Source organism: Rutilus rutilus, assembly GCF_951802725.1.
Source record: "Rutilus rutilus genome assembly, chromosome: 15".
Taxonomy (NCBI): Eukaryota; Metazoa; Chordata; class Actinopteri; order Cypriniformes; family Leuciscidae; genus Rutilus; species Rutilus rutilus.
In genome coordinates, this window is record NC_140220.1 from 1,558,133 (window position 1) to 1,619,927 (window position 61,795).

The window sequence follows — 61,795 nt, forward strand, 5'->3', positions numbered from 1 at the left end:
AATAATTATATTTCTGAGTGAATTGCATACTATCTAAATTCATGTAAAGTCATATTGAAACTAGTTTGATACTGTTCAGTGGTTTATGTTCTGCAGTATAATTCAGATATGTAAGCAAATCATTTATGCTATATATTTAGATTCTAAATAACTGAATACACTTTACCAGAGTAATGATAACCTGATTTACTATTACTTCTGTTTTGTATAGTGACTATTCTTTATGCTATCGGTAATACTGTTTATACTAGCAAACTTATATTGTATTTTGTTTTCTCTGTTCATTGTAGACCACATATACCTATGGGCAAATGCCTGTAATACTTCATACATGCTGAAATAATCAAAATAAAACCCTTCTGCTGGGACACTCTCTCTCTGGCTACAGTTTCTCTAACCGGAAACTCCCACCACCATTTCTACTAGTGCTTAACGAACCCTTTGAGCGTCCCATACGCTCGTATATGGTCCTTCGAGCCGGATGTACTTCAGTAGAAATGGATCCTGATACTGCCAGCACAGCAGATCCCGCGGTCAGACCCCGCACACACAGAGAGCGACATCTCCCAGCCCATCTTGAAGATTATGAAGTCCAGCTCCCTGCACACCTGCACTCAGCTCCAACCCCAGCTGATGCCTCTTCACAGAGACATTCTAGACATTCATCTAAGTCCATTTCCTCTGGTACAGCCTCCAACACTACATCCAGATCATGCCACAGTACATCAAGTAGATCACCAAGACACGCTCTCTCTGACGTCCAAGCTGCATTGCTAGAAGAGAGATTAAAGGCTCTTGAACTAGAGGAACTACAACGCCAGGTTGAAGAGGACACTACAGCAGATAAAGAATGTCAGAGACTTGATGACCAAGCTAGAGAAGCACTCAAAGCCAGAGAAGCCTTGGCTAAACAAATTGCGACACGACGGCGTCTCAAGAAAGTACAAAATGAGCTTGAGGTTGCTAAGCTAGTCACCTCACTCCTTAAACAGGACACCCATGATGTTAGCAAATCTGGATCACGATCTAGCATCACCAGTAACTCACCTGAAGCACTACCTGAAGCAAACCCACTTCAACAGAGAGCTGCTACTAGTGATATTTTCATAACATCTGACCAGCAAATGCAGGGGCATTCCACGCCACAACCTGTATTTCTTACTTCTGAGGCATCAGTATTGCCTCCTCCAGCACCACATGTGTTACCAACCACAGCCTTAGCAACTGTAGCTTCCTTCAGTGCCCCAGACTTTACTCCTGATGTGCGCCATCCTAACGTAGTGACATGGTCATCACCCCCTCTTGCAGCAGCTCAGCCCACTTCAGAGTCTAGAACTGCTCTCACTTTTCCTGCACCTATTTACCCAGTTGCAGTTACAGTGCAGCAAACCCCTCCTGTCACCACTGTAACCCACCAACAGATACCGGCTGTTAGTGTGCCTCCCTCAATAGCTTCACCTCTGAACCCTGTAACCTTAGGAGCTTCAGTACATCCTCAGCCATACCAAGTACTGTATCCTCACTCTCAAATGGCATTCCCAGCCACTCACCCAGTTCCATCTCATGCCCTTCCAGCTCAGACAACAATGTATATCCCTCAAGCCCAGCAGCCAGGAATAGAGATGTTAGCTGCTTCTGCCTATGGTGTCCCAAAACCTGTCATACCGACCTTTGAATCTGGACGTGAAAGTGACTTTGCACTGCTCAAAATGGCACTGGACAACCTAATGAACAACCAACAACACTTAAGTGAACAGTACAAGTATCAAGTGCTTTTAGGTCACTTAAAGCTTCCCAGTGCTCTCCAGCTTGCAAAGGCATACATGCACGATCCCCGGCCATACACAGCTGCATTACAAGCACTGCAAGATAAATATGGTCAACCACGCCAACTAGTCCAGTGTGAGCTAGGTGCCATACTAAATGCTCCTGCTCTAAAGTTTGGAGATGCTGAAGCTTTTGACGACTTCGCCTTATCTATCCATTCATTTGTAGGGATGCTCAGGACTTTAGAAGGCCCGAATGGCTATGAGTTAAGATGTGGATCTCATGTTGATCGCCTTCTGAGCAAAATGCCACCGTCATACCGTGACAGTTTTGTGGAGTACTGCTTTAGCCATGGCATTCTCCAGACTGGCACCGACCGCACCTACACTCTATCTGATTTCTCTGCATGGCTGCAGCTAAAGTCTCAGGCTAAGCGCATTTCAAACAGAGCAGCAGCGCTTTATCAAAGTGAGGTAACCAGGACACCTAAGAAGGATCCACGCACACCTTATCGTTCTAAGGACAGATCCACCTCAATCTTTTACTCCACTAACAGTACCTCACCTGTTCAAGGACAAGCAGGAACCAAGACACCCAAGTTTCAACCGTACTGTCCATATTGCAACAATAAGGACCATTTCCTGAACTCTTGCTCTAAATTTAAGCTACTAACCACAGAGCAAATACTGAAGTGGATAACGGATGGAAAGCGTTGTTGGAAATGTGGAAGGACACATGCTTCGGACAACTGCACTCTGAAGCGAGGGTGCAAGACCTGTAAAGAGCTGCACCTTACCATTCTTCATGAAGCAGTACTGCAAACACAAAAGAGTGTTCTTATGGTCAATGTTCCCCCTTCACAGGTATACTTAGATCGTCCGAACCGATCTCCAAAGGTGATGCTTAAGGTAGTTAAGCTCCTACTTCATAACGGAGATAAAGCCATGGAGACATATGCGGTGTTAGACGATGGCTCTGAGCATAGCATTGTACTGCCACAAGCTGTGGAGCAGTTAAACCTCACCAAAGTGCCTGAAACTCTCACGTTACGTACAATACGTCAGGATGTACTTCAATTAAATGGAGCATCTGTTTCCCTCTCTGTGTCACCTCTAAACAGACCAACTAAGAAGTTCCAGATTAATCATGTCTTCACTGCAGCGAATCTGAGACTGTCGGAACATTCTTATCCAGTAGCTGCTCTTCAACGCAAATATGCCCATATCCGGTCCTTACCATTGCCACAGATTGAGCGAGCACAACCCTTGCTACTCATTGGGTCGGACATGCCTCACTTACTTGTACCAGTTCAACCCATACGAATGGGACCTCCTAATGCCCCAATAGCTGTTCACACCAGACTTGGTTGGACTCTTCAAGGCCCTGTGGGGTACAGCCAAACTGCTCCCTGTGATCAACAATGTCTGAACATCTCTATAGATGCTCAGAATGCTGAGTTACTAAAGAACGTTGAGCGTCTCTGGCAGATTGACACCCTGCCCTACATTAATGAAACAGCAGCTACTCGTTCTAAACAGGACCAGCATGCTCTGACAGTACTCCAAACATGCACTTCTAGGATAGAGGTGGACGGCATCCTACGATATGCCACTCCTTTGCTCAGACGACCAAATACTGTCACCCTTAAAGCTCCAAAGGAAGCAGTGCTGGCAAGCCTTCGCAGCACTGAAAGGAGACTCGCCAAAGACTCAAACCTCTCTGAAGCATACTGCACTGAGATGAACAAATTAGAGCAAGCTGGTTACGTGGCAGAAATCTCCACTCAGGAAGCTGAGAAGACCACTGAATCCTGGTACATTCCACACCATATGGTGAATCACAATGGCAAAAACAGGGTTGTGTTTAACTGTTCTTTCTCGTATCAGGGTCAATCGTTGAATGAGCTCCTCATTCCTGGTCCCATACTTGGTCCATCTTTACTTGGAGTTCTGCTTCGGTTCAGACAACACACCGTGGCTGTTAGCGGAGATGTGAAAGGAATGTTTCACCAAGTTCGCCTATTGCCAGATGACAAGGCAATCCTGCGCTTCCTCTGGAGAAACATGCAAAGGAGTGAGCAGCCAAAGATATATGAGTGGCAAGTCCTACCTTTTGGCACAACGTGCAGTCCTTGTTGTGCCATATATGCACTGCAACAAATAGCCCATGACAACAGCAAAACTGATCCCATTCTCGTAGAATCAGTTACCCAGTCATTCTATGTAGACAATTGTCTTCAAAGTATGGAATCAACGGAAAAGGCTAGAGCTCTTGTAGATGGCCTACGGCAATTGCTGCTTACTGGAGGGTTTGATCTCCGCCAATGGGCCAGCAACAAACCAGAAGTCATTGAACACCTTCCATCAGAAGCAAGGTCACAAAGCAGTGAGCTATGGTTATCCCAAAAGAGTCCAGATCTCTTAGAGGGCACACTTGGATTGCGATGGAATTGTCTCAGTGATTCCTTAGGATACAAGCCCCGCCAAGTGGAATGTCTTAAACCAACCTTGAGAAATATTTACAAGGTATTGGCATCGCAGTATGACCCTCTCGGGTACCTGATTCCATTCACCACCCAAGCCAAGATACTCATTCAGGATCTGTGGAAAATTCATGTGGGATGGGATGACCTCATTGAGTCTGATAGTCTACGAAACAGATGGCAAACCTGGGTACAGGAACTACCTGATTTGGAGGAACAAGAGATTCCCAGATGCTACACTCCATTTCAAGTGCATGATGAAACATTCACCAGAGACCTACACATCTTCTGTGATGCCTCGGAGAGAGCATACGGCTCAGTATCATATATGCGCACAGAAGACAAAGATGGTCATGTACACATTTCATTTGTACTGGCCCGTTCACGTGTAGCCCCCCGGAAACAAATATCAATGCCACGACTTGAACTAAGTGCAGCACTTACTGGAGCACAAGTAGCTAAAGTCCTCCAAACAGAACTCACAGTAACCATCAGGCAAGTGATTCTCTGGTCAGATTCCACCACTGTCCTTCGCTGGCTGCTGGCTGACTCCTGCAGATATAAAGTCTTTGTAGGAACTCGAGTTGCTGCAATTCAGTCCCTCACAGATGTTAATTCCTGGAGGTATGTGGATTCTGGCAATAACCCAGCAGACGACATTACCCGTGGAAAGTCCTTAAAGGAGTTGACACAATCATACCGTTGGGCTAAGGGACCTGACTTCTTGTATCAACCAGAAACATCCTGGCCAATCATGCTTGTTGCTGACCCTGAACCAGACACTGAATTAAAGAAGTCAGCACTCTGTCTGCACCTACGCACTAGTCCTGATGTACAACTCCCAGATGCAAAGCAGTATAACACCTGGAAAGACTTGGTAAAGGCCACAGTGGCGTGCCTACACGGGGCGGCTCAATCTTCCATATTGCCAGCAGACGTAGCTGAACATTATGTTACTGCAGAAAGGCTCCTTCTCCAACAAGCCCAAAGAGACTCATTTCCAGAGGAGGTTAAGGCTCTATCATCAAACCGATCCTTACCATTCAATAGCCGGCTAGTGTCTCTGTCTCCTGAGTATGATAAAGATGCTTTGCTGATTAGGGTTGGAGGGAGACTGCGTCATGCTGAACATATAGACATGAATGCCCTGCATCCCATAGTCCTTGATCCTAGTCATCAAATAACTAAACTCCTTATTAAGGAATATGATCTCAATCTCCTTCATCCTGGACCAGAAAGAGTCCTTGCAGAGCTCAGACGTCACTATTGGATTTTGAGAGGCAGAGCAGCCATCAAGAAACATCAACTCGGCTGTATTGAATGCCAAAAGTGGCGTGCCCAACCTAGCATCCCTATGATGGCAGATCTCCCACCAGCTCGTCTTAGGCTTTATAAGCCCCCCTTCTATTCCACTGGAATGGACTGTTTTGGTCCATTCACAGTAAAAATAGGACGACGAATTGAAAAGAGATGGGGAATAGTCTTCAAATGTATGACCACCCGATGCCTCCATCTGGATCTACTTGAGAGTCTCGACACTGACGCCTTCTTGATGTCTCTACGGAGATTTATAGCTAGAAGAGGCAAGCCTTTCGAGCTCTTCTCTGATAATGGCACCAACTTTGTTGGAGGGAACAGAGAGATTAAAGAGGCATATGAAGCTATGGCACCTCGATTAAAGGAGCAATTAGCCGAACAGAAAATCTCTTGCAGATTTAATCCTCCTAGTGCTCCGCATTTTGGTGGTATTTGGGAGAGAGAGGTAAAATCAGTGAAACAAGCCTTGAAAGTCATTCTAAAGGAACAGACAGTCCCTGAAACAGTCCTTCGCACTGTTTTGATTGAGGTGGAGGGCATCATGAATGCCAAGCCATTAGGCTACGTATCATCGGATATCGCAGACCCAGACCCAATTACACCCAGCATCTTGCTCATGGGTCGCCATGATTCCTCTCTCCCACAAGTAATGTATGATTCCAGCAATCTTTTGGGAACCAGGAGATGGAGGCATAGCCAAATACTTGCGGACCAATTCTGGGCTAGATTTATTAATCACTATCTGCCAAGTCTCCAGGAAAGACAAAAATGGCTAAAGGATACTGACAAGCTCAGGGTTGACCAAGTAGTACTCATCATTGACCCACAACTTCCACGAGCCCTCTGGCCAGTGGGCAAGGTGACCCGTACCTTCCCTGGACCTGATGGACGTATAAGGACAGTTACAGTTCAGGTTCAAGATCGGACTTATGTTAGACCTGTAGCTCGGTTAATTCCACTTCCCAAACTCATTGAGGATGACAACACCAATCCTGCCACCTAGGAAGGGCTTTCTACCAGGTGCAAATGTTGCGAGCAACATTTGGGGGCGGCTGTGTACGAAAGCCCAACAATGCCCCCTGGAGGTATCTTTATGTAAGTTACTTTGTTGTTGCTTGCACGGCATGGACAAGTCTGGGCATGTCTGAATTAGTAACAGAGGGCAGTTCATATACATAGGTGGAGAGACTGACTTGCTTTCTTACACAAAGCGGACTTTTGCATGTTTGTTGTTCCCGTGAGTGATTGATTAAGAAGTAAGTTATCTGTTTTACATTCTATGCTGTTCGAACTTTAATATTCTGTATATTCAGTTACTGTCATCTGTGCAATGTACTAGTTCAACTAGTAATTTGAATAATTATATTTCTGAGTGAATTGCATACTATCTAAATTCATGTAAAGTCATATTGAAACTAGTTTGATACTGTTCAGTGGTTTATGTTCTGCAGTATAATTCAGATATGTAAGCAAATCATTTATGCTATATATTTAGATTCTAAATAACTGAATACACTTTACCAGAGTAATGATAACCTGATTTACTATTACTTCTGTTTTGTATAGTGACTATTCTTTATGCTATCGGTAATACTGTTTATACTAGCAAACTTATATTGTATTTTGTTTTCTCTGTTCATTGTAGACCACATATACCTATGGGCAAATGCCTGTAATACTTCATACATGCTGAAATAATCAAAATAAAACCCTTCTGCTGGGACACTCTCTCTCTGGCTACAGTTTCTCTAACCGGAAACTCCCACCACCATTTCTACTAGTGCTTAACGAACCCTTTGAGCGTCCCATACGCTCGTATAGGAGACATACAAAATGTGCAGAGCAGCGGGTCCCGAGGACTGGAATTGAGAACCACTGGTCTAGTGCAATATTCTATAACTCAGGTGATATTTATATCTATATTATTCATACTACTCAAAATACTGTAAATATGTTCATAATCTGTAAATGTTTATTCGGACTAAACCCAACTGTGACCCTACTTTTTTACTTTTATACTATTTTAATATATTTATTTTTTAATATATTTTATTCTTAGAATTTGTACTACTATGTTTCTTGTTGTATTTGTATACTGTATGTGCACTGGAAGCTTCAGTACCAAAAAAAATTCCTTGTGGGTGCAAACACACTTGGCAATAAAGCTCTTTCTGATTCTGATTCTGAAAATTCAGCGTTGATCACAGGAATAAATTACACTTTATTATATATTCACATAGAAAACAGCTGACTTACATTTGAATAATATTTCACCATTTTGACTGTATTTTTGATCAAATAAATTCAAAATATAAAAAAAATATTCACCAACCTCAACCTTCTGAACGGTGTAGACCTGCTAATGCATGATCTCAGTTTAGTTTAGAGATCGGCACATGAAATAAAACGCCATTTATACTTTTTAATAACTAGAGAAATCAAAACAAATGAGCATTTCAGAGTTTCTACATCCCGATCATCACTAGTCTGTTTCCAAACCTGGAACCCGGACCCGTCCTGTAATCTGAGGAACACAGCGTGAACAAAAGCCCGTCTCAGACTCCTGATATGAAACATGGAGCGTATGATTCCTCACGTCCACAGATTGTTTTCTCATATTATTTTGAGGCTCATATCAGAGCAGATTCAATTTAGACGAAACATGATGGATTTTGAAGATTTGGGGAGATTTTTAACCCTCCGTCGTTTGTTACGAGGACAGACTGAGACACGATATATAATATTGATCAGATTTGCAGAGATAAAACATGAAAACATAAAGGCTTGTGATGCTTTTGATCATTTCTGACGGCATGGAAAAGAAAGAGCTTATTGAAAAACATTAATTTTCCTTTATTTTTCTGGTAACACTGCAAAATAAGGTTTCGTTTGTTAATGCATGAACTAACAATCAGCAATACATTTCATAAACTAAAACTAATACTGAAATCAAAACATTGTCGTTGCTTTAAAAAATGAAATATTGAAATATTAAACTTTATTTTGTTTCAGGTTATTGCCAAAGGCAGCATTTCTCATTTTACTATCATTACTAGAACTAAAATAAAATTAATAAAAACTATATAGACATATAAAAAAATGAAGTGATTCAAAATATTAATAAAAACTACAGAAATATCACAATGCTAATATTTAGTTAGCATTTATTAACCTTTATTAATGTTAGTTGATAAAAATGTTCATGTAAACTAATGTTAACAAATAAAACAAAATGTATTAGTAAATGCTGAGATTATAACATTAGATTAATAAATGCTGTAGAAGTGTTATTTAGTTCATGTTAACAAATTAAACCTGATTGTAAAGTGTTGCCATATTTCTTATTGATTGTATCCATATTTCTTTTACAAGTTTCATACAATAAATAAAAAATTGTATATCAATGAATGAAATGTGTTGTATTATTTATGGTAGAATCTTTTATAAATAAAGGATAAATGAATTTTCTTCTGCTGATTTATGATAAATCAGATGATCTTTATGATATAAAAAGTCAAAATTGTGATATACTAAGTGGAAAATCTGATTTTAAAAAGCCATATTTATGGCCTTAAACATAAAAATTATGACATTTATAGTCAAAATTATGACATCAAAAAGTAAAATGATGACATAAAAATTCTGAATTATGACAAAAAGTAGAAAATTTGAAATAAAAAGACAGAATTATGACATAAAGAGTCGAAATTTTGACAAAAAGTCAAAATTATGATATACTAAGTTTTAGGACAAAAACTCATTATGACATAAAAGTCAGAATTGTGACATATTAAGTCATTTATGAGATAAAAAGTATAATTATTATGACATAAAAAGTCAAAATTAGTGGAAATGCTGACTTTCCCTTTAAGAAGCCATGATTATGACAGTCAACTTTATAACATAAAAAGTCAATTGCGACATACCAAGTCATATTTATGAGATAAAGTCACAATTATGGCATAAAAAGTCAAAATAAGGATTTAAAAGTAGATGTATGCCAGTTTCTGTTCTGATTTCTGAGGATATATGAGCTTCTGCTGGGGTTTCACTGGAGGAACTGATGGAAATACGTCTGTGTTTCCGGAAGCATTTATAATGTAAAGGAAATTCCACTCATTATGTCTCAGTGAGACGTAATTACACTGAAAGTCCAAACTCAGATTTCAGCCTCCGTCTAGATAAACGTTTGTGATGTGCGTCTGTTAAACTCACGGCGGTGGATTAGAGTCGTGCTTCTACATGCAGAGTGAAGCTTTGAGGGATTTCAGTCGTGGAGAATGTTCAGTTGTTAAACCCACTTCTCTTTGGAGAACGTGAGCGCAGGAGAAAGATCATTACAGGCGTCCAGAAACTCACAGTCACGTGTGGAAAACTGAGCTTTCTGTGTGAGAAGAACATCTCTAGTGCTTCTCAGGAGTCGACATCTAATAACTAGTGCTTCTCCAACAGGAACTTTAGGAGAGATTAATACTTTTAATCTCCTCAGTGAGTCTTCAGTAATGCAGAGTCTAGAGCTGGAAAAGAAGCTCACACTCCTAAACACACAGTGTCTTCATGAGTCAGTGACATAAGAAGTCAACATTATGACAAGTCAAAATTATGACATATAAAGTTTAAATGACAAAGTAAAATTATGACATTTAAAGTTAAAATGACAAAAAGTCCAAATTATGACATTAAAGTAAAATTATAACATTAAAGTAAAATGATGATATGTAATGAGGAAAATCTGACTTAGTTAAAAGCCTTAATTATGACATAAAAGTAAAATTACATAAAAAGTCCAAATTATGACAAAAAAAGTCATGACAGTACTGTATCATATTTATGAGATGAAAATGAATAATTCTAACATAAAAAGTTAGAATTGTGACAAAGTTAAAAATGACATAAAATGTCAAAATTATTACATATAAAAGTAAAATTATGATATGCTAAGTGGAAAATCTGACTTAAAAAGCCTCAATTATGACATAAAAAGTAAAAATTATGACATACTACATATTTATGAGATGAAAAGTAATCATTCTAACATGAAAACTCAAAATTATGATGGAAAATCTGACATAAAAAGCCTCAATTATGACATAAAAAGCCTCAATTGTGACATATAAAGTTAAAATGACATAAAAAGTAAAAGTATGATATGCTAAGTGGAAAATCTGACTTTAAAAGCCTTAATTATGACATACAATTTTTAATTATGACATTTTAAGTTAAAATGACATAAAAAGTCAAAATGATGACATGACATACTACATAATACTTATGAGAAGAAAAGTAATATAAAAAGTCTACATTATGATATACTAAGTGGAAATTCGAAATTGACATATAATTTCGAGCTTTTATCTCATAATTCTGACTTTTTATGTCATAATAAATATGCTTTACCAAAGCATGTTTTTTTCTTATGTGTCAGAAGACTTCCACACAGATGTCCTCAGTCTTCAGAGTATAATATTAATATTGAGAGACAGCAAGAACCCTGTTGCTCAGTTATTTTCTCTTCTGTCCATCAGCTAAAGCGACTCGTTCACTCAGAGCCACACAAACCGTGAATGTGTCATTATAGATATGAAGACAAATCAGAAGTTAAAGTGTTATTGACTGACCAGCAAATCCAGTCAGAGCCGTTCTCAGCTTGATCAAACCCATCTGGATGTTTAAAGTTTCTTCTCTATAGTGTCGTATATCCGAGTGAAACGCTTATCAAACAACATCAAATGTGGGCGGGGCTTGATTGTGTCTGTGGGGAATTGATTGGATGGTTGTGTATTGGTGGATCTCATGTGAGTGACAGGTTATAGCCCCGCCCTCGTCATCAGAGAAGAGATGTTCAAGATTATTATAAACATAACACTGATATATTCCATGATTTCATGATGAGTTCCAGCTCTTCTGTTCTCATTCAGGCTCAATAAGTTCAGAACCAGAATATAAACTGATTTCCCTTGATGCCTTCAGAGTTACGGCTTTAAACTGAATGTAAAACTGCCTTGGTGATGAGGAATGTGTTTTGCTTATGGATTTTACGATATGGTCACTGGGGCTGTGAATGCACATGAATTATTGTATTTGAGAGTTTGACTTTAATCAGCTCAATATGTGTGTGTATCTACTGCCCTCGTGTGTGTGAACTTCAGACTAACTCAAGCCCAACGTCTCAGAAAATACAATTACATTAAATGTATTAGTATAAATAAATGTATTTACTTAAATATTACTTATATTAAGTATAAATAAAATTACTTTTTTATGTTTTTATCTGCTATTCTTAAGGACTTTAAACAGGTTTAGCTTCATCTGATAATCATTTTGTATTAAACGAAAGAATATCAGTAGTTCTTATGAAACTTTATTCTGGTCTTCTAAACTCATTTGGATTATTTGAGTTATTTTGTGATTGAACCATTTTTATTTTATTTTTGTAAATCACAGTTTTAAATTGTACATTTAAAGGTTGTTCTGTACATTTGTTTTTTTGTATTTTTACAAAATGATTTGCCAGTTTTCAGCAATTAACACAAATAATCCTTCATTGCTTCATCTGTCACAACAAATATGAATATTTTAATCCATATTTTCCCTAATCTGCAAGTCTCTTGCTGAAATAATTCATCAATAATAGTCCGGCTGAAATCACTGTTCAGTTAAAATGACATAAAAAGTAAAAATTATGACATAAAAAGTAAAAAAAAAAGTACATTAAAAGCAAAAATGATTAGCCTACATACTATGTCATATTTATGAGATTTTGAAAATTAATAATTCTAACATAAAAAGTCTAAATGATGATATGCTAAGAGAAAAATCAGACTTAAAAAGCCATAATTATGACATAAAAATTTAAATTATAAAATATAAAGTTAAAATGACAAAAAGTAAAAAATTATGACATAAAAAGTAAAAATTGTGGCATACTACGTCATATTTATGAGATGAAAAGTAATCATTCTAACAAAGTCAAAATGTAAATTCTGACATTAAAATTCGAAATTGACATATAATTTAGAGCTTTTATCTTATTATTCTGACTTTTTATGTTTACCCGAACACATGTTTAATGTGTAAAACTATATTATACTTCCGCATTTTCCCACTCACTGACAGTCGGATCGACAGAGGGTTATTAATAGAAAAGTTATTGTGAGAGTAGGATTATATCAATTATAATTGTATCATACTATGTCTACTATTTAAACAGCATTACGGTAAAACTAGAACACAATGGCAATTCTTACCTGCGACAAATTGACGAAACCAGCCGTTTCTTTCCGTTTTGTGGTCCAGTTTGAAACGTTGACAACAAAGATGAAAACAAACAGATTTTTCGTCGCGGTTTTCTCTCAGTATTTGCGGTTCTTTGAAGTGCTTTTAAACCACTGCTTCGTGAAGCTTCGAAACCTTTGCGAATCGTTTATTTCGAACAATAATCGGCTCTGGTTGCGCATGCGCGTATCTGCCAAAGTCACGTGATTTAAATAAACGCGGCTTCCTTACGCAACTGTTAAAATATCAACGATTCGCATCTAGAGGTAAACCCATGAACCAGTGTCAATGGTTTTTACGTGACATCATATCAACTTTATACATTTGTAGCCATTTTTAATTACATATTTGTGTAATAAAAAGGAAGAGTTAGATTGCAATAGTCGGATTTCAGAAGTAAAAACTCCATTCATTTTAAGTTAAGTTCACAGTCTTGCACCTTTATATTTTTGTCCGATTTTCAAATACTTTTTGCTTCAAATCAAAGTTTGTAATGTTAAGATTCACCTCGTTGCTTGTTGGCTTGGTTCATGGCTTAACAATTTATTTAACAATTACTTTTTTTGAAATCCCTATGGGAGAAATTAATGGAAAAATACTTCCAGAAAAAAACGTTGCTGAAAAAGTGGGCGGGCACTAATGTAAGCCCTCCATAAACCAAACGAAACTGCAAATTAATCAAATAACACATACAGACACTTCACTTTTAATGATATTTGATGATTTGTTAATTGTATTTAATATATTACACCCGCCCGGGAACAATAGAAGTCGACATTATGACTAAAAGTTTGCTAAGAGGTATTTCCTACTCAAGCAAGGCGGTGTTTGACTTTGGTCAAGCGTATCCAATGGGAGCAGAGTGGGAGTGGCCTTGGACGGCAGCATGCCCAATGCATTATAGGTGTTGAAGTTTTCTTACCTATTTGGCAAAAGAGAAGACAACAGCCCCTTTACTCCGCATTCTATGGTTTATGTGTCTATGTGGTGTTTTTAATCTGCTTTAAGACAAAGCATGTGTAAATTCATAAGTCGACACCATTGCTGAGTATTTCCTCCTTAAAACTGCAGTGAACCAAAGACACGCTTTGAAATCGCTGGTGTTTCTGACGTCACAAACTACCTTGTAACCAATCAGATCAACGTGTGATCGTCAACCAGTGGATCTCTGAGTGAGTGAGTGAGTGGAGGCGGGGCTCATTTGCATATTCATAGAACCGCGAATACTAAATGAGGCAAGGGCGTCGAGTTACAGTCAAGCTGTTATGAGGCATGAAGAAATTTTTTTAAAGGAAAAAAAGTTTAAATATGTAATTTTGGAGATTAAAGATGAGTTCTAAGGGATAAAATTATTGACTAGCCTACAGGGGGACTTTAAGATTTCAATCACAGTACTGATTGCCTACACCAAACACTGATCCCTAAACCTACCCATCACTGTATCCTTAATAAATGAAATATGCTGCAGAGCGGGATTTCTGGTGATGTGGTTTGGGGGGGAATTAATTATGCGACAGTGGTCACGTGGTACAAGACAAGTAGGAGCTCTCAGGGCATTCCCAGCTTACAAATTGAAATATGTGCTGTTTTTTTGAGCTGAAATCTCATAATGGACCCTTTTCACAGACTGTTATTATGCGTTCCCACAGTTATCAACTTTGCAAATCTTGTAAAGTTTTCATATTTTTTTTTATTTTATTTAAAGGGTCCATTGTGGTAAGTACGACATAGCGTGGACGCAACATGCCGCGGTTCCTTTAAGACGCCCCATCTTCGCCGTGATTGGCTGTTACATGCACGTGGTGAGTGTGTGTGTCGCATTGATCATGATGGCGGCTGATCTAGTGCGAGCGTGGAGCGACGAGCAGCTCAAGACTGAAGAAGTGCCGAAGAAAGAGCTCATCAAATTCATCCAGGATAACGGAGCACACTCGGTAGTGTACACACTATACACTACAGCTGCGCGCTCCCGCGTACCACACAACACACAACACGTAACGCTGACACTGCGTGCAGAGAGTGTGTGGCAGAGGAGTCATGTGTCAAAACACTCCAAATCAAATGCATGTTCTATATATGTAGAGAGAGAGGGAGGGAGAGAGAGAGAGAGAGAGAGAGAGCGAGAGAGAGAGAGAGAGAGAGGTAGAGGTAGAGGTAGAGAGAGGTTCACATATTTACTTATTAATATGTGCGTGCGTCATTATTTCAAACTGTATAAAAACAAGTCATTTATAGAGATACATTTGCATAGCAATGCAAATTAAATGTGCATGATAAAGCAGAATTGTATGAATTATAGGGTATTGTGGAATATAAATGATGTGTGTATAGGTATGTATGTATGTATGTATTTGTGTGTGTGTATATATATATATAAATTGATCATCTTCTCATTTTTTGAAGTTTCTAGCTGAACACAAACTTCTTGGAAACATCAAGAATGTGGCAAAGACGGCCAAAAAAGAGCAACTTATTGAAGCGTATAACCAGCTGTTTGAGAGCAAGGTAACAAACACACCGACCATCTCATATTCAACATTATTGCAGCCAGTAATAATAGTCTATTTATGATCGCATAACTATTGTTACAATCATGACCGAAAACATTCAATCTTCACCCATAATCTAAAAAGAAATGAACCTGAAACCGCCAGTAGGTGGCGGCAAATCACTGTCTTAACGAGTGAGTCAGTGAATCATTCACTCAAACGATTCGTTCAGAACGGCTGATTCATTCAGGGACAGAGCAGAAGTTTGTGAGCCGATGATTTGTGTTTCTCTCAGAGGTTTAAAGGCACAGAAGTGGACGTGGTGACAGAAGAGGTTCAAGCTGTTAAAATCCACGACAATCCCAAAGAAATCAAGACAGAGATGGTGGATGAGGTACTATCTTCATCTTCATCTTCATCATCATCAGAACACACACGAGTGTTGAATCTTCATTGGCTATGTTGTTTACATGCACAACTTTTGTTTCAATCGGAATGAATCTGAATGTAGTGTTTACATGAACACTGATCATGTGATCGGGTTGATGTGCGCGTTTATATTTCACAAGCTTCAAATCGGAATATATTTTTTGACATGCGCTCACTGCACGAATATACAGAGTTTCCCGATGTTTGCACTTAATAACTATTCTCCTACATTGGTTCTTTATTTGTTTTAAACAGCAGACTTAATATTGATCCATTTCTGGTCATAATTTGGAGATAATGATCATATGAGCCGTTGTGCCGCTGCTTATGTTCATCCCAGTAAACATGCCCAAAACCAGTCGTGTGTGGATGAGAGTCTGAAGCAGCACTGGTGGGCCATCGTCCTGCTCCACTTCACACACGCAGAGAAAGGAGGATTCTAGGAGGACGAGACACTCGTTTATACCACACTTTATTCAACAGGAAGAACAGCGCGTCACATGTCATTACGCTATTTCTACGTCATTACGCTATTTCTATGTCTTTACGCTATTTCTACATCATTACGATATTTCTACATCATTACGATATTTCTACATCATTACGCTATTTCTACATCATTACGATATTTCTACATCATTACGCTATTTCTACATCATTACGATATTTCTACAGTATTACGATATTTCTACATCATTACGTTATTTCTACATCATTACGATATTTCAACGTCATTACGCTATTTCTATGTCATTGCGCTATTTCAACGTCATTGCGCTATTTCTACATCATTACGATATTTCAACGTCATTACGCTATTTCTGTCATTACGCTATTTCAACGTCATTACGCTATTTCTATGTCATTGCGCTATTTCAACGTCATTACGATATTTCAACGTCATTACGCTATTTCTATGTCATTGCGCTATTTCAACGTCATTGCGCTATTTCTACATCATTACGATATTTCAACGTCATTACGATATTTCAACGTCATTGTGCTATTTCTACGTCATTGCACATGCGCAGTCCTTTCAGTTTCGGTTTTCAATCCGATCAAGTGTTTACATGTTCTCTCGATCGGATTAGAAAAGGAATAAACCATCCCTTTCAATCCGATCGAAATCTCATTGGGATCGAGCTCAATCGGATCGATTAAGGTGTGTTTACATGAAGGCTTTTCAGTCAGATTGAGCCGTCCCATTACTAACGGATTATTAGGTTGCATGTAAACGTTGCCATTGAGCTCGTGTGTTTCTCCTCAGGGTCCTCCGAAGTTCACCAAGTCCATCCTGAAGAAAGGAGACAAGACGAACTTCCCGAGGAAGGGAGACACTGTGAGCTGCTGGTACAGCGGGACACTGGAGGACGGGACCGTCTTCGACACCAACATCCCGGCGTGTGAGAATATTAATACTGCATGTGTTTTTATATAGAATTAGACTTATTTTAATGTGTTCTCGGGTCTCAGGGTAATATTTTATCCAATAACCATCCAGTGTTATTTTAGTATCATTGAGCTACTATTATAGTTTTTATTTATGTTTTGCACATTATTAAACATTATTGGAAATTTGCATTTTAATAATATTTAATAATTTATATTTTGTTTTTACGTTTTATGTTTTTAAAGTTTTAGGAATTTATGTCTATATAGTTTTTATTAATATTTTGTTTTCATGATTTAGTTTTCATACTTTGTTTTCACTTTTATTTTAGTTTAATTTAATTTTGTGTTTTTGTCATTTTGTCTATAATATTTTTATTATTATGTAAATTTTTTGTCTTAATTTGTTTTCATATTTTCTATTTTAATTTTAATTTTAGTTTTAATTAAAAAAAATTGTGTTTTTGTCATTTTGTATTAATATTTTGTTAATTAATTTTTAGTGTTAATTAGTTTTATATTTTCTGTTTTATTTTCATTTTAAAGTTTTGGGTGTTGTCATTTTTATTCGTTTTTTTAATGTATATATATTTTGTATTAATATTTTTTTAATTAGTTTTTATATTTTCTGTTTTATTTTTAATTTTTTATGTCTGTATAGTTTTGATTCTTTTTTTTTTAGATTAGAACCACTAGTGAGTTGCTGTAAATCATCTTTAGTTTGATTCTCTTCTGTTGTTCCAGCTGCAAAGAAGAAGAAACAGTCCAAACCACTGAGCTTCAAGGTCGGACTGGGCCGAGTGATTCGAGGGGTGAGTCACGATTCATTAGTGATTCGAGGGGTGAGTCATGATTCATTAGTGATTTGAGGGGTGAGTCATGATTCATTAATGATTTGAGGGGTGAGTCACGATTCATTAGTGATTAGAGAGGTGAGTCACGATTCATTAGTGATTTGAGGGATGAGTTACGATTCATTAGTGATTCGAGGGGTGAGTCACGATTCATTAGTGATTCGAGGGGTGAGTCACGATTCATTAGTGATTTGAGGGGTGAGTCACGATTCATTAGTGATTCGAGGGGTGAGTCACAATTCATTAGTGATTTGAGGGGTGAGTCACGATTCATTAGTGATTTGAGGGGTGAGTTACGATTCATTAGTTATCCGAGGGGTGAGTCACGGTTTATTAGTGATTCGAGGGGTGAGTTATGATTCATTAATGATTTGAGGGGTGAGTCACGATTCATTAGTGATTCGAGGGGTGAGTTACGATTCATTAGTGAATCGAGGGGTGAGTCATGATTCATTAATGATTTGAGGGGTGAGTTATGATTCATTAGTGATTTGAGGGGTGAGTTACGATTCATTAGTTATCCGAGGGGTGAGTCACGAGTCATTAGTGATTCGAGGGGTGAGTTATGATTCATTAATGATTTGAGGGGTGAGTCAGGATTCATTAGTGATTCGAGGGGTGAGTTACGATTCATTAGTGAATCGAGGGGTGAGTCATGATTCATTAATGATTTGAGGGGTGAGTTATGATTCATTAGTGATTCGAGGGGTGAGTTACGATTCATTAGTTATCCGAGGGGTGAGTCACGATTCATTAGTGATTCGAGGGGTGAGTTATGATTCATTAGTGATTCGAGGGATGAGTTATGATTCATTAATGATTTGAGGGGTGAGTCACGATTCATTAGTGATTCGAGGGGTGAGTTATGATTCATTAGTGATTCGAGGGGTGAGTTATGATTCATTAATGATTTGAGGGGTGAGTCACGATTCATTAGTGATCCGAGGGGCGAGTTACGATTCATTAGTGATTCGAGATTCATTAGTGATCTGTATGATTCATTGATCACCAGAGATCCTCAGATGACAGTGTGTGTGTGTGTGTGTGTGTGTGTGTGTGTGCAGTGGGATGAAGGTGTGCTGACGATGAGTAAAGGTGAGACGGCGCGGTTGGAGATCGAGTCGGATTGGGCGTACGGGAGGAAAGGCCTTCCAGATTCAAAGTATCCTTCGTTACACGTCTCACTAACTGATTATTTGATCATGTTCTTCAGACTGATGATGAGATCGTTACTCTGGCCTTAACCATTATTTCCCAGAATCCCACCGAACGCAAAGCTGATATTTGAGGTGGAGCTGGTGGCCATTGATTGATCATTTCAGTCGACCGACGGGAACGATGTGACGGAGGTGTAGAGGGAACGTTTGTTTAGACATGTTCATTATTAATCACAAGTTGTTCAGCCTGACAAAGAGAAGTTTTCTGACTATTTTTGCATGATTGTAAAGCTGCAATAAACACAAACCCTGAACAGTGTGTTGTGTGCCGTTCTTACACATCCAGCTTTCAAAAACTAAAACTGATCAAGAACTGTATTTTATATATATATATAGTATGTGTATATATAGTTAGAACTCTATAGATATAAATATAAATCCGGTTTATAGTTGTAAATCTGAATATATAGTTTATATAGTATTTACATTTATATATTCAGAGTTATAACTATATATTCTGATATAAACTCGGATTTATATTTATATGTTCAGAGTTATAACTATATATTCAGGATTTGTTTTTATGTATTCAGAGTTTTATAACTATATACTCGGATTTATATGTTCAGAGTTAGAACTATATATTAAGGATTCAAAAGTATAAATTCTGACAAATATATACTTGGATTTATATTTCTATATTCAGAGTTATAACTATATATTCAGGATTTGCCTTTATATATTCAGTTTTATAACTATATACTCATATTTACATTTTATATTCAGAATTGTAACTATATACTCAGGAATTACATTTATATATTCAGTTATAACTATATTCAGGATTTGTTTTTATATATTCAGAGTTTTATAACTATATACTCGTATTTACCTTTATATATTCAGAATTATAACTATTTTCAAGATTTGTATTAATATATTCAGTTAAAACTACATTTAGATTTACATTTATATATCCAGAGTTTTAACTATATATTCTTTATTTACATTTATATATCCAGAGTTTTAACTATATATTCATTATTTACATTTATATATCCAGAGTTATAACTATATGTTCATTATTTACATTTATATATCCAGTTATAACTATATATTCATTATTTACATTTATATATCCAGAGTTTTAACTATATATTCATTATTTACATTTATATATCCAGAGTTATAACTATATATTCATTATTTACATTTATATATCCAGTTGTAACTATATATTCATTATTTACATTTATATATCCAGAGTTATAACTATATATTCATTATTTACATTTATATATCCAGAGTTATAACTATATATTCATTATTTATATATCCAGAGTTTTAACTATATGTTCATTATTTACATTTATATATCCAGAGTTTTAACTATATATTCATTATTTACATTTATATATCCAGAGTTTTAACTATATATTCATTATTTACATTTATATATCCAGTTTTAACTATATGTTCATTATTTACATTTATATATCCAGAGTTTTAACTATATATTCATTATTTACATTTATATATCCAGTTTTAACTATATGTTCATTATTTACATTTATATATCCAGAGTTTTAACTATATATTAATTATTTACATTTATATATCCAGAGTTTTAACTATATATTCATTATTTACATTTATATATCCAGAGTTTTAACTATATATTCATTATTTACATATATCCAGAGTTTTAACTATATATTCATTATTTACATTTATATATCCAGAGTTTTAACTATATATTCATTATTTACATATATCCAGTTTTAACTATATATTCATTATTTACATTTATATATCCAGAGTTTTAACTATATATTCATTATTTACATATATCCAGAGTTTTAACTATATATTCATTATTTACATTTATATATCCAGAGTTATAACTATATATTCATTATTTACATTTATATATCCAGTTTTAACTATATATTCATTATTTACATTTATATATCCAGTGTTATAACTATATATTCATTATTAACATTTATATATCCAAAGTTTTAACTATATATTCATTATTTACATTTATATATCCAGTGTTATAACTATATATTCATTATTTACATTTATATATCCTGAGTTATAACTATATATTCAGGATGCATAAATCTATATTCTGACATAACTATATACTTGGATTTACATTTATATATTCAGGCCTATAAATAGATATTCAGATTTGTATCTATATATTCACAATTTACATATAATTATTTTTTGTTTGGCCCATTATAAGAACACACATTTTGTGTGTGTGTGTGTATATATATGCATGTATTTTCCATAAATCTGTGATTGCACTACAATGTTTCCTTATATACACACTATAAAAGAGATGAATATATAGATATTTCATGGATCACATGACATGCACAGTGAGCCTGAATGAAAGAGACCCGTGTCAGCTCAAGCATCTTTATTGTGAGCACATGTTCTCCAGAGAGAGTGATCAGTGATGGGTCATGTGATCAGTGATGGGTCATGTGATCATGATCAGGGTTTAGGAGTTGGCGTTGGGACCCTTCTTCTTCCCGAATGTGGGAACCACGTTAACGAAGCGACGGTTGTACTGGATGCGACGCTTGGCGCGGCCCGTCTTCTTCTTCTTCTTCTCCTGTTTGTCCACCTACACACACACACACACACAGAACTGGAGTTAGCCAACAGAACTGCATCTGAGGAAAATACAGGAAATACATTTGATTTCAGAATAATAATAAACACACGACTCACTTTGGGTGTCTGTCCTCTTACTTTACCGGCACGAGCCAGAGATCCGTGAACTTTACCTGAACACACACACACACACACACATTACAACTGAGAACTGAGAACATTCTGGTAAAACACAGGAAACATTAGCCATGGATCTGAGAGCATACAGATGAACTGAAATACTAATGAATATATATATAAATTATGAATTAATTACAATAAAATTATAAATGAATAAGTTAAATTATAGAGTATATAACATTAATAATTGAAATATTTAATTATAAATTATAAATCAATACATATATTTATAAATAATAAATTAATAAAATATAAACATGTTTGTTGTGTGTGTGTGTGAGTGAGAGTGTGTCAGTGAGTGTGTGTGCGTGAATAAGTGTGTGTGTGTGTGTGTGTGTGTGTGTGTGTGTGAGAGAGTGTGTCAGTGAATAAGTGTGTGTGTGAGTGAGTTAGTTTGTGTGTGTGTGAGAGTGTGTCAGTGAATAAGTGTGTGTGTGTGTGTGTGTGTGTGTGTGTGTGTGTGTGTGTGTGTGTGTGTGTGTGTGTGTGTGTGTGTGTGTGTGTGAGTGAGTGTGTGAGTGAGTGACTGAGTGAAAGTGACTGTGTAAGTGTGTGCAGTGTGCAGAGTGTACCTCCCAGGAGTCTAGCGGTGAGCTCCAGTGTGTGTGTGTGTGTGTGTGTGTGACTGAGTGTGTTAGTGTGAATGTGTGTGTGTGTGTGTGTGTGTGTGAGTGAGTGAGTGAGTGTGACTGTGTAAGTGTGTGAGTGTACCTCCCAGGAGTCTAGCGGTGAGCTCCAGTGTGTGTGTGTGTGTGTGACTGAGTGTGTTAGTGTGAATGTGTGTGTGAGAGTGAGTGAGTGAGTGTGTGTGTACCTCCCAGGAGTCTGGCGGTGAGTTCCTGTGTGTGTGTGTGTGTGTGTGTGTGTGTGTGTGTGTGTGTGTGTGTGTGTGTGTGTGTGTGTGTGTGTGTGTTAGTGTTGCACGGTGCACCGATACTTCAAAAGTAACGCGATTCTCGGAAATTAAAAACGTCACGATTCCTAAATGTATTAGTATCGATACTTCTAAGAATGACCGCGTTCCAGATTTGTAAGGCCGGCGACACACTGGCTGCGTGGCGTGTCCGTTTTTATTTCAGCTCCCATGTTAACAGGTTAGAGCTAGCACACTGCCTGCGTCACACACGCGCCCGAGCTATCGAGTGCATGTTAGAATAGAACCGACGCCTATTTTTCACGCGTCACGCAAGCGTGTCGGAAGCGTTCCCAGGCAAAATTGAATAGGAAAAGATGTTTCTATGTCATTTTGACACGAATACATATTAATAAATTACATTTTGATGTTTGAATGTCTAGGTTTTGACATAAATGCAGATATAAATGTAATTTAAAAAAATATTATCGATTTTCAAATACTGCACCTCTCAATACAGAACGAATTATTCTGTAGCCTATTTTGCCGCCAACACTGCCGACGTCGTCTTTGCTGCTATATATTTATGTTTAACATTAAGTATAGGCCTTCCACAACTCTCTCCCCATATGTCAAATATATCACCAGTGAGGCTTATCATGTGTTACCAATACTAAACATTGTTTAATATAATCGCTGTTCATTTTTTATTCAAAGTTCATAATCAAGATAAAGACACATAATAGTGTGTGTTGTGTGTGTGTGTGTGTGTGTGTGTGTGTGTGTGTGTGTGTGAGTGAGAGTGTGTCAGTGAGTGTGTGTGCGTGAATAAGTGTGTGTGTGTGTGTGTGTGTGTGTGTGTGTGTGAGTGAGTGAGTTAGTTTGTGTGTGAGTGAGTTAGTTTGTGTGTGTGTGAGAGTGTGTCAGTGAATAAGTGTGTGTGTGTGTGTGTGTGTGTGTGTGTGAGTGAGTGACTGAGTGAGAGTGAGTGAGTGAGTGTGTGTGTGTGACTGTGTAAGTGTGTGCAGAGTGTCCCTCCCAGGAGTCTAGCGGTGAGCTCCAGTGTGTGTGTGTGTGTGTGTGTGTGTGTGTGTGTGTGTGTGTGTGCGTGTGTGACTGAGTGTGTTAGTGTGAATGTGTGTGTGAGAGTGAGTGAGTGACTAAGTGAGAGTGAGTGAGTGAGTGAGTGAGTGAGTGAGTGTGTGTGTGTGAGAGAGAGAGAGTGAGTGAGCGTACCTCCCAGGAGTCTGGCGGTGAGCTCCAGTGTGCAGTGCTCAGTGACTCCGCAGCTCAGAAGTGTGTGTTCGTCTTCCAGTGGAGATCCGGACAGCAGAAGCACCTGCTCCTCCACAGACAGACCCTCCAGGGCCTGGACCTGAGCCTACACACACACACACAGCATGAGCGCGAGCACGCACGCACACACACACACGTCTGAGAACACACTGAGGCTCATGCTCACCTTGATGTCATGGACGGTCTCGTGTCCGGACACCTCGAGTGTGTGTAGAGACTGAGCGCGCAGGAACAGCTGCATGATGAGCTGAAACACACACACACACACCAGATCAACACACACTCAACCAGACCCGATAAGACCAGACCAACTCACTGAACCAGACCTCACCAAAACCAAAGTTTTAACTTTCCATTCATTATTATTATTATATAACTATATATATATATATATAAACATTACCATTTAAGAGTTTGGGATTGATACGATTTTTTATGTTTTTGAAATAAGTCACCAAAGTTGCATTTATTTGATAAAAATACAGTAAAAATTGTGAAATATTATTCTAATGTAAATCAGCTGTTGTCTATGTGAATATACAGTAAAGTGTAATTTATTCCTGTGATCAAAGCTGAATCTTCAGTGTCACATGATCCTTCAGAAATCACTCTAATATGAGGATTTGATGATCAAGAAACATTTATGATTATTATCAAGTTTCTGAACAGTCATGTATTTCTGTGATGAAACTGTGATACATTTTATTTCTCAGGATTCTTTGATGAATATAAAGTTTAAAAGTACAGCATTTGTCTGAAATAGAAAGCTTTTGTAACATTATACACTATAATTCAAATGTTTATTTTAATTTTTTTGTAAAGAAATTAATACTTGTATTCATCAAGGATGCATTAAATGTATAATGTTACAAGAATTATGTTCTTTTTAACTTTCAAATAATCAAATAATCCTTAAATAAAAATGTAAATAACTAGTTCTCAGCACTGATAATAAATATAAATACTTCTTAATGGTCAGAAACAGGTTTTATTGTCCTTTATAACGGAAACCCGGACGTGTTTTCATGATATTCGTCTTTCTGCTTTCTCTTAAAGTTACTGTAACTGTTTATCATCTACTAAGAGATATGAGACTAAACGTTTAATGACATCTTAATAAATGTTTAATGACAGATATTAGCAGAAACTCGTGTAAGAGTGAGTGTGTCGCGTGCGCGAGCGCCGTGTGGATCACCCGGAGGAAATAAACGCGATTTAAAGGCTTAAACTGAGATGTTTCGCCTCAGGGTTTGAACATAACACACGATAACGCTTATGAACGCAGTCCACGCAGGATTAAAGTACATTAAAGGCGATAAACGCGATAAATAAGTGATTTGATTAGCAGGCCTTACATTGGATGATGCTAGTCGTTCCACAACTGGACGAGGAAAGGAAAGTGCGCATGTGCGGCGCAAAGAACTCTGGGAAAAGCGCGGCCCACGTGATCGTGACGTATGCAGCAAGGCTACATTTTTTTTATTATTATTGAATAAAATTAACATTATGCGTGCGCGTTCGCTCAAATGCAGATATTGAACGTTATACAATGATGCATACATACATAAAACAGAAAAAGAACAAGAAAAAAGAGAAACAACAACAAAAATGAATCAATGTTAATTTTATTAGAAAATAAGTGGAAACTTTGGGAACCACATTTCCTACATTTTATAATTACTTTAAAGTATACACAAACCTTTTGGAACAAATTATTTAAAAAAATAAAATAAAATGTATCCTGAAATTGATATAACTATGTGATGTTTTTAATGTGTAATAATGTAATGCATTTAGTTCTTGTGGAATTGAATAAAATGTATTTTAAAAATGTAAATAAAAAAGAACAGATGTGTGCAAACATTTTGAGAACACTAATAAAGACCAGAAGATTTTGAAGAAATGCTTTATTAATGTTACTGGAGGAACCAGTAGAACTGAGAACCAGTAGTTACTGAGAGAACGTTGCTTGATAGCGGAGTATATATAGGCTATATTTCAAAAGTAAATGTTAAAATTATTATCCAGTACAAAATGTCGGCTACTATTGTGTATGTTTCCTTCTTGAGCATCAGTCCCTCGATGAATAGATGATCTCAGCGTCATCAAATACAGTCACTGTTGAGAAGATGCTGGAAAACCAAAGAAAATCATCTGTTTTCATACGCTCACGTTCTCTGGGAAAGAAGGAAAATTAGGCTTTTAAGATTTTTAATTTGACTGACACACATTTTTAAGAGGCCAATGGTAAACAAAACCAGCCCGAATATATCAAGTACAAAAATAAAATTTGTTAAAACATGATTTATATTTTTGATATAAAAATGTAAGATGAGAAATAAGCAAAGCTTTTATCAGTGAAACGCGCGATTTAGCGGAATAAGCCCCGCCTCCTAAATAAAAGAGCCAATCATAGACCGTATTCAGCACGGCGCCATGACAGGTTTGAAATCGGGGCTGTGAGGGATTATAGACTTGCTGTGTTTTTAATGGCATCCGCTGTAAAAATATCCTAAATCACTTACAGTGAGGAAAATAAGTATTTGAACACCCTGCTATTTTGCAAGTTCTCCCACTTGGAAATCATGGAGGGGTCTGAAATTGTCATCGTAGGTGCATGTCCACTGTGAGAGACATAATCTAAAAAAAAAAATCCAGAAATCACAATGTATGATTTTTTAACTATTTATTTGTATTATACAGCTGCAAATAAGTATTTGAACACCTGTCTATCAGCTAGAATTCTGACCCTCAAAGACCTGTTAGTCTGCCTTTAAAATGTCCACCTCCACTCCATTTATTATCCTAAATTAGATGCACCTGTTTGAGGTCGTTAGCTGCATAAAGACACCTGTCCACCCCATACAATCAGTAAGAATCCAACTACTAACATGGCCAAGACCAAAGAGCTGTCCAAAGACTCTAGAGACAACATTGTACACCTCCACAAGGCTGGAAAGGGCTACGGGGAAATTGCCAAGCAGCTTGGTGAAAAAAGGTCCACTGTTGGAGCAATCATTAGAAAATGGAAGAAGCTAAACATGACGGTCAATCTCCCTCGGACTGGGGCTCCATGCAAGATCTCACCTCGTGGGGTCTCAATGATCCTAAGAAAGGTGAGAAATCAGCCCAGAACTACACGGGAGGAGCTGGTCAATGACCTGAAAAGAGCTGGGACCACCGTTTCCAAGGTTACTGTTGGTAATACACTAAGACGTCATGGTTTGAAATCATGCATGGCACGGAAGGTTCCCCTGCTTAAACCAGCACATGTCAAGGCCCGTCTTAAGTTTGCCAATGACCATTTGGATGATCCAGAGGAGTCATGGGAGAAAGTCATGTGGTCAGATGAGACCAAAATAGAACTTTTTGGTCATAATTCCACTAAACGTGTTTGGAGGAAGAAGAATGATGAGTACCATCCCAAGAACACCATCCCTACTGTGAAGCATGGGGGTGGTAGCATCATGCTTTGGGGGTGTTTTTCTGCACATGGGACAGGGCGACTGCACTGTATTAAGGAGAGGATGACCGGGGCCATGTATTGCGAGATTTGGGGAACAACCTCCTTCCCTCAGTTAGAGCATTGAAGACGGGTCGAGGCTGGGTCTTCCAACATGACAATGACCTGAAGCACACAGCCAGGATAACCAAGGAGTGACTCTGTAAGAAGCATATCAAGGTTCTGGCGTGGCCTAGCCAGTCTCCAGACCTAAACCCAATAGAGAATCTTTGGAGGGAGCTCAAACTCCGTGTTTCTCAGCGACAGCCCAGAAACCTGACTGATCTAGAGAAGATCTGTGTGGAGGAGTGGGCCAAAATCCCTCCTGCAGTGTGTGCAAACCTGGTGAAAAACTACAGGAAACGTTTGACCTCTGTAATTGCAAACAAAGGCTACTGTACCAAATATTAACATTGATTTTCTCAGGTGTTCAAATACTTATTTGCAGCTGTATCATACAAATAAATAGTTAAAAAATCATACATTGTGATTTCTGGATTTTTTTTTTTTAGATTATGTCTCTCACAGTGGACATGCACCTACGATGACAATTTCAGACCCCTCCATGATTTCTAAGTGGGAGAACTTGCAAAATAGCAGGGTGTTCAAATACTTATTTTCCTCACTGTATTTTCACGAAATTTCGTCAGCAGAACAGTTCATTCCCGCTATAAATCAAAAACGGCGCTGCTGTGAATAATGTCGTTAGAAGCTCGTCACTGTTCTGAGACGCGCGCTTATGACTGTGCATGCGCTTATGACTGGTCCAGCCTGAAAAACGCAGTTTTATGGTTATGATTAACATTTAGGAGACAGTTGTTAGATTTTATTGGTGACTTAAAATCGCAAGCTTGGTGAACAGCTTTGGAGAATTTGATGTGTCGTTCAGAGAGATGACTGAGGCGTTTCCAAGATGGCCGCCGAGTGACATGCCTTGGCTTTTCTCCACTGACATCAGACAGTTCTCGAAATATACAATCTCAGATGCTATAGAATAAAACGGTTAGTTTGTTGCTAAACAAAATGCAAATAGTACATTTAAAGCAACAGTTTAGACAGGGCTGCCAACTTTTGAGTTTAGCTTGGAGCGAGAATTATGGGGTTGTTTTGGAGGGGATGTAAAAAAAAAAAAAAAAAGAGAGCCCTGTCAGCTGGTATTATTAAAGGTTAAAAATAACAACTCAAATTAAATATAATGCTGTTATAATAACGTTTTATTTGAATGATACAAGTAAAAAAATATATGTAAAAGTGCACATATTTAGCAAAATAGTCCTCTGTATAGCAAATTTTTCTAGTCAACTTATGTCCTATAGAGCTGGTAAGTCCCACCCCTTCCGTAAAACCCCGCTGGACCTCAAAGTTGAAAAACCGTCAATGCAAGTGAATGGGAGAAAATAATTATTTTCTGGTCCCGTTTGAATTGTGCCATGAATGTGAACATATGTTGTCTGTGAATTTTTTATTTTTTATACCGTTTTAGAATCCATTCAGCCGATCTCCGTGTCTGGCGGTACCACTTTTAGCATAGCTTAGCATAGATCATTGAATCGGCCAAGACCATTAGCATCTCTATCAAAAAAATGATCAAAGAGTTTTGATATTTTTCCTATTTAAAACTTGACTTCTGTAGTTACATCGTGTACTAAGACCGACGGAAAATGAAAAGTTGCGATTATTCCTGCGTAATAATCAAGAAACTTTGCTGCCGTACCATGAGTCCAGCAGGCGTAATGATATGACGCAGCGCCTGAAAATAGTCGACCCTATAGTCTACGAGCTGGGGACTATTTTCAGGCGCTGCGTTATATCATTACGCCTGCTGGACTCATGGTACGGCAGCAAAGTTTCTTGATTATTACGCAGGAATAAACGCAACTTTTCATTTTCCGTCGGTCTTAGTACACGATGTAACTACAGAAGTCAAGTTTTAAATAGGAAAAATATCAAAACTCTTTGATCATTTTTTTGAGAGAGATGCTAATGGTCTTGTCCGATTCAATGATCTATGCTAAGCTATGCTAAAAGTGGTACCGCCAGACCCGGAGATCGGCTGAATGGATTCTAAAACGGTAAAACTCAACTGTTTAACTCTGGGGGAGTTGTAAAATGAGCCTATTTCCAAAAAAAAAAGTGGAGTATCCCTTTAATGGCTTTCCTGAGGTAAATGTAACGTTGTTATATTGTTCTCCAGCTTTTGACCTCCCCGCGGTTGAAAAACACTGATTGATCGATATTATGTACGAGGCATACATTTGGCTAAGTTGTACTGTATCTTTCAACATGCCTATTGTTTATTCGTATTTAGATGATCGGTTCACGTGCCGCTTGAACTGAGGCGCTACGATCCGTCACGTCACATTTACAAGCTCCAAAACAGCATTTATTGTTTGAATTTCGTAATAAAATTGATAGAATCTGAGAATTAGTTTCATATCAAAAGTGTCAGTGGGCAGCCCTGTATAGATATTATAATGTTAGTATAAACATTCAAACAGCCGCATGAGTAAATGAACCACATTCACAGGCGTGTAGGATGTCAATCTCTTTATTATGAAACCAAGTCAAAATAAAAAAAAACGTCTTCATGTCACGTTTATCTCTGAAAATAGGATCACATTGATTGAGGAGAGCAGATTTCATCTCAAAGTGTTGCATTCTCCACTCCTTCCACACAAATGTAAATCGTTCACCGAACACAACTAAACCTCCAAAAGCACTAAACCAATCAAGCTTCATTAAAAACTCAGTTGCACTTAGACAGAGGGAAGGGGGGAAAGCGGACTTTTCAACAGAAGAGAACACAGAATGTCTGATGCGAGACGGTGTGTGTGTTGCAGCAGTTCGAGCGGGTGTAAAGATGCAGGACTCCTGATGGTCATTATGTGGGAGGCGGTGGGTAGTACTGGTTATACTGACCGTATTGACCGTACTGACCCCAGGAATTCTGACCTCCCCACGAATTATATTGCTGGAAGAGAAAACACAGATGGTTGTGAGTGTACAGTTGTATAAATACAGTTCGTACAGGTACTGTAAAGGGACATTGTTTAACTGTGTAATATTTAGGAGGATCTGTTGACAGAAGTGCAATATCATATTCATAACACTGTTTTCAGTGGTGTATAAAGACCTTACTTAATGAACCGTTATGTGTTTATTAGGTTAGAATGAGGCATTTCTCTCTACACACACCGCGGGTCCGCTTACATCGACGTGTTTCTAAAGGAGCCCTGAGCGGACAAACGCTCAGCAAAGTTGGTTTCGTCACTGTGTTGTTCTTCACGCTAGCTAAAGTCGGTGAATAAAACACTGACACAATGATGAACAGGTAACAATAATATTCGCAATAACATCGTTTTACTGAATAATTAAGTAAACCTAATTTCTTACATCTCTGTAAAGAAACCTCATTGCTTAACTGGCTACTCTCTGCTGTCTCAGACGACGACATCACTTCCTGTCGGCCAGCGTAACTTCTGTTGGGTGCAATTCACAACCTCACCACTAGATAAATGCCGCTAAATGTTACACACAAGCACAAGCACTACTTTTTGGTTTTCAAGGAATCCAGAGATCTCACTAATCAAACAAAATCCATTACCTTCAAATTCTAAATAGATGAATAAAAATAAACCAATAAAAACAAAATGGTACAAATAAAGTGCAGCAGATGCAATGACTGCGGTGACTTTAACCATTGAAAGGATGCTATGACAAAGATATCACTTTCCTTATTCAAACTGATTTTTTTCCCCTCAATATAGGCTATGATTGAGCTGAAGAATGAAAGCGGTAACATATACTTGGATATTCATGAGGAATATCACACTCATTCTAGTTCATAGAAACGGCTCTATATCAGACGGGCTGCGGCGTTGATTTTGTGTGAAAAGATTGTTGTATCGATAAAATGAAACACTAGTTTCACGTATATTTGCCTTCAATAATTCAAGCACTTTTCAAGTACCCTTTCATAAATTTGGCTGTTTTCAAGGGTTTTCCAGGACTTACATTTCAAAGTCAAAGTCAAATTCAAGCACTTTAAAGGTGCAGTGTGTAACTTTTTCACTCTACTTAAGCATAAAAATACCATACTATGTTTGCATATATTGCTAACATAAGTTCACACACTCGTTTCTCTGAAAAACACTTCTGCAGCCAGATATTTTACTTTGAAATGTGTGTTTCCAGGCTGGAACGTGTGTTATTGTTTTGGTCAGGTGATACTGCATGTTGCCGATTTTCATTGTCCACTGCACTCGTTCCTGTTGCGTCTCAAACTGGCGACCGGTGTGAGTGTCGAGTCTGAGGAGACGGGAGAAACGACGATCTCTAATATTTTGAATTCGACTGCAGTTCCTATTTCCACCACTAGCTGTCATTCTTACAGACTGCACCTTTAAGCACCTTGTACGAACCCTGTATAAAGACCCATGTTCAGGCATCTATACGTTGATAAACTGACCTGATACCAGTTGTTATAGTTGTATCCTGCATTGTTGGCCTGCATGTCCATCATCTGACCCGAGGCTGCTGATTGGTCGTCTGTTCGCTGTCTCTTTGCATCCGGCTCCTCTGAGCTGCATCACACCAGACAAAACACTCATCTCAACTTTTTGTTACAAGTTCTCTCAAATTGTTGTTTTAAATATGCAAATTAGCCATCTTATTAAATGTGCACTCATTTGCATACATTATCCAATGTTCAGATTTCTGTTTTGGAAAAGTCAGATTCATAATTACTGTTTGATGTAGTTGATGTATTAAGTTTTTCCCAGAGGGGGTTTTGGATTTCTCTTTTGCAGAAAATACCGTCGACACAGACAAACACATTTTCACATGTTTTCAGGAATAAAATGTCCTGTATATGAGGCGAATGATCTGAACAAACCGTCAGAATATAGATATGAATAAAACTCTAGTTTGGTGTGCAAATCTGCTGAAGTGGAGATTTATGAGTAAAACTCGCTGCATTTAAAGACCCCCTGTGGAGAAAATGCAGCTTTTAATAATGTTTATGCGTCTATGTGTTGTTTTTAATATGCTTTAAGACAAACCATGTGTAAATTCAGAAGTCAAACCCATTCCTGAGTATTTTCTCTTTAAAACTGTATTGTAAAACTGTAAGTATTGTCTCAGCTCTGTCATCAGTGTAGAGTAGAGAAAGAGTTCAGGTCAGTTTTATCTGTGAATCCGGTCCTAAAGTGACAGAAGCCTAATATTCCTACTGTTGTCCGTGTCAATGTTAATAAACACAACAAAATACAGCTTTGACAAAGATAAAACTATTTCATTTCTACAGTGAACAAATAGTGTTTTTACATTTAGGCCTAATTATTAATTTCTGTACCTGAATACTGTTAGACTTCGTAACCATTTAATTTTCATCTCTGCTTGTAATTTGTGTATTTGTTCTTATTACTGTCTGTTCACTTGTTTTTAATAATGCCTGAACTTTATCAGTTAGGCTAGCAGTGTTTGATGCGGTATGATCCGATCCGTGGCTCAATAACCGTAAATGATCAGAACCGTGAATTTTGTGATGTGTTCCACCACTAGGCATGTGCCGGTATCACATTTTCATGCTGCGATTAATTGAGTGAGCTTTTATCACGGTATACGGTATTATCACGATATTTTAATTGCACATGAGAAACAAATGGATTGGGGGGTGGTGTAAAAAATAAATAAAACTTGCATCACAAGGTGTAATTGTGATTGTCAAAACATTTAGTAACTAAACTGAATTTTATTAAGTTTAGTGACAACATGTTACAATGATTACATGGTACAATGACTGGTAGGCTACTGTTTCTATTGCTTAACACAAATTTAACGATTTCAATTCAATACTTGGGATTTGATTTAAATCTTGATTCAATATTGACTAATTTTGGATAAATATTAGGAAGGCTACAGTAGATAGCCCACATGTTATTTTTTTCTCATGAAAAAAAAATATCTCACAAAATGCTATGTAACCATATAGAGCCCTATCAGCTGGTATTATTAAAGGTTACAAATAACTAATTAAATCAAATATAATGTGGTTTTCATTATAACAATTATGTAATGAAACAAGTAAAAATATAATAAATATGTTAAAAATGCAGTGCACATATTCAGCAAAATACTCCTCTTTATCTATTAGTTTTAGTCATCTAACATGCTGCTGGTCATTAAATGGTTTAAATGTAACGTTATGTGACAATTGTTCTGTTTCATATCAAAAGTAACCTGCTCTGTCTTGTTTGTCCGTCTTCGTATCCTCTTTGCTCCGCGATTTTTCTCTGCGTGAGAAAACGGATGTGTGGCGTGAGCGTGTGAAGAGTCTCACGCTGAATGCGTCGAGTTGGCAGCTCTGCTTTTAGAAGCGGGATGGATCCGGATAGTTCGGCGGCGGCCATAGACTGTATGCGGCGGCGTTCCTCCTCCCACCATGCTGCTTCTCCATGTGAGGACTGTTTACATTAGACTAGAAGTGCACCGGCCGCATGCTTATACACGTGGCGATTGTTTACATCAGAGTGCGCACGTGTTTCGCGCAGCATATACGCAGTGTTTGTTTAAGCGGTTGATGGAAAATAAGCTATAATGCGCGTTCTAAAAATCTAAATTCGGATTATTATTTTTCGCGCTATTTTTAAGTGCCCGCGATAACAATATCGTGCATATTCATTACCGCGATTTATCGCATTACCGAATACCGGCACATGCCTATCCACCACTAGTAATAAGCACAGATTCACATAATGGCGTGCAGGAGATCCTGTGTGAGTCTCTTACCCGTTCTCTGCTTTCCTCTTTAACGTCTCCTGCTCCGTCTCGAGCCGCTGATGCTGTTCGTATGCCGCCACAAGCCTGCGGTTAAAAACAGTAAAGTTAGACACAGCTTCCCTAAACTAATGTTCAGAGTAAAGGTCCCTACACACCGAGTCAGAAATTTTTGCACGTTAAAAAATACGACCTCACGTTGTGTCAATCACCTTTACACACTGCCTCCGAAACTTTCGTCCGTCATACAAAGATTCAGATCGGGTTCGATTATCTGCGTTTTTCGCATGCGTAGCACTTTGAGGTGTTTTTACAAGTCAGCCAACGAATGACGAATACGAAAAGACGCATATGAAAAGACTCAGTGTGCAAGAAGCTTAAAGGTGCAGTCTGTAAGAATGACAGCTAGTGGTCGAAACCGGTACTGCAGTCCAAATTCAAGATATCAGAGATCGTTGTTGTTTTAACAGCGGAAAGACGTCAGTACACTCCGTTTTATAAGTTCAAATCCTCCGTTAATCTACTAACTCTCCTGACTGCTTTGTCGGACAAAAAAAGGCGGATTCAGCGGATGGCGGATTATGATTGGTCAGATCGCCTGTCAATCAAACTCCCTGCGAAGGATCAATTGACAACGAAAGCCGAGAACACTTACAGACTGCAAGCTGATGAATAGATTTATCCGCGTTTTAATGCTCTCGTTCATAAAGATTTTTAGATGGATCGAGGCTTTTTAGGTTGTGTGGAATCTGCAATCTCTGACCTAGTTTGTTCGTTTCCATGGCTACAGGGTTTCTGCAGGTTTCAGTAAGTCAAATTTAAGACCTTTTTAAGACCATAAAGATTGAAATTTAAGACATACACGACGCATTATCCAAGTTAGATAGATAGTTACCTCGGGATCATTAAGAGTATCTATCTATCTATCTATGATTATCTGATGTGTGTATGTGTGAGAGAGAAAGAGATATTTTTTGATAGAAAATTTTACTTTTGCATATACTGTAAAAACACAATTATTGTTGATTTTAGTTGATCATAGTTGATCATAACTAGAGAGGAAATGATGAGATGATTAAAGTGACCAAAATTATCACGTTTATCACAGAATCCTGTTCAAAAAGTACTAATACTACAGAATGAAGTCAATTCAACAAGTTTTATGTCGAAAAACAGCAAATAACAAATTGATTAGCATCAATATGCACTTTTTGTTTACGTAAACATTAAAATACCATTAAAAATGATGGCCAGATTTTAAAAGAGTGTCTTGCAACATGTTATCTACTAACATGTACAAGTTCAAATAAAGTTGACAAAAAAGGTTTTATACAAAGATAAACCTCATATTTCAGCCTTTAAATATTTTTTTATGAAAGAAATGAGTCAAAAAAGATAAATTACTGACATTTACACATTAGCTTATATTTATTAGTAGTGTTTGGGTGCACCCCCATCCTTCATGTTGACTGAGCTCTCAGTGTTGTTATGGACAGGGGTGATTGGTTGGTTCCTGTCACATGACCTGCGGTGCGTTTGGCGGCATTCTGAAAAGTTTAGATTTTTTTCATCTCGTTGCGCCTGGTAAAAAAAATTAGCGCGTCGCTTCAATTATGAGCACGCTTGCCCACGCGCCTACATTTGAACAAACTTGAACACGCACAAAGACGCGATATGAGAACGGCCTCTGGCGAGCTAACTCAGATCAAGTGTTGGAGACGCCTGCTCTAGGGCTCCGTTGTGTAGGCTACAACTCTATACTTTTTTGCTACTTTGTAATAACTTTCTGCGGTCAGCGTTTCTGGAAATGAACGAGGGTAAACACTTTAGACCTGACTAAATGAAATTTAAGATCTAGGATGAAAATCTGGCCGTTTTTAAGACTTTAAGGCCTTAAAGTTTAAAATTCGGAACTTTAAATTTAAGACCCCGCGGAAACCCTGAGGTTGTGTTTTCCGACAACTGGCATCCCGGGGTGTCGAAATACTATTGGCTGAACTGGCAGTGGGCGGAGTCACACAGACCAAAACAAAAAACGACTGATAACACGGAACGTGTAAAATAATCAGTAAAATGGCTGTATGTAGAGGTGTTCTTCAGAGAAACGAGTACGTGATCTTAGCATGTTTCCTGAATATCTGCAAACACATGGTATTTCTATGCTTTAGCAGAGTACAAATGCTACTACATACAGCACCTTTAAGAATAGAGGAAAGTTACGTACACGTTGATGTCACTGCCGAAGTCCTCGAGGAACTCGACCTTGCGCTGGGAGAAGGTGACGCGTGACTCGAGAGGCATCGAGCTGCTCAGCGCTCGGTCGAAGCACGCGATGATCTCCGGCTCGTTCTGCTGGACGTCTCCGCTGTACTCGAGCTCGAGCAGGTTCAGGTACAGCTTCGGGTTCGTCTGCAGGCGCAAACACACACACACAGTCAAACCTGAGTGTATTCAGACACCTTCAACTAGTGATGGGTCATTCATGAATAATCCCATTCATTGCGTGTCACAAATAACCCGAACTTCCCATCACTACCTTCAACATTTCTCACATTATCAGTTTATTCGCTATAGTTTAGAAAATGGTAATAAAATATGAGCAGAACTCAGTTGATATTTGACTGGTTTTGTCCGTCCTTCTGTTAGACTGTCTCACACATGAATTATGTTGAATATCTGTCAGCTGTTAAATTTAACTACACAATTAGATAATACCAGTTTAGCTCAACCAATCACCAAGCAATGCTTCATTGTGTTCAGTCTGCGTGTAAAAAGACCATTAGCAATTAAAGACAAAACACTTCAGAAAAACATGATCAGCTCAAAGAGTATGAATAAAGTTTGGTCCCAAATTATGATAAATTTTACTGGTAGTCTCTGTATGAAGAATTTATGGGTATAATGTCACATAATAGTAAAAGTATATATTTTTTAAATGATGTTCTCATGCCAATAATTCTATTGTACTAGTTCTTTTATCAGGGTTTCTGCAGGGTTTGGTCAGTCAAATTTAAGACTTTTTAAGACCTTTTTATGACCATTATGATTGAAATTTATGACCTACATGAATTACGAAAAATTCATTAAAATTCTTTTCAAAAGTTTTTTTTTTTTTTTATTGACTTTCGTTGAAAGTAACAAGATGTATTATTTAAATGCCTAAAGACAGATCCAACGCCTTCTTACCCAGTGTGCAATATGCTTGATACTGATTATTTGCAGCGGGCTTGAGCCAACTACTAAACACACCATCTTTGAGCCATGGCTCGTTAAATGTACACTTTCCCATTGTGATAGACCGGGAGATTTTAGTTAGGGCTGGGCAATATGGCCAAAGGCAATTATCACGATAATTGTTTTATATTAGTCAATATCGATAATTATCACGATACTGTAAATGTCAAATCTTTATTTCTTTCAAGTTTAAAGGCAGACTGTTGCTTCTAAGTTAAAGTTGTAGAAACCAGAGTGTTAATTGTGGTTTTAAACTAACTATACTCTTTATTGTCAGAAAATATAATGACAAACACTTGCTAAAACAGGTGAACATTTCACAAATCTGAGGTAGGACATTCAAACATTTGTCCTTAACAAAATAAATATCTTTATTGGGAAAATAATTACTTAGTTTCTGCATGTGCTAATAGGGGTCAAGTCTTGAAACAGGTTTGTGTTGCCTAACTTTGATGGCACGTATCTTCAGGAAATGTATGAAAAACAGTAGCCTAAATACATTATTAAATACTGTAAATATTCCATTAGTCCTTTAATACATTATCAGCACTAATAATATAATAAAATTCAATATGTATATCCCACATGGTGCAGTTAATATTACTAGGCTAATGTTACTGTAAATCCATGATAAATGATGGGAGATTGTAGACTGAAAAGCCTTCTGACTGTATCGTTGCGCACAGTGTTTATTCTGTTTGTCAGCGCTGTTTCATCTGCCTTTAAACTGGTTTAAATCACTGAGACAGCGTGTTCTTCGCTGAATTCAAGCACTTCTCACTGGATCTTGTGACCGAGACCGATCGGAGTAAACGCATCAGTTCTATTGAGCTAGCGCTGCGCTGCCGTTTGGACTTGGAGCCGAGCGGGTAAATGGTCCGTGTGGCGCGCGTTTCAAATGAGCGTTCCGCTTTTGGCGCATTTAACATTATGCCGCCAGCGCATTTTCAGGGGGAAAAGGCAATGGTAGAACCAACGAACGAACGAGCATATCAATTTAAGACGTGGCTAAATGAAATTTATGACCTTGTATGGAAAATCCGGACGTTTTTATGACTTTTTATGGCCTAAAATTCTTATTATTAAATTTAAGACGTTTTATGACTTTTTATGACTCCGCGGAAACCCTGTTTATACTGCAATATTTATCACAGAGATGGAAAAAAAAATAATTTATGACAATAAATATAAAAAAATAAAATAAATTCCAATAATTAAAAAAATAACAACAATCTTGTCAAATTAAATGGATTATGCATTGTTATATTGGTGCATACAAATGAAAATACTTAAATATTTGTGTTCATTCAGCGAAAATAACGCGACCTCGTCTTTTTCGACGGCCTCCATCAGCACTTTCTTGGCCTTCCCGATGCTCTTCTGCACCTTGACCATCTGTCGCGCCAGTTTCACCGCGTAGAACGAGGACTCGCTGCTGTTCTTCCCGTTGGTGATGGCGTCCCGCAGCAAAGCCTCGGCTTCGTCCATGTTCCCGTGCCGGCGCTCCAGACTCACCCGTCTCAACCTCACCATGGCCAGTCCCGGGACGCCCTCCTCGAACGCTTTCAGGATGCTCCGGGCCTCATCGATGCTGCCTGTCAGATTTTACAGAAATCAGTGTCAAACACGCATGCATGCGGTGCACACACACATAAAGAGATACTATACACACTACCAGTCAAAAGTGTTGGATCGGTAGATTTTTTGTTTTTAAAAGAAGTCTCTTCTGCTCACCGAGGCTGCATTTATTTGATTAAAAATACAAATAAAATAGTTAAATATAACCATTTAAAATAACTTTTCTATGCGAATAGAAAGTTAAAAAAAAATGCATTTATTTTTAAATATAATCTTTCTATTTCAAATGACCTGAAGACTGGAGTAATGATGCTGAAAATCCAGCTTTGATCACAGGAAAAAAAAATTACACTTTACTATTATATTCACATAGAAAACAGCTGATTTACATTGGAATAATATTTCACAATATTACTTTTTTTTTTTTGTATAAATGCAGCTCTGGTGAGCGGAAGAGACTTTTAAAAACATTTAAAATCTTACAGATCTAAAACTTCTGACTGGTTTTGCCAATCTCAGCTATTTGATCATCATAAAATGTAACTTAAGGCATGAAAATATTCAGATATAAGCATTAACATCATAATTTTCTGTAAAGCTGCTTTGAAACAATGTGTATTTATTGTGAAAAGTGGGATAAAAATAAATTGGACTTGACAAATTACCAGATTTTCTGGAAAATAAGTCGCACCGTGTCAAAATTGAATTGTTGAGAGAGAAAAAAAAACATTGTATAAGTCACATTTTATTACTACTTTCAGAAATTATGTAAAATATCGGTAAAAACAAAACTTTTACAAATATTTAACGATTCAAGCTGGTTTTCGCCACAGAATAAAACATTTTAAAAGATAATTGCGATTAAAGTCAGAATTGCGAGAAATAAAAACGCAATTGAGAGTCACAATTATCTTTTAAAATGTTTAGTTTAGTTCCCATCACTACAGAAAAAATGAAAATAAAATATATATTTAGAACAGGAATGAAAAACATACAAGTATAAATGCCATTCACTATAAACGACAACATAAATGCCAAGCAAAACTAAAATGCATTCTACAAATTTTGTTGCTAATTTGAAATATGTTATTTGTGGAGTTGTGTTGTTTCAGGATTCCTCCATTCAAATAGACTTTCCACGCTGGAAAAAGGAAGCAGCGAAAGAGGAGAATATGGATGTGGGAAAAGAGGCCAATTTTGCACATGGAGCGTGAGGCGAGTGGTTTTAAGGTTTGGCGTTGATCAATACACCATTTAATGTTGCATTTTTATCTACTTACATTCCAGAAAATACGGTACTTGATTTTTTGTATTGTTTAAAGGGTTAATTCACCAAAAAATGAAAATTATCCCATAATTTACTCACCCTCAAGCCATCCTAGGTGTATATGACATTGTTCTTTCAGTCAAACAAACTAAATGGTGACAGATTTTGAAGTCCAAAAAAAAGTGCATCCATCCATTATAAAATAAATCAGCCGTACGGCTCCAGGGGTTAATAAAGGCCGTCTGAAGCGTTTTTGTAGGAGAAATATCCATATTTTAATATGGATATATATCTTTCGGCTGAAAGAAGAAAGTCATATCCACCTAGGATGGCTTGAGGGTGAATAAATTATGGGATAATTTTTGAGTGAATTAACCCCTTAATATCCGTTTACCAAGTCAACAGCGTAACGTTTTACCTTGCTGCTCTTCAAAGGCCGCCCAGAGCAGGTGAACGGTGGGTTTCTTGGGAAGGTGGACAGTGCACGCCTTCTTATAGATGTGCCGAACGCCCTCGGTGCTGTAGCTCTCCAGATACTTGGCATACTTCAGGAGAGAGAGAGAGCAACAGATAGAGAGATAGAGAGAGAGAGAGAGAGAGAGAGAGAGAGAGAGAGAGAGAGAGAGAGAGAGAGAGAGAGAGAGAGAGAGAGAGAGAGAGAGAGAGAGAGAGAGAGAGAGAGAGAGAGAGAGGAGGAATAACAGAAGAAGAGGGAAAAGAACACATAAAACTTGAGCTTTCATTTCACATCCCCTGCACTGGTGAATTTCCACAAGATCGTTTTGAGAATTTCTGTTTTAAACCCATCAGCACCTTCATGGAACCAATAAGATAAGTTTCTGTAAGGTAGAAGGAGACGGAGAGGTGCAACGTAGTTGGCAAATGCTGCAGTCAAATCTTGTGTGGCAAAGCAGGCCATCCCCTAATATAACAGATACAGTCAAATATCAACGTTACACGCAAAGAGTGCAGCAAGTTTTTACTGTGGAAGTGATGATATCGTTGATGGGGAAGCAGAGGGTTGGACTGAGGGAATGGAGGCGGGGGACGCGAGCGCGTGTAGCTAACCTTGATCCAGAACTCCTCGTACAGCGCGCAGGCGATCAGGCAGCGCTCGAACAGAACCACCACGCGCTCCGGCGTCCCGTTCTCCAGCTCGAAGTCCAGGTACTCCCTCCAGTTGTGCAGCTGGGTCTTCTCCAGCGCCTTCACGTGGAAGTACGGGCGCTTGATCTGCGGGGGGGAACACAGCGCTCGTCAGATGTAATCAGGTGTGTGTGTGTGAGAGTGAGTGTGTGAGAGTGAGTGAGTGTGAGTAAGTGTGAGAGCGAGCGAGTGTAAGTGTGTGAGAGTGAGTGAGTGAATGAGTGAGTGTGAGTGAGCGAGTGTGAGCGAGCGAGTGTGAGTAAGTGTGTGAGAGTGAGTGAGTGAGTGAATGAGCGAGTGTGAGTGAGCGAGTGTGAGAGCGAGCGAGTGTGAGTAAGTGCGTGAGAGTGAGTGAGTGAATGAGTGAGAGTGAGCGAGTGTGTGAGAGCGAGCGAGAGTGAGTGTGAGTGAGCGAGCGTGAGTGTGAGCGAGCGAGCATGAGTGAGTGAGTGTGAGCGAGTGTGTGAGAGCGAGCGAGTGTGTGAGAGAGCGAGCGAGCATGAGTGAGTGTGAGTGTGTGAGAGCGAGCGTGAGTGAGAGTGTGTGAGAGCGAGTATGTGAGTGTAGTGTGTCTGTGTGTGTGTGTGTGTGTGTACAATCGTTCATTCAAACTAGATTTTTCTAACTAAAAAGTTAAACTGAAAACTAAATATATTCACATTCACTGCTGTGATCGCTAAGATTTTCAATGCTTTTTAAAAGAAGTCTCTTCTGCTCATCAAGGCTGCATTTATTTGATAAAAAAAAAAAGTATTCTGTTAAATATGACAATAAAAATAAAAAAACTAATTTATTCCTTGAATTTTCAGCATCATTAGTTCAGTCTTCAGTGTCACATGATCCCTCAGAAACATAAGAGAGGTACAGACGCTTGATCAGCGGGCGAAACCAGCGTTCGTCAGATGTGAGAGTTTAAGAGGGACGAGACGGTTTACATACAAACTTTCATTAAAACTAGATTTTTAATCGGTGGAATAAGCGGTGGAATACTCGATCACAAAAAAATAAAAATAAAAACATGCACCCAATTAATCAGTTTATCATCAGATTGACGGTTCAACCGAACTGAGGCCATCCTTAAAAATATTTTGGTTTGCAGTAACAGCAAAAAAAAAGAAAAAAAGGGTCGGTAGGTCGGTCTATATTTTTTTATATATAAAAAAAATAATATAAAAAAGTATATATTTTTTCATTAAAAAAAAAAAAAATCAGGGTCGGTGGGGGGGATGACATTTTTCACCTATGTCTAAGGGCTGTTTACACCAGGCCACTTCATGCGTTTTCTCAGATCGGATTGCAATCTGATTTATCAAAACGATTCCATTTACACCTGGTTACATAGGCTAAATGTGTGTTGTTTTTTTGCGGATATAAATCCGATCTTCAATTACCGCTATATGTAGATTTAATGGAGTGCACGTCACCGAAAGCAACAGTTATGACTAACGTTACATTATTTTATTGATCATCAGCTAAAATTTCTGAATCAAAGCCCGCAATAAGAGAAAGCGGAAACAGCCCTGGTAAGATCATTTCGTTTCTTTACATTTAATGATGATGATTGTGTGTTAAGCATCAGCGACTTACTTTCACTTTGATTTGCGATAGTTTGCACGTTGATGCTCAGCTTCTCATCTGCGGCAATGCGTGTTGCAGTAGCGTCGTCATATCTGACTAAAACATGACATATAGCCTATAACACGCTCTCGCATGTTTATTTTTTAATAAACCATATTCAACAACATATAAAAATGAAATAATCTTTAGAGTAAAGCCGCAGCCATCATTACCAAGCGCGAACCATTGACAGTGAATGAAACGAAGCAAACTTAGCCTACAGGCCGTAGTGTGACATGCGTTAACGGTTAACCAATGGTGTAAACATAATCATAGATGAGGCGCCACGGGTTTTTATTTAAAAGAAAGAACGTAGCTTATGTTTGTATGTAGGTCTAGGCAATTTATATTCACAATACTTAATAACTAATATTATTTTATTGCATTTGTATTAGTTGTTTGAAGAGTTAAAAAAAAATCGGTCGGTCTTAATGCAAGTTTACAACCGGCAAGTCGGTCGGACTGAAAGGGAAAAAAAATAAATAATTGGGTCGGTACTAAATTGACAGGGTCGGTCGGGTTACGGCAAACAAGAATATTTTTAAGGATGGCCTGAAAGGAATCGTGCAGCCTTGAAATAATGCCATCAACTGGAAATAAATTAAGCAAATAAATGCTTGAATCCAACCATTGTCTAGGGATGTCCCGATAACACTTTCTGCAGAACGAGTCCGATACCGATACTTTGCTTGTTGGTACTCGCCGATACCGATACCTGAATTTTCACTGCATTTGTCATTTTTAAATGTATTAGTAGATAAACCAAAAGAATATACATCATATTAGTTGGCTTAATTTGTTCATCAAATTCAAATGTTCAAATGTTTGTCAAAACCAGTGAAATATCAATTATTTAACCCAATTTTGATATTACAACAAAAACTACAAGCCTAATTAATGTGAATTTAAAACAAGTAAGCAGTCAGTGACAATATAAGAACCAACAATCGAATTACAAATAGGACAAATAAATACAATAGAACAAAGAAAGGCTACAAATGATGATATCGTCCATCGGCACAACCCTACATCCGACTGAACAAACTTTCCACTGACGTCTGTTTAAAGGGATGTGCTCGACCGGCTCGCGCGTCTGTGCCGTTGCGCACTTAATCCACTGCGCGTTTTCCTCTTATCAGCTCGCGCACCACAGCTATGTTACTATACACACGCACCTTGTACGAACCCTGTGAAATGAGCCCAAACCGCCGACATTATACTTTTCTATGCCTCAGTTCATCTCCACAAAGCACTCGCGGCGGACAGTTTCGTTCTGCAAAATGTGTGTGGTATCGGCGAATTTTTATGAGTACGAGTATATGAGGACAGTATCGGCCCGATCCCCAATGCCAGTATCGGTATCGGGACATCCCTACCATTGTCTCAATGGGATTTAAGAAATACCTTCATGTGATCATGTGTGTTGTGCACGTGTGTAGTGCTGTGATCATGTGTGTTGTGCACGTGTGTAGTGCTGTGATCATGTGTGTTGTGCACGTGTGTAGTGCTGTGATCATGTGTGTTGTGCGCGTGTGTAGTGCTGTGATCATGTGTGTTGTGCACGTGTGTAGTGCTGTTGTGTGTTGTGCACGTGTGTAGTGCTGTGATCATGTGTGTTGTGCACGTGTGTAGTGCTGTGATCATGTGTGTTGTGCACGTGTGTAGTGCTGTGATCATGTGTGTTGTGCACGTGTGTAGTGCTGTGATCATGTGTGTTGTGCGCGTGTGTAGTGCTGTGATCATGTGTGTTGTGCACGTGTGTAGTGCTGTGATCATGTGTGTTGTGCGCGTGTGTAGTGCTGTGATCATGTGTGTTGTGCACGTGTGTAGTGCTGTGATCATGTGTGTTGTGCGCGTGTGTAGTGCTGTGATCATGTGTGTTGTGCACGTGTGTAGTGCTGTGATCATGTGTGTTGTGCGCGTGTGTAGTGCTGTGATCATGTGTGTTGTGCACGTGTGTAGTGCTGTTGTGTGTTGTGCACGTGTGTAGTGCTGTGATCATGTGTGTTGTGCACGTGTGTAGTGCTGTGATCATGTGTGTTGTGCACGTGTGTAGTGCTGTGATGCACATAACAGATTTAGTCTTACAAACGTGCGTACATTAACGCGTCATGTATAACGTATTTGGTCATTGGTTGCAACTGAATATTTAACAAGTATTTGATTAAAAAAAAAGCTGGTCATGTAATCCACATGCAAACGAATGTGTGAATCAGCAACATTTTTGGGGTTCATAAAGAATTTTCAGATTATGAAATCGGATTGGATTTATTTCGATCAGTGCATGTGACCCTCTATGACCAACTTCTTTTTTTGTCAATGAAATTAATGTACTATATTTTAGTTTGATAATGTTTTTTTTTTTATTTAATATTTTGTATTTTTAGGGGATTTTTTTATAGTCAATTATATTTACGCTGTATTTATAATCCACTTATTCACTTTTTGAGCATAGACCTGAAAATTAAATTTCCAACTCAAAATGTCATAAATCTTGAATGCTTTAAATTGACAGACTGAAGTTTGATCTCTTTTCAAAGACGACACTTGGCAGATTATTGCTGAAGTGAAAAAGGGTACTTAAAAGAAACAGAATTTTACGTGCATTATGAAAAATCCACAAAAATACTATTTTCAAATTTAATATGAAATCTATATTTTCAAAATCACGTTTTACTCTAAAACTGCTAAATAATCAAAGCCATATATCTAAAGTTGTGTTCCAAATTTGAGGATGATATCTCAATAAATGATCTTTCAGTGAGAGTGTGTTCGGCTGCAGTACCAAACGCTTCCACTAGAGGAAACTCGTCTCCATTCATTTCCAATGCGTCACTTTAGACAGCGAGGAGCACAAGTGACTATTCTTTACAGGACCATTAAACCTGTTCGAATCATGTCCATGATTTTTTGTGTTCACAAAGCAAGTGCCAAAACCTTTACCAAGTTTCATACCATTCCCGTGAAAAAAAAACACATCTTAAACACATCTAGCATAAACACACTCACCCCCTCCTCGAAGGCCCATCGCTTGCTGACTTCATGCTCGTTGTGGTTGAACACCTCCTGCCGAGTCTCGATCACCTTGTGCCTCATGTTCTCGATCTCCGTCACTCTCTGAAGGGCAAAACACAGCGTCCTGAGCGTCGCGTCGTGAAAGCGCAAACATTTTATCTCGTCTGATGTCCAGCTACGCAAAAGGTCTACGTCACCATGAGTTTGACAGAAACAGTACGGTTTGCACACCCAGTGAATCAGCTGTGGCCCAAGCCCCGGTGCTGGGAAGGGACGGTGTCATTTCGTCACGAGCCCGTCCCACTTTAAGCCCAAGTCCCTGATTGGATGCCAACCTGGACCCTCAGGTTTTCATTGGCTGCTAACGGAAAGACACCTCTTCAAACCTGCACACGTTTTGCTTGTCTCCAGGATCAGCTAGACGCCCCTGCCTACCTGTGCCATGTTTGATAACCCCATAGATGGCAGGTTGGCTCTCTTACCTTTGCGGGATCTGGCAGATCCTCCGTTCCCGGCGGAAGCTCTTCGCCAGGGGCGTCGTCTCCGCTAGGCTTGTTAGCATTAGCTAGTTCCACTCGCAGCGCCACGAACTCCTCCTCCGACAGGAAGTGCTTGGGGTTGTTGCTCTGCACGTGTTCTTTGAACCTGAACAAAGAGTCAAATTTACAACTTGCAAAAAAAAAATACCGTATGACATCAGGAATTTCTCATTAGCCGCGTTTTCATTACAGATTTGCGCAAAACTTTCGCGATATTTTCTAAATGTCATGTTAAAATGCCTCATTCCAAGCTAATAAACACATAACGGTTCATTAAGTAAGGTCTTTATACACCACTGAAAACAGTGTTATGTATATGATATTGCATTTCTGTCAACAGATCCTCCTAAATATTACACACTGCACCTTTAATGTCATCAGGAATTTCTCATTCGCGTTTCCATTACAGATTGCTCAAACTGATTTTTCCCGCCATAAATATATATTGACCTGAAGAATTAAAGCTGTATCATATACTTGGGATATGAGGAATATGAGGAATATTATGCTCATAGCCATGAGAAATGGCTCTATATATATGCAGCGTTAATCTTGCATGAAAAGATTGTTTTATCGATAAAATTAAACTAATTTCACATATATTGTCTTCCAATAATTCAAGCGCTTTCAAGAACCTTTTCATAAATATGGCCGTTTTCATGGGTTTTAAAGGACTTAAATGTCAAAAAGTAAATATTCCTCGCCTGAAAACACCTCATGCGAGCGTAAGAACTGATATATGGGAGTTTTTGCAAAATTGACGTGTTTCCATTGGGCGTATTTTCAAGTCGCAATTTGCACAATTTGAAGGGTAATGGAAACGCGGCTAGTGTACAAATGTGACCCTGGATCACAAAACCAGTCACGAGTCGCACGGGTAAATTTGTGGCAACAGGATTTGTTTTAAATCTGTATTCATCGAGTCGAATCGAGAATCGAAATGAAATAGAGAGCTTGCGAACTGAAACATCTGAATCGATACCCAGCCCTTGTCACAAATGAACTTCAGAAGCAATGCATTATGGGTTAACGCCGCAGACATCAGAATAGTGGTCGACCGATATTGGTTTTTTGATGGCCGATGCTGATCTGATATCATATCACACATACACTATATTTATTTTAATCAATATTTAATAAATTGGGGAAATCTTTAAAATAAACATGCTTATACTTTAGATGGCAACTTCTTGAATCTGCAATCTTATTACAGTATACAATAAAGTAATTGTTTAAAAATATATGAATATGTGAATAAACAGTAAACACTGACGGCACTCAGTAATTGGTACATTCACTGGTAATCATTTTAACAAATGAAGTCACGGTAATGCTAATATTATATACAGCACACAGTGAAAACGATGTGAATATGCCACAGTGGGCACCTGGGTATGGCACAGCATATTTTAAATGAAGGATTTAAAGTTTTTCGATCGCGTCTCCTGAAGCTGATCTTCTGTACTCACTCACTCTCACTCACTCACTCACTCACAAAATTAAATGGTCATATTCATTAAATCATTAAATTTAGATGCGCATTTGCTGAATGTTGACGGTAAATGAGAAAGTATTTTAGCCTGATTGTTTGCCTTTTCTGCAACCAAAGCAAACGCTTTACTTTTTCGCATACCATTTACTTTCTTTGTTTACCAGTTCTGTCTAACCAAGTATTAGATATGACTGACAGAGATGGTAAACTAATGAAGACGGTGAATGTGAGTGAGCGCTGTGTGATCAGGCGCTGCCGTTCTCAGCGCCGCCCGTCAAAATAAGAGTCCGGAGCGCCGTCAAAATAAAAGTCCCGCTTCCAACACATCGCCCAATATTTTAAAAATGCCAATTATAGGCCGATATATATGGGTCGAGCACTACATCAGAAGTGTTGCATGCGAGTGTATGGTGCTCACTTCTGGAAGTGCTGCGAGTACAGCTGTGTGGGGATGCAGAGGATCCGGTCGTAGACGGCGGTGACGTTAGCCAGTTTGTCCTGCTCCGTCTCCCAGGCGATGTAAGCCTCCCACAGGCGGTCCGAGCGGAAGTCCGTGCCACACGCCAGAACCGCGTGCTCATAGGACCTGAAGGAACACAAGCACAGCACTGAACAATGGCATCTGCATCTGGTTTTTTTATTTAAAGGGGTCATATAATGGTATATGCACTTTTACAAGTTGGTTGTACTGAAGTGTGTGTTGGCAGTGCCTGTACACAACCATCATATAATGATAAAAATCCATCCAGTGTTTTTTTTAAATCATCTTATATGTTTTCCCCCCATCTCAAATCAAGCCGTTCGATCTTGTGACGTCACACGGTCGGACGCCCCTCCCACGATTGTTGATTGACAGCAGCGTTTCAACAGACCCGCCCGCGGCTGTTTACACTCAGGGTACATTACGGCATGTTTTCTATGCACGACGTTCTCAATATAATTCATAATCCCATGTTTATAATGAACAACGCGTTATGGTTATTATTACAAACGGTGTGCGCACAGAACAGAGGGGCGGGGTGAGCAAAGCTCATTATCATTTAAAGACACATGCACTTTAACGGCATGCTGAAAACAGCTGTTCTTGACCAGGTAAAATGAGTGTTTTCTTACAATACTAATGAGAATTTTTAAAGTATATTACAAACTTTTCATTTAGACCCTAAAGAATCATATTAGCTTGTACAAAAATGGCATTATATGAGCCCTATAATAACCTTCGGAGTAAAGGTCCTTGCACACCGAGTCCGAAATTCTCGTACGTTAAAAAAATAAATACAACCTCACGTCGTGTCACTCACGTTCACACACTGCCTCCGAGACTTTCATCCGCCATAAAAAATAAAAATAAAAAACGGATCGGGTTCAATTTTCTGCGTTCTCCCTTCCCTGACATCCGTTATGGGCTAAAAACTAAACTTACTGCCAGATTCTGGAAGATGAATTCTTCAAACAGTGGCACAAGAGGATCTGGTGCTGGTCCTTCAAGAGTCACTCTCAATCTGCCCGTCTATAAAGCCTATAAAAATACAGTCTTCATGTATTTCACTACACTTCAGCTTGTGATTCTGATTAAGTGGGGGGGACTCTTTCCCTAACCTGAGTCTCTGAGATCCTGATATCCTGCACTTCTGGAGACTCCAGGTAGTTCCAGTTCTGGAAAATAGTGGCGCTGGAGACTAAAGGGGTCCTGATGGGTTCACACTTATGGCCGCTTTTCCACTACACAGTACCAGCTCGCCTCGGCTTTGTTTGGTTTTCCACTGTGTAAAAGTTGTACCTGTACCTGCTTCCAGGTACTTTTTTCCGTACCACCTCCGGCGAGGTTCTGAGCGAGCTGAGGCGATACTAAAATGTGACGTGAAAACACGGCAGACTGCTGATTGGTCAGAGAGAATCGTCACTATTCACTGCGTCATCATTGCACGCGCCAGACGGAGTATCCTGAATAAAAAACAGCAAAAACAAAAACAGCATACACTCGATTTCCTCCATTGTCCTGTGTGTGTGGGTAGCGCGGGTGTGTCTCACGCATAGACAGTAAAATAAAGGTCTCGCGTAGAAGATTAAGTCACGGCAGTTTCCTGCGGCGTCGCTATGACGACCAGGTACTATTGAGGAGGTACTATCTGCAATGGAAACCGGAGCGAAAAGCGAGTCGAGGCGAGCTGGTACTGGTAATGGAAAAGCGCCATTAGTTCTTTTGCAGTTAACGTGTCTTTTCTTCTCCAGCTGTTTTTGTCTGACCCAATGAGCATTTCACTGTCCAATGGTCATGCTTTTCTGTAAGCATGAATACAATGGTCAAGCAATTTCTGTACCTGAATACTACTGTTAAACTATTATTTAGTATTTATCTCTGCTTTTATCAGTTAGGCTAGTAGTTTTTGATGTGGTATCGAAGACCTTCAAGTGAGCTTTAAGTAATAAATATATATATATATATATATATAAAAAATAAAAACAACATCTTTTTTTTTCTTTGCTGATCCGAAAAATGATCCAATCCGTGGCTCAAAAACCGTAAATGATCTGAACCGTGAATTTTGTGATGCGTTCCAGCACTACTCGCATGTGACTTGTGAACCAAGAAGAAAATGCAACATTGTAACACATTAAGTCCTGTTGCGGAACAAAGCAAACATTTGAAAACATGTCTAATTTAAGAGCTCGTGAATAACACACAACAAGTTAAACTTGTCTATGAAACTCCTGATGTTCTTCCGGTTAGTGCACTTACGCTCTGATGCGGTTCTCCGCCTCCCCGTCGCTGGTGTCCTGGTTCTCTCGCAGGAACGTGATGTAATGAAGCCACAGGTCCACGCTGAGCGGGATGGCCTGAAGACCTCGCCGGTACACCTGCAAACATTCAAATCGGTTCATTTCTAATTCTAAGTGTGAATCTCATAAAAACGTGATTTCATGCCAAAATCAATTCATGTTACATTTATATAGCGTTTTCACAACACACCTTGTTTCAGAGCAGCTTTTACAAACAATCACGCTGATGATGTTTATAATATCTCACATTTTGCACTGATACTTAACCGTTGAGGTATGCTATAGTATATAGTCATGGGTAAGAAATAAATTGTATCTAAGTCTCCCTGTGGTGAAAATACAGCTTTTAATGTTGTTTATATGTCTCTTTTTAATATGCTTTATGACAAAGCATGTGTAAGTTCATAAGTCGACACCATTGCTGAGTATTTCCTCCTTAAAACTGCAGTGAACCAAAGACAGTCTCAAAAACACGCTTTGAAATCGCTGGTGTTTCTGACGTCACAAACTACCTTGTAACCAATCAGATCAACGTGTGATCGTCAACCAGTGGATCTCTGAGTGAGTGAGTGGAGGCGGGGTGAATTTGCATATTCATACAAACGTGCATACTAAATGAGGCAAGGGTGTCGAGTTACATTCAAGATATTTTAAAGCATGAAGAATTTTCTTCAAGGAAAAACACTTAAATGTGTCAGAAAACTAAACCTATTTTTTGTGACTATGACAACAAAATATTTTTCATGAGTTTTGCAGCTTGATCAGACTCACCTCATCAGCCATCTGGATGTAACCATGTTTCCTCTCAATATCAGCATATTTCTTCCAGTACCCATAACAGTACGGATAGTGCAGGAAAAACGCATCGAATGCCTTCCTTGAAGCCACCAGGTGGTTCTGAAACAAAAGACATGCTGATGAATGCTTGTGATGCTTTAGTATTAAAGGGTTAGTTCACCGATATCATTTTTGAGAGCCTGATTACAAAAACAAAAGTCTCTCCATTAAAAGCCACATCCCAAACACACAATCATAATGTTCTCATATTCATTTTATGAAGCTGATATGACAGACGTTATTAATCAGACTATTTTCCTTTTTCAAAGTGATTTCAATCATATTTCAAGCAATTCAAAACCATCATGTTGAACAGTCGCATCTGAAGGAAATACATTATTTATCGGCTTTAACATATCGGCCAGATTTTCTTATTGGGCCGATAACGATAACATTATAAATGAACATATATCGATCGAACATGATCCGATTTAATCAAGGCTTTTACTCGCATATAAACATTGATCAGCGAACATACATAAAGCACTTAAACATGGTAAACAGAAGCTCAGCTGTACTTGATGCACGATCTCTTTTGTATTGCGATATATTGTAGTGAATAAACTTTCAATGAAGGGACTTTTATCAGAAATATCTTAATTAGTGTTTTGAAGATGAAAATCCTCAGTGATTTACCTCTTGCTCGACGTACTGCAGAAGGTAGACCCATCCGTTAAAGTCTTCCGGGTTATCTTCCACCACCTTCGAAAGACGCTCGTATTCTGTGGGAAACTCAGGCTCTTGTGGTTCGGTTGGTTCTGCTGCTGGTTCGGCTCCTGGTTCTGCTGGTTCTTCTTCTTTGGGAGCGTCTTCCAGCTCCATATTGGAAGGGCTCTCGGAGTCTCCCGTCTGTTTCACCGGATCCGGCTCCACCGATTGGTCCACGAAGTCTCCGTTTGATTCCGTCGGCTGCCCGTCGACCGGGTTTGAGTTTTCCAGGACGGGTTCTGAAGGACTGGTCTTCGGGTCAATGTTTTCCGCTGCGGATTTCAGATGCTCCAGCGAGAACAGCTGTAACTGTTCCACGGCGGACTCGTGGGTTTCTGGTTCTGGGAGAGGGGGAGCCGGTGCCGTGGTCCAGTCGGGTGCGGTCGGTTCTGAGCCCTCCATCGCAGACGAGTCCCCGTTATCAGGGGCGTTCGTGTCCAACATCCCGGTCATGGGCTCAGCTGAAACAAACCGATGGGAAACCGTTACGTAAAGCAGGTTTTTGACCCCCAAACATGATCATTGTCAATGAAGCCATGCGTTTTTGTAAGAAAACAATATCCATATTTATTTCTGTTATATTAAAAAATATCCTGGCTCTTCCAAGCTTTATAATGATGCCTTAGATTTTGAAGCCCAAAAAAGTGCATCCATCCATCATAAAAGTAATCCACACGGTTAATAAAGGCCTTCTGAAGCGAAGCCATGCGTTTGAGTAAGAAAAATATCCATATTTATAGCTTTATAAACTATAATCAGAGTAAAGTATGGGATAATTTTCATTTTTCTGAAGACAACAATCATCTCATAATACTTTTGCTGGCAAAATATGTCAGTTGTAATGCAATATGCCTTATTAGCACAAGATAACGCCCAATTTGCACATATTTTAAAGCTTTGAGGTTTCAGGCTATTTATACGCAGGCTTGATTGATATGAATGAATCTACAAACTCTGTGCAAACCGCAAGTTTAACGTTACATCAAATCAACTCAAGATGGTTTGGAATATTCACTATAAAAAAACAAACAAACACACACACACAAAAAAACATGAACGGAAATTAAAACGTCAAAACCTTGAGAGTTTATTAATGGTTATATTAAGTATTTGTAGCGTTTCCTGGTCAAACGACACACGATGGTTCGTCGAAGTTAGTTTGCTAAAAAAAATAGTTAGCCTACTGATCAAAACAGGCTTTACAACGCGTTCGGTTTGTTTTAAAAGGCTAATCAGTTTTCAAACCACGAAAATATGTTCTACAATTATGAAAACGTTTCCAATAGCATCGGTCTGGTTTCGGCCTGCTCTTTTCACGCGTTAGCTGAACTGCTAACGACCCGACGCCGTTGATTTACCTCAGAGTGTTCTAGAAAAGACCGCGCGCGAATCGCGGGAAATACACGGAGAGGAGGATACTTACCAGAATCTTCCATGAAACTGGGTTAAAACGGCAGATATTTGCACAACTTCTTCGAAGTTTTTATGCGGCTGATAACATGTGGTCGAACGGCCGCGCTCTATCGCATTCAACACCAGCTGCGACGAGGAAAGGACACGAATGCTTTGCGCATGCGCACTGCGCTACGAAGTACGAAGTACGAACCTCAAAACACAAAATAAAAGGCGCCGCGGCCCAATATATTTTTTTTTTTTTGGGGGATAAATATGAAAGCCCATTTCCTCCACATGAAACATAAATAACGCTTAAATCTTGATTATGACATAAAAAGTCATTATGGATACATCATAATTTTGACTTTTTTTGTCATAACTATAACAAAACTGTCGAAATTGTGACATAAAGAGTCATAGTTATGACATACAAAGATAAAAATCATGACTTTTTATGTCATTATGAATTTTAAGCCAGAAATTCTACTTTATCTGTACACACTTTAACACATCTCTTTTCGTTGGCTTTTAATACATTGCAATGTCTTGTTTTGTTCTTCTCTGTTTCCTTTTATCTGTTATATTATGGTCTTTTATTTTGTATTGTACAGCACATTGGTTAGCCTTGCTGTCATTAAGTGAGCTTAAGAGATAAACTGAACTGAACTGAATTCAACTCAAAATGATGATTTACAGAAGCAGATCCATACGATTAGACAAAATTTGACGTTTATTTGAAACACCTGACATCAAAGTGTAGTTACAGCACTATGAAAATTATATTTGCGGTAAATGTATAAATGTATAGGCCTTGTGAAACAATATCAACCTGCGTTGAATGAAACTGACCCTAAAAATGGCCAAAACCCTTTTTTTTACTTCATTCTGCACTTGTCTGGCTAATTTGTTAAATCAGTTCATTGCATAAGAACATGCATCCCGTCTATGTGTTTTATTGGCACAGAAGCTTTACCTTTTTGTTAAGATGACCTAAAACACAAGATTTTCTTTCTTTAATTATGAAACAAAATATATTGTATAAACACAGTAGGCTAGTATATTGAAAGGTCTTATTATGAAACTGATATTAAACTATTTTATTACTTAGTTACAGCAATAAGTCCTATTTTGGTTGAATTGAATAACTGATAACCAGTGTATTTTCAAGACCTTAGGTTTTACATATGGTCAACATTTCAAACTATTCGGAAATATATGTTGGGTTTTTCCAGTTCATGGATGTAAATCGCCTCTTGAGTTCAGGATGAATAAATAAGGAAGTTCTTTTTGACATGCAAATTCTTTGAAAATAACACAGACATCAACCATTCAGCTAAAAGGCTGGTTAATGTATTTGCTACACGTGTAAAAGCCCATTCTTCGGGGAGAAAAATGCAAATAAACATGTATTTAAAAGGTTTGCATGGTGATTTATGATGATGTACAAGGCATTTTTTGAAATCGATAAGCTCCGCCCTTTTAACGCAAAAATGGCGCTAGTGAGGGATTGGAAGGACAGTTATGCAAAAACTCTCCGGTTTATGAGGTCGAATATTAAAAATGTTTAATTGCAATGCATATCTGAACGGGTATTTTAGAAAGAGTTGCCTTTAAAAAACCAACACAATTATATTCTTCCGAGTCTCAATGTCGTCCATTTCATTCATCTCGCGCTTATGAATCCTACTATAGCGAAGGCTCACGTTCATCTTTTGAATATGAATGAGATCATGCGTGCGACCGTTGCTGGATTAATAATTAAAGGGACAGTTCACCCAAAAAAGAAAATTAGGTTATCACTTAGTCACCCTCAAGTTGTTCCAAACGTATGAGTTTCTTTATATATAAAGATATTTAAAAAATATTTTAAAGAATGTTGGTAATCAAACCATACTATGGAAAAATAATATGGAAGTCAACTGTCTGGTTCCCAACACACACACACACACACACACACACACACACACACACACACATAAATATATTATTTTGTGTTAAGCAGAATAAAGACATATTTTCAGGGCCAGTTGCATAAACATAGCCATTAAGATCTGGTAAGACGTCTAGCAGTTATTCAAAGGGAGTTCAGTCTTTTCAATATCAAATTAAGCCAAGTTTTTATGAACAGTCTTATAGAAAAACAGATTGTTGTCTAACTTGTAAGACTAGTCTTAGTGGTTTATGCAACCGGCCCCAAGATATTCTTTTATCTTGAAAGGTTAAGTTCGACATATAACTTTTTTCAGAATAACAAGACATGTTTTACACATCTGCAGTGTTGGGGAAAGTTACTTTTAAAAGTAATTTATTACAATATTGCGTTACTTAGTTACTTTTAATGGAAATTACATAGGCTACATTTCTTTTGCGTTACTTTTTCTCGTCTGACTTTTCATCAAACTATTTGTTTTTGTTTTGTCATATATATATATATACACACACACACACACACACACACACACACACACACATGTTTAATTCAGTTCTATTTCCTAATCCACCCACCCATCCATCCAGTGAATTTGTACAACGAAGATTTGGATTTGAAACTAGTAATTGTGTTTTTTGCGATAATATTGAAACTGATCATTTATTTTGTCATTGTATGTGTGTAGAGGCTTTATGGCTTGATATTCATGACTGGCTTCTTTACCCAAAGGTTCCTCATCTCGAAGTCTTCTCTCACAAAGACATTATTTATGGACTTGTTATAGAAAACAACAAAGATGATTTTGTGGTTAATAACATCCTTATTCTAGTTAAATTTTATATAGGCCTACACAAATCTACATTTCTGAAAGTGAAACGTTCTGTGTATTTCACAATGAGGTTTTTTTTCTTATACAAATGCCCTTAAAATGATGAAAAGTAAAAATGCAAAAAAACTTTTTGCTATAATAGAGGAATATGACTTGAAAAGTAAACCCTACCCCCCCCCCCTTCCTTCCTTTTCTTTTCTTTTCTTTTCTTGTTTTCTGTAATGCACTTTTGCATCTGATCCTACTGTCCTAGTGTAATTATGTATTTTCGTTGCCATGTTGTTTATACATGACATATTGTTCGAAAAGAATTATAAATATTTCCTCGTGGAAAGCTGTTGCAGTTCTTTGATGTGTGGAGATGTTGCTGTTTGCTGCATAGTGGCCAATGCAGATAAAGAGCCCAATAAAACAAAATATATTTACACACACACACACACACACACACACACACACATATAATGCATATGCAATGCATACATAGCCTATATGGGCACGCACACAAACACACACACACAATGTATATGAATATATGTATATGTAATATATATTATAAACACAAACGTTTATGTTAGATGCGATTAATCAAAACTACCACCAACACAGGTATAATGTGTAATGCGTTATAAAATATATTTAGATCTGTACAGAGAAACCTAAATGAGTAATTAATAGGTATTAACTTAGCTTTATAAATATATAAATGAAACTTTCCAAGGAGACAAGCTTATTTTAATGTGCAATCAATTCAATGGCAAATGCCAGTCTGTGTTGAATATTAACTACGACATGCTGACGCAGCTACTATCCGTCCAATGGCGAAACACGCCTCATGAATATTAATCAGCAGAGCCTGCGCCATAGTAGGAAGCGAACGCCAAATGGCGCAGTGCGCGTGAGCTAGTGATGGGAAGTCCGGCTCTTTTCAAAGATTCGGCTCTTTTGGCGCGGCTCCCTTAGAAGAGCCGGCTCTTCATTTAGTTCAATGGCTCTTCATTTAGTATCACTCGGAGCTTTCTGTTTTAGTCCACTTTAGCAATTGTGAATGTTTTTTGTGTTGGCAAGCAATTTTTTATTCAGTGTTTTCATAAAAGCCTTATTTTTTATGCAAAAAAATACACAGTTACTATTATTTAACATTTTAATACAACTTTAATTGAACACAGAACCACAGCAAACAAATCAAATAAATAAAGGCAATAGTCTTAACATTAGCATTTAATTCCGGCTCCCCCACCACTACACTCGCTCTCTTCGGAGCGTGTGTCCCTATGGTGTGATCGTAGTCTGTCCTCCCATGTGATTGGCCGCATGGTGTGCCCATCCAAATAAAGTCCCGTCCCAAATAAAGATTCGGCTCTTCTCGTTCGTTACAAAGAATCGGCTCTTGGAGCCGGCTCGTTCGCGAACGACACATCACTAGCGTGAGCGAGAAAGCGGAAGTAGCGGCTGAAGCGGGTCCGCACCTTTTCCGGTAATACCGAGAGGAGAAGCAACACGACCGGGACTGAGAGAACCAGGACCGGAGAGAACCGAGCCGGGCCGCGCGATACACGAGGTGAAGCGGGGGTCACGTTCAGCACGCGTACGGAAACTAACGTACGAGAGTAAAGTTAGTTGTGTTGGACACCCCTCCCTTTTCTCATCCGCTTTCTCTTGTGTTTCAGGGACAGAGGAGGGGAAAGAGCAAGAGAGGGTTTGTTTGGACCAGAACCAGAACTGATGATCTGAAGTGTGTGTGAAGGGAATGAGCGCGAGCGAGCGGCGACCCGACAGTCGGTACACAAGAAGGAAGTCAGAAAGAAAAGGCCTATTTTTGTGTTTTCTTCATGCTTGTTGAGGTCCGGTCAATGCAAACTCACATTTCCCAACTGTATTAGATCCAATTTTTTTTTTTTTAATTTAAGGAAAAGCGTTGAGTCATATGTATTTTTGTGAAGCTGCAGGACCAAAAAAACACACTTTTTGCAACATACATACTATATATGCACAGCCAACAAAATGGGGAAGATGCTTTCCAAGATCTTTGGCAACAAGGAGATGAGAATATTAATGCTTGGACTCGATGCGGCAGGAAAAACCACGATTCTTTACAAACTCAAACTGGGACAGTCGGTCACGACCATCCCGACCGTCGGGTTCAACGTGGAAACCGTGACGTATAAGAACGTGAAGTTTAACGTGTGGGATGTTGGCGGCCAGGATAAGATCCGGCCCCTGTGGCGACACTATTACACCGGCACACAAGGACTGATCTTCGTAGTGGACTGTGCGGATCGGGACCGGATCGACGAGGCCCGACAGGAGCTTCATCGCATCATCAACGACCGCGAAATGCGCGACGCCATTATCCTGATATTCGCCAACAAGCAAGATCTCCCCGACGCCATGAAACCGCACGAGATCCAGGAGAAACTCGGTCTGACCCGGATCAGGGATCGCAACTGGTACGTTCAGCCGTCCTGCGCTTCGACGGGCGACGGACTCTACGAAGGGCTCACCTGGCTCACGTCCAACTATAAATCATAATGCGAGTCAAAACTTAGAAGCAATTAACCAATAACTCGTTGAGTTTTCTTTTCTTTTTCATACGCCCGTTCTTTGCTTTCTTTCAGCACTCTGTATAATCCTTCTGTTACGTTTCGAATGTTCGTAAAGTAGCGCCGTGCAACGATTAATCGCGATTAATCGCATCCGAAATAAATGTTGTGTTTGCATAATATGTGTGTGTATGTAGTGTATATTACATTATACATATATATATATATATAGTGTGTATATATGTATGTAATTAAACGTATATATTATGTGAGCAGAAACCTTTATTTTGGATGCGATTAATCGCGATTAATCGTTGCACGGCGCTACCGTAAAGTATTACTTAATTCAGAAGCTGTGGGAAGGTTTGTTTTTCGTTTTGTTTGTTTTTTGTCTGAAGATCCAGTTGTTCTAGTCCTGAAACGGCAGCTTGTTTGTTTACCTCTGTGCCATCATCACTTATATACCGAATGTATGGAGAATAGCTGCAGTGCAGAGCATTCAAATAAACACCAAACCAAGCAGAACCAGTGTGTTTTCCATGAAGATGCTGAGCGTTTGATTGCATTTCAACACTTTTTCCCCCCTGAGCTGCTGGTGATGTAAAGCCAGGAGAATTATGGGTAATGAAAACAAGTCTTTCTGAACTAATCCAATCTATGATAACCGGTCTCAGTCCTGGTTGTGGTGGCGGTTCTCTCTAAACTGCACCAATCGCACCGAGCCTCTTATGTCTCCTGATAAATTAATGCTTTGTTTTATTATTTTGACTTCTATGTTATGCTGAAGAAATAATAAAATCTGTATATATATATAAATATATATCAAGTATAATGTGATTGTATCGTCTTGACTTGGAAGAACGTGCCAGTGCCTCGAAACGCAGAATTCAGTTTAAGTTTGTTTGTGATTTTCACAATACATGTTGTTTCAAACCAGCTTTACAGAAATGCTTGTTTCTGCATTTGTCATTGTCGTCATGTTAAGAATGACTTTAACACGCAGAATGTCGTTAGTTTTGTATAGGGATATACCGATATATCGGTATCGGCCGATATATGTTCATTTTTAATGTTATGGTCCTGATAAGAAGATGTAGCCGATATATTAAAGCTGATAATTAATGTATTGTTTCACTATTCAAACATGATGGTTTTAACCCGAAACCTAAAAATGTAGTGTTCGTCGGAGGGGTCCAAGACTATAGGACTTTTGTCGTACTTGAACCACGAATGCACACAAAAAATGCTATGGATTAATTTTGTGGTTGAAATTTAAAAAAGTAACAAATCCTTCCCTCTCGTGTCAGTTTGACAATGTGAGGAATGCGTCAATACACATAGAAAAAAACAAAAAATTCAAACTAAAACTACTAAAATTTTACCAAAAAAATTACTTTATACGGTCTAAATGTGTATCTGAATGCATACTGAAGCGAACTGACTTTAGGACCCAGTGGAACAGCTCCATATAGAGTCATGAAATATTATATATATATTTTTTTTTTCCAGAAGAGGTCGACAAAGACTCCCGATGTAAGATATTAATGTAAGAGTTAAAAGATTTATGCATGAAATAGTGAGTTATTTTGAATTTAAGTTGAAAGAATGAGAGGAATGTGCTTAAATTACTATTTAGTTTATTATCTGTTGATCAAATTTAGTAATTTAAAGGTAAATAAAAAAAAATTTATTAAAAAAATAGAAGAAATATTATCAAAAAATAATAAAATAAGCTATCTGGACAAAACATTTTTAGTATAATTTAATAATAGGGATTTTAATGGTGAGAATTTTGGTTTTTGTAATCAGGCTCTCAAAAAATATATAAAATTTGTATTTAGAGTTATTGGCTAATATAGCGGTTATCGGCTTTCAGGTATAAAGAATTATCGGTATCGGCCAAAATGTTCATATCGGTGTAAAAACCGTGTGTTTCGGTAGAAGGCTTGTTTTCATTTGTATGTCTGATATTGTGAGGTGAATTAATCATGACTTCTGTGTTTCTCGTCTGAAAAGAGTGTTAAAGTTCATCATTAGATGATGTGAAGTCGATGTTCTCCAGATCGCAGGCGTTTCGGTAAAGTTTTGCAATCTTTGAATAACGAACATCTCACAGATGAATTAAAGGCAGTTTCCTGGGACACGTCGCCAGTGCTTTCATAACTCATATTTGATTGACTAATGCATCATGAAAACATGTTCTGCTCACATTTAACCACGTAATTAAAAGTGAAAAATAAGAAATTAAGGTTGAGTTTAAAATTAAGACTGTAGCCGCGTTTCCACTGTCGGGCCAGGGCCGGGCCGTGCTGGTGCGTGCCAGGGCCAGTCGCGTTTCCACTGTCACTTCCGGGGCTTGATCGGGGCTTACTCGGGGCCAACGGCCAGGATTTCTGGCCCGTCGAATACCTTGGGCCAAAGCAGGCCAGCTCGGGCTAGAGGAGTGGTTACCAACAGAGGAGGAGTTTACCGTTGGGAGACGG

General features: G+C 38.4%; 4 protein-coding genes across 6 annotated transcripts; 2 read left to right on the forward strand and 2 right to left on the reverse strand.

Annotated features, from left to right (window-relative positions):
* Positions 1-14,551: 14,551 nt before the first annotated feature.
* fkbp3 (FKBP prolyl isomerase 3) lies at positions 14,552-19,473 on the forward strand. The gene is made up of 7 exons (XM_084431735.1): positions 14,552-14,775; positions 15,245-15,346; positions 15,626-15,724; positions 17,027-17,162; positions 17,893-17,960; positions 19,067-19,164; positions 19,261-19,473. The coding sequence occupies exons 1-7, from the start codon at positions 14,635-14,637 to the stop codon at positions 19,313-19,315; spliced, it is 699 nt and encodes a 232-aa protein (XP_084287861.1). The 5' UTR covers positions 14,552-14,634; the 3' UTR covers positions 19,316-19,473.
* Positions 19,474-21,581: 2,108 nt separating this feature from the next.
* Positions 21,582-25,558, reverse strand: faua (FAU ubiquitin like and ribosomal protein S30 fusion a). The gene is made up of 5 exons (XM_084432671.1): positions 25,481-25,558; positions 24,292-24,372; positions 24,066-24,210; positions 21,914-21,969; positions 21,582-21,806 (listed from the first exon to the last, which is right to left on the reverse strand). Exons 2-5 carry the CDS (start codon positions 24,364-24,366, stop codon positions 21,681-21,683), a joined length of 402 nt encoding a protein of 133 aa, XP_084288797.1. The 5' UTR covers positions 24,367-24,372; positions 25,481-25,558; the 3' UTR covers positions 21,582-21,680.
* A 177-nt stretch (positions 25,559-25,735) lies between these two features.
* Positions 25,736-54,213, reverse strand: prpf39 (PRP39 pre-mRNA processing factor 39 homolog (yeast)). 3 transcript variants are annotated; one of them, XM_084433183.1, is made up of 15 exons: positions 54,042-54,201; positions 52,547-53,079; positions 51,845-51,970; positions 51,033-51,151; positions 48,711-48,878; positions 46,744-46,906; positions 46,256-46,363; positions 41,552-41,716; positions 40,902-41,028; positions 38,965-39,233; positions 36,629-36,813; positions 34,417-34,491; positions 32,096-32,210; positions 30,547-30,598; positions 25,736-26,302 (listed from the first exon to the last, which is right to left on the reverse strand). In XM_084433183.1, the coding sequence occupies exons 1-15, from the start codon at positions 54,052-54,054 to the stop codon at positions 26,286-26,288; spliced, it is 2,235 nt and encodes a 744-aa protein (XP_084289309.1). In that variant the 5' UTR covers positions 54,055-54,201; the 3' UTR covers positions 25,736-26,285. The 3 variants fall into 3 exon arrangements, with proteins under 3 accessions (XP_084289309.1, XP_084289310.1, XP_084289308.1); XM_084433184.1 differs by having other exon boundaries at positions 26,022-26,257; XM_084433182.1 differs by lacking the exon at positions 25,736-26,302 and having other exon boundaries at positions 30,160-30,598; positions 54,042-54,213.
* Positions 54,214-58,178: 3,965 nt separating this feature from the next.
* arf6a (ADP-ribosylation factor 6a) lies at positions 58,179-59,837 on the forward strand. Its single transcript, XM_084431736.1, has 2 exons — positions 58,179-58,330; positions 58,440-59,837. Exon 2 carries the CDS (start codon positions 58,774-58,776, stop codon positions 59,299-59,301), a length of 528 nt encoding a protein of 175 aa, XP_084287862.1. The 5' UTR covers positions 58,179-58,330; positions 58,440-58,773; the 3' UTR covers positions 59,302-59,837.
* The last annotated feature ends 1,958 nt before the right edge of the window (positions 59,838-61,795 follow it).

What these genes read in the sequence shown, in the direction of transcription:
- fkbp3 (XM_084431735.1), top strand. Translation starts at nt 14,635, where the DNA reads ATGCACGTGGTGAGTGTGTGTGTCGCATTGATCATGATGGCGGCTGAT. An exon ending in AGACAGAGATGGTGGATGAG is followed by an intron (nt 15,725 to 17,026) that starts GTACTATCTTCA and finishes GTTTCTCCTCAG; the next exon opens with GGTCCTCCGAAGTTCACCAA. An exon ending in CGACACCAACATCCCGGCGT is followed by an intron (nt 17,163 to 17,892) that starts GTGAGAATATTA and finishes CTGTTGTTCCAG; the next exon opens with CTGCAAAGAAGAAGAAACAG.
- faua (XM_084432671.1), bottom strand. Translation starts at nt 24,366, where the DNA reads ATGCAGCTGTTCCTGCGCGCTCAGTCTCTACACACACTCGAGGTGTCC. An exon ending in AGACCGTCCATGACATCAAG is followed by an intron (nt 24,211 to 24,291) that starts GTGAGCATGAGC and finishes GTGTGTGTGTAG; the next exon opens with GCTCAGGTCCAGGCCCTGGA. An exon ending in CACCGCCAGACTCCTGGGAG is followed by an intron (nt 21,970 to 24,065) that starts GTACGCTCACTC and finishes GTGTGTGTTCAG; the next exon opens with GTAAAGTTCACGGATCTCTG.
- prpf39 (XM_084433182.1), bottom strand. An exon ending in ACGAGGAGTTCTGGATCAAG is followed by an intron (nt 41,029 to 41,551) that starts GTTAGCTACACG and finishes TCTCTCCTGAAG; the next exon opens with TATGCCAAGTATCTGGAGAG. An exon ending in TTCGGCAGTGACATCAACGT is followed by an intron (nt 34,492 to 36,628) that starts GTACGTAACTTT and finishes TTTTAACCGCAG; the next exon opens with GCTTGTGGCGGCATACGAAC.
- arf6a (XM_084431736.1), top strand. Translation starts at nt 58,774, where the DNA reads ATGGGGAAGATGCTTTCCAAGATCTTTGGCAACAAGGAGATGAGAATA.